At 43.1% G+C, this 61,356-nt stretch overlaps 3 protein-coding genes across 6 annotated transcripts; 1 reads left to right on the top strand and 2 right to left on the bottom strand.

Annotated features, from left to right (window-relative positions):
* Positions 1-8,424: 8,424 nt before the first annotated feature.
* Positions 8,425-13,168, bottom strand: C12H3orf33 (chromosome 12 C3orf33 homolog). Its single transcript, XM_052804518.1, has 5 exons — positions 13,056-13,168; positions 12,905-12,964; positions 11,045-11,198; positions 10,112-10,272; positions 8,425-9,622 (listed from the first exon to the last, which is right to left on the bottom strand). Exons 1-5 carry the CDS (start codon positions 13,134-13,136, stop codon positions 9,350-9,352), a joined length of 729 nt encoding a protein of 242 aa, XP_052660478.1. The 5' UTR covers positions 13,137-13,168; the 3' UTR covers positions 8,425-9,349.
* Positions 13,169-16,365: 3,197 nt separating this feature from the next.
* On the bottom strand, positions 16,366-28,261 carry SLC33A1 (solute carrier family 33 member 1). Of its 2 annotated transcripts, XM_052803978.1 has the most exons (6): positions 27,357-28,252; positions 23,058-23,248; positions 22,213-22,397; positions 20,562-20,679; positions 19,483-19,698; positions 16,366-17,792 (listed from the first exon to the last, which is right to left on the bottom strand). In XM_052803978.1, the coding sequence occupies exons 1-6, from the start codon at positions 28,108-28,110 to the stop codon at positions 17,625-17,627; spliced, it is 1,632 nt and encodes a 543-aa protein (XP_052659938.1). In that variant the 5' UTR covers positions 28,111-28,252; the 3' UTR covers positions 16,366-17,624. The 2 variants fall into 2 exon arrangements, with proteins under 2 accessions (XP_052659938.1, XP_052659939.1); XM_052803979.1 differs by lacking the exons at positions 20,562-20,679; positions 23,058-23,248 and having other exon boundaries at positions 27,357-28,261.
* A 257-nt stretch (positions 28,262-28,518) lies between these two features.
* Positions 28,519-60,876, top strand: GMPS (guanine monophosphate synthase). Of its 3 annotated transcripts, none has more exons than XM_052803371.1 (16): positions 28,519-28,618; positions 35,560-35,741; positions 39,332-39,446; positions 41,001-41,098; positions 42,132-42,235; positions 43,934-44,127; positions 44,430-44,595; positions 46,162-46,313; positions 46,954-47,127; positions 48,679-48,784; positions 49,829-49,944; positions 50,948-51,073; positions 52,208-52,323; positions 54,028-54,158; positions 55,762-55,934; positions 57,541-60,876. In XM_052803371.1, exons 1-16 carry the CDS (start codon positions 28,601-28,603, stop codon positions 57,640-57,642), a joined length of 2,073 nt encoding a protein of 690 aa, XP_052659331.1. In that variant the 5' UTR covers positions 28,519-28,600; the 3' UTR covers positions 57,643-60,876. The 3 variants fall into 3 exon arrangements, with proteins under 3 accessions (XP_052659331.1, XP_052659330.1, XP_052659332.1); XM_052803370.1 differs by lacking the exon at positions 28,519-28,618 and adding an exon at positions 29,528-29,625; XM_052803372.1 differs by lacking the exons at positions 28,519-28,618; positions 54,028-54,158; positions 55,762-55,934; positions 57,541-60,876 and adding exons at positions 29,528-29,625; positions 53,171-53,989.
* Positions 60,877-61,356: the final 480 nt, after the last annotated feature.

Below are 61,356 nucleotides of genomic sequence, written 5' to 3'. Positions count from 1 at the left end.
ACTGGTCTCCCAAGAACATATCGAGTACTGCTTTTAGCTGAAGCTCTGGTTAGCACCGCTTCGCCACATGCATCTCTGCCTGGGGTGTGAAACATAAAAGGCAAGTGAAGGGAGTATAAGTTCTCTGAGAGATTCAACCCAGAGAGAAATTCACTGAACAGCTGCTAATAACACACCTTTAAGACCTTCTGAAAATATCCAGCACAGACTTTAAGACCTTTTCCCAACAGCAAAATGATGCTTTAAAGACAGGAAGTCATGATAATGAACATGAAGTGTGAGCTTACTGTGTTCTTACCTATCATAATTTTAGAAAATAATAATTCTCCTAGAAATTAAAATAAATATTTCTCTCCTGTAGGTCATTTCACAGCTTTATGAAGGACCTTTTCTTCCTCAACAGATCAGCAGAAACATACCTTGTAAAAAGCAGGTGGTATGGAGCACACTACATCCCACCTGAAAGTATCCATCTCTCACTAGGCATAAATATTTAATAACTTGGACAAGTCATTTTCAGACGCACTGTTAATACATGAGACCCTATTCTTTGAAATAGGCAACACTGCTATTGCAATAGCTGAAGCAGCTATTGCTGAACTTACAGCTATTGCTCTAACTATGAAACCCTGGATGTTGCTCTGCTGTAGCATACAACAATTCAAACAATGTGATAAAATACGAAGATAAAAATAAGATGCCTGGAAAGGACTTGTGCCAACACAGCCAGCCATGCGCATGGATGATCTGCATCTTGTATGATATTTGGCTACTCGTTGATTGATATGCAGTCCTCCAAAGAGCAGACATTTCATACAACAAGACCCTTTGTGTATGTCACCAGTTGACACAGTTGGTAATTGCCAATATTGTTCCATTTTTTTCTTGTGGGGATGCTACCAAGTTCACTGCCAACCAATGTGTCACCCACCCACGGCTGGAACTAAGACCAAGTAAAGAATATGGGAAACACATTGATACGAGGCTCAGCAATGCCCATTTTTGGCCCATGCAGTTACAGTTGACACATCATCCCGTACTCCATCTCAGTGGTCATGCTCTGTGTGCATGGGTATGTGAACTTTGCGTCAGTTCCAATAAATCAAGTCTGTAATGGAGCATGGACTGCTTTATACACCAGCTTGTCTCTACTTGAAATTTCTTGCAAGCAACCTTGAGTTATTTCAAGTTGAAGAGACTCAGGTGGACATCTCTTGCCAAGAATGATATGCTGCTTTAATGCACATGGCCAAATGCCCTTGAAGCAGTTTTGCATTGTTCACCAGTGGACCTGAGCCTCCACAGGGGTACACTGCATCCCCAGCATCTTGTCCCTGGCTTTTTCTAGCACTGCAGCAGGTGTCTGCTCCAAACTGCTGCCAGCAGCTCTGCCCACCTCTCCCTTCCACTCCTTTGCACTCACACTGCCCTTGTAAGAACCTTAATAAGTGCCTATCCACAGTAGCAGATTATTTCCTCACCTTCTGGATCTCCCAACCTGCCTTTCCATCTCTCAAATGCATGGTCCACATCACTCTCAGCTACCCAGGTACAACTAGATAGTCCTTCTGCAATGCCAGATGACCAGCAAAAGGCTCCGTGAGTCAGGAAAGCAGATGGCAAGCTCAGATCTCTGGAGTAAAGATAATGCCCTCAGTGTCCATGGAGACTGAAACAAGAAAGCCACCTTTGTTACAGAAAACAATTCCAGTTTCCTAAAATAAACAAGGGGGGGGGGGGGGGGGGGAAAGAGTACACACACCTGCCTCCTGGCCATTAGATCAGTCTGCACTAACATTGGCCAACCTCAGCAGTGCTCCAGTGGAAGCACCTTCTGCTTACGGACTTGGAAGCAAAGACAGATTTATCCCTAGCGTACTCCAGACCCAGTGGTTCAAACCAATTAATCTCTCAAGCATTGCTTAGCCCTGCTCCACCACCCGGGGGAACCACACTTTGCTGAGTAGTGGCTTTAACACCCTTCCAGTACAACAGCCATGGTGATTGCTCAGAACATGCTCTGCATCTTACTATGCCAAGAGGAAAACACCATAATAACTGTGTTTCTAAAGCACCTTCACTTCAACACATTCAAGTAAATTAGACGCACTAACAAAAGAAGTTTCTGTAAGACCCTACAAGACAATTATGCACGGCCGTCTTAGCTCCTCTGAAGACACAGACAGGAAAAACTCTCCTATTGAAGACAATACAGGAGGTCTCTAACAGACCTGGAAACAGACCTTTGATGTTATAATTTGGAGTGTTTGTGATATTTTTTTAACATTCAGACTTCTTTAAACTTATTAAGAAAAACCAAAGCAAACATAGGAAAAAACAAACAAACAAACAAAAATCCACCACACCACCCTGTGTAGCTGTGGCCCTGGCTTTGCCATCTAGGTTATCAACTGAAACTGAATTGGATCTTGGGTGACACCTTAAAAAAAGAAAATCCTTATTCAGATTTCATTGAAGGAAAACCATTCTATTTATAGAAAGATTACTTTGTAGAGCCAACAGAAATACACAGCTTCATCATTAAAACCTTTCCCAGCAATAAGGGGAAGCTAAATACTGAATAGAGGACTAATTTTCATTCTGTGTGTTGATGCTTATCATAAAACTGTTTTACTGCCACGGGTATTTCTTGACAGTGTTTTAAATTACAGGTCAACTCATGCAAAACTGGGATCTGTTAATAGCGGGTGGCCTCTCCTTTGCTTTTACAGATTGAAAATTTTATTCTCCTTTACAAATACTGGTGATTTTGATCAAAGTCATCATGGGACACCCGCCTCAAAGGGTGAAAGGACAGAAGCATTAAATCAATTCCCTAGGCAACCTCCCAAGCTGAGCCAGTATTGTTAAAATAATGAGTTGTGCACCACTTGATCCAAAACCACCAGCTGATCCCCATTTTTATAGACAATAGGTAGCACAAAACCAGAAAGCGTCTGCAACCAGTCAGATCATTTTTCACAAATCATGCATCTTCAACTGATAAAACGTAACATTTTTTCTGTAACAGCCCACTGGCATTTTTAAACCTAGAAAAAGCATCCTTCAAAGTTGTTTGTTTTTTTTTTTTAAAAAGTAGTGTTCTCAAACTTATTCCAGGGAGCTAACGTTTAAAGAAACAGGAAGATTTTTAACAGCGTGCATGCACTCTGCTGTCTCTCACCTCCCCAAAAGTCTGCATTTTCTTTCCATATACCATGTTATCTTTAACTTAGGTGTATCGTTGCAGGGTTGAATCCTGTCTGTCTTTTCAGTAATGTTATGTGCAGGTATTGTTTCACATTTCAGAACAACAAACACCTGAAGTTTTCTTTCTCTTCCTCTAAGTTTTGTAACATACAGGCCAGAAGCCCCAAGGACAAGTAAATCAGGAGAGTCCACTAAAAACAGGCAAACATTGTGCTTTATAACTTAGGAGTTAAAGCACACTCTAAACAAAGAGCCTATGACTAGTTCATCAGATAAGGCTTGTATCTTTCTCCCTGGAATTTAATAGCACTTCTTCTAAAAACAGTTATTGGTCAGCTAGAGCTGAAGTTCCCAGAATTATACAGTTGCTTAATTACAACAAAACGTGTATGGAATATAATTCCCAGCTCATTGTACTTTCTTTTTGCTTGAAAAATGGTTTATCGAGTAGACTATCAGCCCTCAAACAAGGTATTTTTAGGACAGACTCAATCCAGCAAGAGGCTTGACTCTTCTCAGCTCCCACCTATTCCAGCACCTTACAGGGTCAGGACCAAGCGTGCTCCGTAAGCGTTGCACCCTACAACGCTCTTCGGGTGACGTCCTCCACTCCTCTCAGTGGGGTCAAGATTTTATGTTAAGCTTCATTTAACACGGTCTGGCCTAAGTCTAAGGCATACCAAACAGCCGCAGTTTTCTCTGCATTTAACTCATCACCGAACCCGGTGCTGCAACTGTTCTGACACAGCCTTAAAGCAGAACCTCCCACGCCACGTGGCAAAAGTAGGTTTTACCCCCAAGAGAGGGGGCAAAGAGCCCAAAAGATGACTGGAAGTTTATCCGGCATGATTCATTATTTAACCAACAGAACAAACACGGCCAACGCAACGGCTGGAGCAGCTCCTTGTGACTCCGGCCGACACCGGCTACACCTCGGGGCCCCAGGGAAAAGCCCTTGGTACCAGCAGCACTGCGGGCGCTGGCTTTTCCCTCGGGGACCCCACGGTGCTCCCGAGGATGCCCCGGGGCGGCTGCGCCTCTGCAGCTCCAGGGGACGGAAAGGTGGCGGTTTCTTTATAAAGCGAGTACAACAGCGTCCCGTGAGATACACAGCGTCTCACCGACCACAACAACATTTTACCCATGAGGTGAAAAACAAACAAAAACAAAAAGTTGCACCTTGTAAACCCTCATCTTAACTTTCGGCTACAAACGCCGGGAAAACCCAGCGTTAACTCCCCAAACGAAAGCCCAGCGGCGGTTCCCAGAGGGGCGGGAAGTCCGCGCCCGCCCGGGGACAGCTCCGTCCCGCCGCCGGCCGCGGCCCCGCCGCAGGGAGCCCCACAACCGCCGCCCAGCCCGCCCGCCCGCACCTCAGGGGCCGGGGCGTCCCGGCAGGGCAGCGTCCCGCCCGGGGCCCGGCCCGTCACCTACTCACCGCGGGGCGCCGAGTTCGGCTCCGGTCGCGTCCCGCACCGCCGCCGCCGCCTCAACCTGCTCTCCCGTTCAAACGCACGGCGCTGCCGCCCGCCCCGCCCCGGCCCGGCCCGCCCTCCGGCGGGGAGCGTAGGAGAAACCCGGAGCGGCACCGTACCCGGAGCGGAGCGCTCTCCCGCCCGCCAGCGGAGCGGCGGCCGAGGTCGGCGATCCAGCCCCGGTGTTGCTGCGGCCCCGCGCCCGCTCCTATTCAACCTGCTCCATTGTGTGTCCGCTGCGAGTCGGCGGGGCGCCGCGCCGCCCCTCAGCGCTACCCCGCCTCACGGCTAGCCGCGGGGCCCTTTCCCTAACCGTCCCGGTAGCGCCTTCCCACAGCGGGACTCACAAAGTTCCCCGACCCGAACCGGGGCAAGCGGTCCGGGCTGAGGCGGAGCCGCCGACCGGCGGGAACCGAGGGAGCGTAGGGCGGCCTCTCAGAGCGGCCCCTCAGGCTCACCTTCGCCCCGCCGGCGGCGGGTGCCATGGAGACGCGCGAGGCGGGACGGTCCCGCCGCCTCAGGGCGCCCCGGGACGGCGGCAACCGCCGCACCTGCCGCGGGGCGGGGCGGCGCCGCCTCTCCTCGCCGCCTCTCCTCACAGCCTCTCCTCACAGCCTCTCCTCGCCGCCTCTCCTCACAGCCTTTCCTCGCAGCCTTTCCTCGCTGCCTCTCCTCACAGCCTCTTCTCGCCGCCTCTCCTCACAGCCTCTCCTCGCCGCCTCTCCTCGCCGCCTCTCCTCACAGCCTTTCCTCGCTGCCTCTCCTCACAGCCTCTTCTCGCCGCCTCTCCTCGCCGCCTCTCCTCACAGCCTCTCCTCGCCGCCTCTCCTCGCAGCCTTTCCTCGCAGCCTTTCCTCGCTGCCTCTCCTCGCCGCCTCTCCTCGCCGCCTCTCCTCGCCGCCTCTCCTCGCCGCCTCTCCTCGCCGCCTCTCCTCGCCGCCTCTCCTCGCCGCCTCTCCTCACAGCCTCTCCTCACAGCCTTTCCTCGCCGCCTCTCCTCACAGCCTCTCCTCGCCGCCTCTCCTCACAGCCTCTCCTCGCCGCCTCCGCCGGCGGGACCACGGAGCAGCCCCGGGGAGGCACCCACCGCCCCCGGGAGCCGGAGAGAGCGTTCAGGGACCTTCCCCCCAGCACGGGCGGGATCCCCCGGGGAAGGGAGGGAAATCGTCGGGTTTGACTGACTTTTTTTTTTTTTTTCTTTAAATATCTACGGTGAACTTCGAGGGCTGTTCACCTGCGTTGGTTAACGGAACCTAACGGCAGGGAAGCGATAACCGGTACTTACACAGCTCTGATTTCCCTGGCGTACGGTGTACCGACGGCCACCGAAAGCTCTGGGCTTCCTCCTGGCGTGAGGGAACGCGCCGCTGGCAGAGGAGGTCAAGTCTAAAACTCCGCTGTCAGAGTTATAACTTTAGATATCTGATAGTCCCGTGGGTGACTGAGGAGCGTTTTGGAGGGAACCGGCAGGTGTGAGCTCTGACGGACAGGGAGAGGAGCGGGAATACGGCAACGAAGAGGAGGTGTAGCCTGGGGAAGGTGACTGCGCTGTCTCTCCTGTCCCTTGGCAGGGGGAAGCCATCCCAGGCACCCATCGCTGTGCGGCAGCGAAGCCTCGCTCCATGCGCGGGGCCGAGCTGCTTTGCTAGCCTGTCAGGAAAGGATGCTAACGGCACCGTGCCCACCGCTTTTGGGTGGGCTCCGAAAAAGCCTGGTAATGTTTATGACAACCATTTGCCTTATGTGCTGCACCGGCAGCAAAAGGCCTGTGCAAAGCTGAAGATATTTTTCTTAGTGGGCCATTTGGAGGCCTCTCCTCTCACCCCCTATGATCTTTTTAAGATGTTTTATTGCTCGCCGTGCATTCAGAGTTGCAGGGCCAAGGCGAGAGAGATAAACCATTTAATTCTTGTCCTTATGCTCATTCCCAGTCACACACAAACTGCACCCTCTGCTTGGAAATACTCTTGCGTGTATTGCTGCTGGGGCTAAAGGAACAGGATAGTGCTCCTCAGAGGCAGTGCAGGGTGTTTTTAGATAATAGAGAAAAGTGCTTTTTCTCCCCTGACCTCCCAGCCGGTTCCTCAACTCGGTTCTGCAGAGCTATTTGTTTCTACTCCTGTTACCGCTTTTTCAATAGACAGGCCTCCCACGGAGACAGGATCTGCAACCTCTCAAGCCTTGCACAGATGGAAAGCACAGCTTTGAACTGAGTTGTGCTTTTTTGAGGGGGGAGGGTGTGGTGGTGGGTTTTTTTAAAACAGATAAGCCTGGATGATAAGGAAAACAGCATTAACAAACAATTACATGAGTCGACTTTCATGAAATCAGTTGTCACTGCAATCCCAAATCCCGCACCACTGGGTTACTCTCTGTGAGACTAGCGTTGTCCATTACAGCACTGATCCCTTACGCAAAGCTGCTTCCCTGGGTTTGTATTCTGACCGAGAACTGCAGTAAGAGCACATCACCAAAACTTTTTGTCTTGTGCAACAAACACAAAAGGAGATTGGAGGCCTGAATTCAAAGATTTGGATATCCATCTCCACAGTTCCTTCTGAAATTATTTCTGTAAGAAAGACTACCTCACAGCCACCAATACAGGGAAGGGAACTTAATTTAGTTCAGAGTAAGGGGAGGCTTCCTCGACAGAAGTGATACAGCAGCTGTATTGCCACCCTTTAAAAATCCCTCATAAACCACAACCTAACACAAAGGATACAGCGATTTGCTGTAATTCAGAAAAATCTCTAGGGCTTTTCTGAACTTCACCAAGGCTAAAAAGGGCTAAGAGGCAAGACTGTGAGGGAACAAGCTTGGTTCACACTCACCCACACCTCACCTCTGCTTGCTGGAAATGTAGCATGCTGTTTCCTGAGATTTTTCTCTCAGCTTTACAGGGGATTTTTTGTGATAAATCCTCCTACGACTCATTTATAAAATAGAAGTGCAAAGTCCAGGTAGAATTATTTTTAATTATTACAGAAAAAAAATCCTACCTGTACAATTATGCCCAGTTTGGAAAAGCTCTTTTTACTTACAAAGTGTAGGAACAGGAACACCTATAATCCCCCAGGAGAATTGGATTATTGCTGAGGCCGAATGTGTAGTTCAAAATCAACTTTGAATTTTGCTTCAGAGAATGCCACGGCCAGTCCTGAATCCCTGACCGTGACTTGTATGTCCAAGCACCACAGCAGTGGTTAGCCTAGCCCTTCACCGTATAATACATAAAACCAGATGCCTCAGTTTTTTTCCCTGTTTTTTTTTTTTTTTAAACAGGCACAGATTCATGGTTTCCAGCTCCTGACAAGGTCCGCCTCTGCCCACAGAGCCGCTTCCCGCCCCCCACATGGGTTTCCAACACTGGAGGTCTGCGCTGCAGGTACTTCATGGCTACCTGCTCACTGTGCTTTGCAAAAACCAGCCTCACCCCTGAGAGGACCCAGGAACAAAAACAGTAAAGAAGCACTGACATCTATTCTTACCCGAGGAGAAGCTGCCTTTTTTTTTTAGTGTCAGGATTCACAATTTTGCCCTGAAGTCAGCAGAGAAAATGACATAGCAACTAATTGTCAGACAAGCAATGTTCAGCTATTAAGATTATTTTGTACCACGCTCTTCTCTCTAGTATTGGATGGGCAAGGAATCACACAGAAAGAAAGAAAATCTGTAAAACACTTCAAATAAATATTAGGACTGTGGGAGGTTAAACAAAGGTCAAGTGCTTGGTAACATGTAACAATGAACATAAGAAATTCAATCTTTATTCTGAGAATATTTACAAAATAAAGAATAATACACTCTCATATACTTAACACACGTTTCAAAAATAAAACAAAACCAAGAATTTAAGTTCTTAGCACGGTATGGTCCACCTTTTCAAATTTCATATTAAAGTTTTATTTTCATCTTAATTTTAGATATTTATAGAACCATCAGAAAAAACAGCATCAGTTTTTTCTCTTCAGTTGAATGTCGCCTTCTAAAAATTTGGATTACTGACATATTAATTTATATTCTTTGATATACCAAGAGTTGGGGTTTTTTTCCCAAGAACCTTTATTTGTTATGACCTTATCAGCTTTTTAAGATCAGCCGTAACAAATTACCTTTTGTATTGGTAACAATGCAACCCATTATTCAAGATGAAAGATTTTTGAAACACAAATTATACACAAAAGCAGTGTTAGAACAGAATTCAAACAAAATGCTCGTGTGTAAACACATACCACAAGCTTTGTAAAGGTCTGAAATGGAGTTTTCTAACCAATGTGGGCTATATAGTAATGACATGTAACAGAGAAGCATTTAAGGCCCTACATGCTGAACTAACACTCTGCACTTCTTAAAAACTGGACTGTCGACTGCTTTCACTAGGCGGTTAACAGAGCTGTGTAGGTGTTTAGCAGGTGGAAAACTGGACAACTAACTTAGGACATTATTGTGGAAAAGTTCGGCTTCAGAACATTTTAATTTGTGGCCTGCATGCTACTACTAAATTTCAATCCCATATGGGTTATAATATGGCATTAAGTAACTATGGGTTTTCTGTTCAAGACAGGGACCCTTGAAATTATGGCACTGTTTTTTATCATAAACTTACACTTTACATAAAGCGCATAACATAGGTAACTGGCATTCCTCCAAGCAAGTCTCCCTTTTTACCTTTGAATAGAGCTTCTTAACCAGCTTGCAAATTGTTTCAATGTCTGTACAAATTTATTGTTGCTTATACGATCTCTAATTCTTTCAGAGTAGCTTTCTTCTTTCCATATTCCTTTATTTTTCTTCAAGGCCTTTAACTCTGCTCGAAGCAGTCTTTTGTGAAGTTTCCAGTACAGGCGGGAATCATGATGTAGTCCTTCAATACGTGCTGTTCTGCCAAGCCCTTGTCTCAAGAGCTCTTCATTTAAGCACATGCTGAGAAATCGACTCTATAAAAAGGCACATTAAATAAGATATTCACTTCACTTTTAAAACACCTTTTTTTTTTGTGTGTGTGTGTGAATTCCCTCCGAGATACAAGCTTTACTTGTGGCTAAATCTACGCTCTGGCAGAAAGAGTTAAAAGTTAAGAGGAACCCAGCAGACTGTTAAAACCTAATACTAATGCAAGACATTTGTGAGAGAACATTTGATAGACTAAACATTAGGCTAATCAGAACTACACAATATAGCCTAGCACTATCTGAGAGACAAATAACACTCATGTCATGAACCAGTCTGCAAAAATACTAGTCTTGAAATCAGATTTACAAATACATTTAAAATTCATATCAAGATAGATAACTATAAACATTATATATATATATAAAAAAATAAATTATAAATAATAACATTCCTTAAATGTGCTGAGATAACTGAATTGCATAACCGCAAAGTCAAAACTGCAGATAAAAGTCAATTTTTGTCACTGTATTTACCTTATTTACTAAAACAAGGCAGTCGAGTGCCAAGTCCTCCCTTCCGAGAAGTTGGAACCATATCATTTGTTCGGGTTTCAACTCTTGCTGTAACCAGGCCATGCCGCTCGGAGCCAACTCCACTCCAGCAAGCCTTACCAGCAGAAGACCTTTTGATTGCCCTGATTATAAAAAGAGAGAACTTTGTTCCTGAATGCAGCAAAGGAAATTTCATGCTTCGCACAGACCCTCAGCTGTTGGTAATGAATTTATTCCTGTGGACTTAAAAAAAAACCCCAAAATCCATTTTAGTTCCCCAAAGCACTGCTTATTTGCGAATAAGAATTTGGTCTCATCTCCCCTTCAGTAAAAAAAATTAATTCAAGATTGCATAAGTGGTTTAAGCTGGTTTATTTTGCATACAAATAGAAAGAACTGCTTTCATTATCAGTCACTATCATTTTATCTGAAGGGGCAGAAACAATAGGCAAGAAGCATTAGCGCCTGCAGGTGTTCGCAAAGCACCCGTGTGACTCACGGACTTGATGGACGGCTTCCGCAAAGTCACAGGAAAACTGTCCCTAAGAATGGGGTTTGTATATGTAGCTGCCAGATCTTCATCCATAAAAAAAAAAGCGTAATCCCAAAAGAGTCTTTTTGGCAGGAAGGAGATGAGCTATGCAAGCAAATAAACTGCCTGCTTTTGCTGCCAGAAAAATATCACAATAATGATGCTAATTAATACAAATATTGTACTGGCAAGCTCTTTTTACAGGTCTCCTCGCAGTCTCCGATTCCCCAGTTTCCCACCTGTAAAGTAGGGAAAGACCAAAAGGCAGAGCCAGAACTGTACCTTAACCCTTCCTCTCAAGCTTGCCCCTACCTGTTCTCCGTGTAGCCGCATGAAGAACAACGTTTCATTCCTACCCTTGTTCTTCACGTACTTTTACTTACATTTTCTCTGTATCGATGTAATGAAAGGAATGCTAATGGGAATGTGTTCAACTTCCAGGCCTTTCTCAGTTACGCGATGTAGTTTTCCCCGCAACTTCACATTCTTTTCTACAAACTCCACAGGTATATCCAAAGCACTTGTAAACTTTGCTGTCTTTTGACGGAAAGAAAAGCAAGACAATTTTTTTTTTTAAAAGGCAGTTACAATCACATTAAATCCAACAACTTCTTAAAATAGTTTGGCTAATTACAGATCTATTATTAGACAGCATGGGCAAGTATATCTATATATTTTTAATGGTAATCAGCTGCAGGAGCCATTACGTGCCAGCCTTTCCAGACACTTAGGGATGTTCCCTGTTTTACAGGACTTGCAATATTAGAGGTGGGCATGAAAGCGAGGTTTAGAGAAAGAACAGAAACACATTTTTTGAGCACTGCATATGGAAGTTCAGTTGATTCACCACGAAAAGAGTGTCTTAGAAGTGGCCTGAACGCTGCTAGAATAAGGCTGAAAGGAAGCCAAGATGTGTTTAGAGATGCTAGCAAAGAGCAGACACACTGAAAACAAAGGCGGAGTGGGGAAGACAGAAACAACACAGCCTGTGATAAAGGAATAAAAGAGGAGAGGGACAAAAGCAGGTGTACACCTTTGAAAAGATCACAAGAAGATAAAATTTGATACCATAGCCATCGATTAACGGGAGGATTCAAAGGGACAGTTACATGATCACACAGGAAAACTAAGCTTAGCAGCAGCAAAGACTTGGCCTGCGGCAGGGCAGGGACCAAGCGGCCACTGGTTTAGGGGGTGGAGGGAGAAGGACAGGCACCGGGGACGGCCTAACACTCACAATTTAAGACACTAACGTCTAGAGGTCTCACTGGAAGAAGCCTTTTGTAGAACACTGACCTACTTCTACACACCCCACTATGAAAAGTACCGACCTGCTTATCTACAACTGCTGTGACACGCCAGCCATTGGGGGAAATAAAAAACCAAAATACCACGACTAAACTCAAAGAGCTTTCTCCTGCATGTTATTTATTCAGTAAACCTTCCCATTTGTGGTCCGTGAGGTATCCCACCAGGAATACAGAGATTCAGGCAGAAAGCCTGAAGGTTTTTACAAACAGAAGTTGTTCGAGTCTGATCTCACTTGTGCTGGAAGCTCCAACAGCTTGATTAATACATTCCCGAACCTTTGGTTTAAAAAAAAACCAAACCAAACCATCAAACCAAAACCCAAACAAAACAGAAAAAAAAAAAAAAAAAGAGAAAAAAGAATTCTGGCAACCTTTGTAGTTCTGGCTTTCTGGTAAGGTTTTAAAGTGAAAACTTTATACAAATGTTCTCTCAGGGCGAACTGCATTTGGAATTGTGCAGAGGGAAGACCGGGGTAACTATTATTTTTCAAACAGCTGGAAGACCACGGGAGAACGGGTCGCTCCCTACCTGCGAAGACGCGGCTTTGCCAGGAGCTAGCGGTGAGGCATTAGCGCCTGCCGTGAACCGCTCGTTTTAGGAAGAGAAGGAAGCTTTAGGGCCAGGTTTAAAAATATTCAAAAAGCAGTTCTGTTCGCGGAAGTACGGAGAAAAGACGCGAGGAAAACACCTCTACTTCGCCTTCCCTTTGGACTAGCGGTACGAGGCAGTTTGGACCGTACACCACGAGCGACCCGTGACCGCGGGGACCTGGGAGACGCAGAACACGCTTCTCCGTTAGAAAGCAGAAGGCCCGAGGAAGCTGCCCTCCGTTCCGGCCGCGGAGATGCCGCTTGGGAGGGCACAGCCCTGAACCCGGGCTCCCTCCCCGCCGCCCGGCCCGGCCCGTTCCCCCCCCGCCCCGCCGCACTCACCATGCGGACGCTGCGGGCCAGCACCAGCAGCCCGGCCACCGCCATCCCGGCGCTCAGGCTCTGCGGGCGGAGGAGAACGGGGCTCAGCCGCGCCGTCGCCATCCCCGTCCCCTCACCCGCTCCCCCCCCGCCGCCCCACCGGCCCCGGTACCCGCAGCAGGCTGAGGTGCGCGTCCGCCCACTCGGAAAAGCGGGCCAGGCCCTCGGCCGCCCCGCTCCGCCGCTCCGCCATGGCCGCCCCGCCGCTTCCCCGCCGGGAGCGCAGCGCCGCCCGCCGGCCCGGAGCGCCGGGGCGGCCGGAGCGGATTTTGGGGATCGGGGCGCGCAGCGAGCCGTCGTAAACTGTCAGAGCCGGGCGCGGTAACGCTCCTCCGCTCGGGCAGCTTTAAAGTCAGGCTCTGGTAACCGCTGGCCGCCGTTACCAGCGCCCAACTCCGTCGGGTTTGCGTTTAAACCGAACCGGTGACGAGCCTAACTCTTCAAAGCTGTGGTACGCCTCCGCTGAGCCTGTGAAATGAGCTACCGTGCAGGTCCCCGGTCGCATCTTGGGCCGCTAGCTTAAGAGAAAAAACAACTTCGGAACATTCCTGTATTCATCACTGTTGTTTATTCTTTTCCCTACCTTAGTTCAAAACTAACAAATAGTCGTAATTCGTTACCAAAGGGCTCAAGCCAACCGTTTCCCTCAGCTGAACCAAATGCCCATCTGTGCAATGCACCTATACGGTCTTTAAAGAAATACACGTGTTGTAAGAACATAATCGGACAACGATATAAAACAGGATTTATGTTTACCCCAGTCTTCCATTTCAACCCAGTTCTAGGTTTCTACACAAACAGGCTGTACATGAGACAATACCGACGGCAATCACAACTCGGGATTTCAGGAAAAGCACAGATTTAGTTGGGAATTTATAATCCAAGGCAGCAAAACCCACATTTGAATCAAAACTTTTTATCTAAGGTTCAAACTAAAACAATTCTTAAATTACTGGCTATGAAGCAAGCTGGACAAGTAAATATTACCCCTGTAATGTTTTTCAGAGAAAGCGGTATAGTTGTTAGTTTTACTTTATTTACTAAGTGTGAACATTTTAGGATTAAATAATAAATACAGAAATAGTGCAAACTCTTGTTTTCAGCAAAATCATAACTTGTAGCCAAACAACAATTTGGAAGCGTACTGCTGACTTTGCTATAATGCGCATGTTGGGTAAAATGCTAAATAAGTAATAGCATTGTCTCATGGCGGGGGGGTTCAAGAGAGTCAGACAATATCCCTGCCTGCAAAAACTCAGTTGCTCCGTTCCCCGCTGTAGGGAGACGCTCTGCTTTCCCACAGCGGGCTCTACAGCACTGACTCAGTGGCAGAACTCTCCTCTCTTCCCTATTTTATCAGATCAAAAATCATCTGAACGCCCTCTCTCATCAGCCAGTTTAGAACAGCGTTTATCATCATGTGAAACTACACTGAGAACACCCAGAAGATGATGAAACAAAACAGCTTTACAGAAAACGAAGAACCGTTGACAATTGGCACTGGCAGATTCTTCGGTGTCCGTAACAAAGGCAAAATGTAGAGTTGGTATTTTAAAATAAGAACCGTGGGTGGTTGTGATGGATAGCGCACTGACAGCACCAAAGTTCACAGGACGCAGGACCAGCACGTTCAGTCCTCAGCCATTTCTTCGCGGGGCCGCAGGAGGCCGGGTGCAGCAGCAGCGGGCGCGCAATCCCATTTTACACAGCTTGTCAGACCTTAAACTTTGCCTTACACACCCTCTTTCTGGGCACTGGAATTGCAGAATAGACTTTTAGAGCACCAGTATTTGCCTCTTAAGGAAGTCTTGGGAAATGACAACAAACTACACCTGCGAGTGCAGGTGATGATGACTTTCCTGCACAGTAACTCCCTGTAACGACAGCCGTGTCTAATGGGCACCGAAGGGGAAAGCTCTTGCTCTCCACCTCCCCTCCCTGTGTCCTCCTGCACCGACCCTTCACTCTACCCTCTCCCCAAGCACCCGTCTCGCTTCACAATGATCCTGCTCAGGAATTTAAACCAGGACAAACCCTTTACCTACAAAAATACGGTTTCTGCTATTTCTCTTCTGCTAGAGATAACACACATCTGACCCCCCCGCCCTGGGGCCCGCTCATGCCAGGTAGGAGCAGAAAGCCCCTGCAGTAACTAAGGGATCTATAGCAGGACCTGGTACCATTCACCACCTCCAGCTCCCATTTTAGTAACGGACTCTCAAGGAAGAGGCTGCGTTGCTTCTTTCTTCTTGTCTTTTTAAAAAGTTTTTTTTCTTTAATGTTAAAGATATATAAGTCTACAATAATTCTATTCTTTCAAAAAAATAAATTATTTCACTTTAAAACAGGGTTGGGAGAAAAAAATGTAGCAAGACCAAAAGTTTACTGGTTCTTTTCAGCAACCTGCTAATCAGCTGGTATAGCAGTAACATTTCTGACTTGTGTTACAACATAGCAACACAGATTAAAAAACCTAATACATCAGTTGTTTCTCTAGTTTGAAAGAGGAGACAGTTATTTAATTTAGTCACATTTCATATATATTACTACTGATTTGGAGTTTATGTTTAATTCTGATGCGGTCAAGATCATCTAACATACTGATAAGCAATCCTCAACACATCTTTATTAATAACAAGTTTCACTGGTACCTTAAGAAATAGTGAAACAAAATTGCAAAGTAAAAGCCAACTCTAAAACACCTACAGATTTAATTTCCCATATTCTGCACTTGAGAAGTTTTTCCTCAGAGTCAGAAAAGTTAAAAAAAACAAACAAAAAAACCCCCAAAAACCAGCTATGGACAAGATGCAATTAAAGTACTAGAACAACGGGCCGCTTAAAGACGCAGAACTGAAGTGCCTCATATATAGTTAATGCAGTAGAGATGATCCGGCTAGGGCTGAAAGATTCATCCACCCTTGAATACACATCTCCAATATATTCTTTTTGTGCTTATGCAGAGGTGAAATCGGAAGACACTTAGTTTGGGGAGTAAAAACAACATGCTTGTATTTAGCTTGACTGGTTTTGCTGTATTTGAAACAAATTGTGAGAATGTGCTGTGGCTGGAGCGCAGATCACAGCCAGGGGAGGTCGACGGCTCGGGGTTTGGCTTTCCACCGACCGTCAAGGGTGTCACTGAGAAGGGAGAGGGGAAGAGACAAAGGAACAGGCTTCAGTGCCCAAGGAAGCACTCGGTCACACTGTCCTCTTCTGGACACCTTCTTACTCCTTATGGTACGAAGACACTTTGTACACACCCCTACATCCCCTCTAGTCAGTCAAAACTTACTTTTTTCCTGAAACACAGTAACAAAAGATCCACAACCCCCTCCGGAGTTTGGAACACCAAGCTCAGGATCACAATACTTCAAAAATATTGACAAGGCAAGAAACACAGAATGGAAAAGAAAATCATGTACCTTTCAAAGGTATTTTTAATAGTTTTTTTTTAATAATGATGTACTGTATACATCCAACAATGTCCAAGTGCCCTCTCTCTAGGCATACAGTACACTTGCTGTACGTCACTAAGGCACTCAGGAGGGAAGTCATTTTTGATAAACGCAACTGGAATGTTTCCACTACGCAGCATCAGTAACAAATTTCTGTAGCAGCTCTACCACAGGGTTTTAACTTGTTTGATTTATGTGACAGCAAGCCGTACATCAACTCGCTGGGAATTTGGCAAGTTTGTCATCACCAAATCACTTTCAAAGGCACTGATCATCTTTTCTTACCCCTAGCTGGGAATAGTCACATTTTTTCCACTGATTTTGAAACCGAATGCTCGAATTTTAGTGACATAGAGGAACCAACACTATCAATTCATTCCCTCAATAACAACTGCTTTCCAAAGGCCTGCATGCCCTCTCCTTTTGAAGCCTGTCTTTTGTGTGCTAGCTGCTACACTATCCAGTTTACATCTTCAGGACTCAAGGCTTAGAATATTGTGCGTTACTCTTAAGTCCTACCGTACAGCAATTTTTCATCATGAAAGTATCTTGAATGTAAATCAAAATGCTTTGAAACAGCGGAAATAAATTAAACAAGTGTAATTTGTTTATAAAAATATTTTCTTATAAATCTTTAAAGCTTATAAAAGCCAGAAAATACATTTAAAAGAATCTCTGAAACATTTCGTCCTTTGAGGTGTGATTACAGTTCAGAAAGTGAGAAGAAACAAAGCCCACAGACATTTTATGTTTATCTTCCCACAAGGAATTCCATAGGACAACACTCTTAATCTACAAGTCAAAATGCCTTTGACATCCTTCCCCGGGTCAATTCCCTGTGTCAGATCACTTCTGTTTGAAAATAAAGAGCTGGAACTTAGCTGACAATGCTGCTGTTTAGACAGACATGGTACAATTAGCTTTTCCATAGTTACTATATAGAAATTCAGACGTTGGTTATACCAGCAGCCATGACTGAAGCTAGAGCTCTGGGATATGTATGTAGTACATAGGTGCCATTTTTTAACAATTACTTTCTGAACTTATATTTTCATATTGGGAGGGCAAGTGGTATCACATACAAACATACCACTGCCTCAGCCACCCATTTTTCCAGTGATGTGGCATTTAAAAGTACCTATATTCCTGTTTATTTGTTATGGGATATGTCTTTGTAATAAAACTAAAATGACCTTGCCAGTCCATCCAATATTTAAACTGCATCAATTGGTCCTCTTGCACTTCCACGAAGTCTGTCCTTCGTCCTGAAGCTTTTTAAATTTTGGCCCAAGTAGGAACCACCAGCCAAATCCCAGAATGACACAAATGACAGATTCCACGTAGTAACCATCCAAGGTAGTAACACAGGAACCACCAGCTTTTGTGCAGAGCTGAAACAGAGAAGCAGAAGTTGATGCATTAAGTATTCTCTGGAGATACAGAAACACAGCCTTTTAGAAAGTAGGCATTAGATATCCACTGTTTTTTACTGGCTCTTGGTTATGACAAAATATATTTGTTTACTCTTCCTTGTTTCTTATGGAGTTAGTAAGAGAGGCTTTTGAGCTTACCATCAGTATGAAAAGTAATAAAACTGTTATAAAACATTTGAGAAATGGAACATCTTGGCCCAAGGGGCTAACTCTAGAAAACAGAAAGGGCCCAGCTGTCTCATGCTGGCCTGGAGGTGCAATCACTGTTCTGAATCCCATGAAGAAAAAAAAATAATTTTTTTTTTCCTAGCCATCCAAACTGCTTCTTTAGAAATTATACCCTTGCATCTCACCACACTGGATCTGCAAATAGACAGCATAAAATGCTGCGCATTTCTGGGAAAAACAAGCCCAGGATGTTTTTTAATTGCAGAACTGGAAGACAAAAACTCCAGCATTTAAAGGGTAAGTGTACAGCACATGATCTGCTATTGTTCATCTTTCAATACTGCAATAATCCCAAGATAAATCAATCCTCTGAGTTGAGGTTCTGCCAGCATTTTTGTTATTCTGAGACATGTCAAGATCAGATTAGGAATAAGAACGGAGCGGTGGTGGAACACCACCAATAGGGAGGATGTGAAAAAAGATCAGAGGAGTGAGGTGAAGGAGGAAGGACTTAAGTTCAGTAGAGGCCCAGGCACAGGGAACCCAAGTGGTGGCAAGCTAATGAGACACAGGCTGAAAAAGCACACACTGCAGAAGCAGTTTCACCTCTGCAACTAGTAAAAACTGCAACTCCAGTCCAAACAAGTCATGTTTGACTCCTAGAACACTTCGTTTATGTAGAGAACCTCCACATCCCAAAGAGTCCTTGCGTTCAAGAATGAAATAAATCTCAGTCATGAGTATGGAAAAAAGCCCCAACAAAAACTGCCAAAACATTTCCACCCTTCCAAAGAGTCACGCTAAAATTTCTCATTTTCTCATGAGGAGGTGAATTTGAAACCTTGCTTTCCAGGCAGTTTTGCGTCCTGTTGTTTGATCTGTGTACAGTAGCACAGCATGTTCTTTGTTCTCTTCCACAGGGCTCCCCAGAACTGCAAAGGGAGCCAGTCACACCACTCAGTTTCACATGGAAAGTGAAGATCAAAGACAGAGAGCAAAGTAACATCACAGGAGAAGGTAGCAAGGTATCCAGATAGGAAGAGTCCAGAAAGACAGAAGGAGCAAAAACCTACCACAAAACTTAACGGACCTGGGGGACAGCCAGCCTGTCAAGAACAGAGCGCCTCATTACACAACTCTGAACTTAGCAAGGTATCCTCTTGAAAATGTAACTACAGCCTCCTTACACCACAGAGAACGTGGCACCAATCTAGTGCTTCTACCACCAGCTTTTCATCCCAGCCCAGAATGAAACGGACAACTACTCTGCAACTGCAAATCTTTGGTAAGATGTTAGCTATTAAGAGTGTACAGATAAAAACAGACTTAATTTTATCAGACAGGAAAATTAGCTCGATCAGTGGGAATTTTTAAGCAAAAGCTATGCACTATGAAGATTTTCAAAAGCAAAAATATACTAAGAGAAGCAATTTCATTGAGAAATGATTGAACAGGGACTTTCACAGCCTCCAAAACTTACTTCTGCAGCAACCGTAGTTCCACAGGTCTGTTCCCGGGCCCCTGCACACTCTTTCACCGTGAGTGGATCCACAAGCCAGAGTGCAACAGTGGAAGGCCAGTTCCCCCCCAGATTTGACACAGTGTTTAGAAGTGTCATGTAGGTTCCTCCAATCAGCGGATCGCTGACTTTGGCATTGAAAGCCATTATTGCAACATACATGCTATACAGCGTGATCTACAGAAGAGGTAAGAAAACACACAGGACAATAAGGTCTCCCCAGTTACAGACAATGACAACTAAAAACCCTAACATAAAAACTGTTCTAAGAGATTACTTGAGGTTAGCAACATTGACTGAAAAATAATCCCAACAGCTTAAAAATTGCACAAGAGAGAAATTACTTCTGCAGTCTGGCTCTCTACTAACAGCAAGAAGTAGCCTTGCCACTTTGTCTGAAGTCACACTGAAATGGAGCCAGTCTCACATGTACTGGAATGACTCAGGTTATCAAACTGCAGTATAATAAAGCCAGCTAAAATAGCATATAAAAATAACACTTTTGCCTTGAGAGTTGATTTTAAATGCATCGCATACGTTTTAGTTCTGATCCAAAGCCCAGTGTGTATCAGGTGTTTGTTTTCCAGGCCTTCGGATCAGATCCATTATGACGTTCCTCCAAAACCAATAAAGCATTTTTTCTAGGACCAGGATCACATAACTTTATGGATCTGCACAATAAGCACGATCATCATCATGCCTGTGAAACTCAATCAGAACGCTGGGATTTCTCCAACTCCACCATGCTTTTGAGCTTCTGGGTTTGGGGGGGGGAAAAAAAATAATCTGGGAAACAAAAGCAGATCTGGTCAACTAAAAGTAACTCTACAGAAGATATCCAATGTAGCACACGGAAGAGGGAGAAATAATTGTGGCAAGAGTAACGAAAGCAAATATAGCCATACAGCACACAGGTCAGACTTACAGGAATTCTAGTGTAACTAAGGACAAAAGCAGATAACGGCAATTATAATCCTCTAGTTGACTGATACGAAATGCCCTCCTGTGCCCCTCCCCTTCCCACATACAGTGTATGTTACCTGATGTAAAGCGTAACTCAACAATACTACAACATAGTAGTAGACAGGAAATCCCCCTTCATGTTTTACTTTAGGAGTCCACCATACCAAAAAAGCAAATTCCAGACCGAGCAGTAATCTGGAGGAATAAGAAAGATAATTCGTAATTCAAATAATTCTCCCCGTGCGTTTCCTTGATATTGAACGTTTATACATACAGAATACATTAAAACAGTTTATATCTAAATAGTTACGACTCTAAGATAGAATTAGAATATTTGACAAGCACTGAAATTGTAAACATTTTATACCTAAACAATTCTGTCTTCCATATAAACATAATTCACTGCCAGATGTCCTATACTAGCTTTCTCTGTCACTTCACACAGAACTTTATTTTTGTAGATAGCAACATACAAGATACCCAACCAAATTCAGCTGGAGCAAGATCTACTGTCCTGGTTTCAGCTGGGATAGAGTTAACTGTCTTCCTAGTAGCTGGTACAGTGCTATGTTTTGAGTTCAGAGTGAAGAATGTTGATAACACTGATGTTTTCAGTTGTTGCTCAGTAGTGTTTAGACTAATGTCAAGGATTTTTCAACTTCTCATGCCCAGCCAGTGAGAAAGCTGGAGGGGCACAAGAAGTTGGCACAGGACACAGCCAGGGCACCTGACCCAAACTGGCCAACGGTGTATTCCATACCATGGGACGTCCCATCCAGTATAGGAACGGGGAAGTGGGGGCGGGGATTCGCCGCTGGGGGACTGGCTGGGCATCGGTCGGCGGGTGGTGAGCAATTGCACTGCGCATCATTTGTACATTCCAATCCTTTCATTATTGCTGTTGTCATTTTATTAGTGCTATCATTATCATTATTAGTTTCTTCTTTTCTGTTCTATTAAACCGTTCTTATCTCAACCCACAGGTTTTGCTTCTTTTCCCGATTTTCTCCCCCATTCCACTGGGTGGGGGGGAGTGAGTGAGCGGCTGCGTGGTGTTTAGTTGCTGGCTGGGGTTAAACCACGACATCTACCCACCTCTTTTTTTTTTTTTTTTGGCAAAAACGTACATAGTTGCATAAGAACACGTTAAAGTTAACGGCTACCCATTACAGACACATTACATGATTTACTGAGTAATGGCATTAGGTAATTTGCTGGATTCATTGCCTGTAGAATTCCATAAGGAAACTCCCATATAAAACACTTAACACAGAAATGAACTGTCTCCTTGTCTGTATCAGTCTAACTCAGCTTCTTTTCCTCTCAGTTACCTCAGTAAATCATACATCCAGCAGATGCACCGAATGACTTGTCAATGCGTTCTGCCACTCTTACATTGGGAAGCACACATAGTTTTACAGATACAGTCCCAGATCTAGTCAGAGGGATTCATGAATAAGGAACTATCGACACTGAATAAGAGCAGAAGGGTACTGCTCTAATGCTGTTGTAGATGCCTCTTAAAAACACCTCATGTTCTGCTTGCTTTCTTACATGTGATACTACATGAATCATCTTCGAGGCACAAGACACAGAGTTCAACTTACTGTGAGAATTCTGACTTACGTTCTTGTATCTGGAAGTTAGTGAGTGACACAAGAAATCCTACGCTTGATCTGAAGACGCAAATTACTATGTTTCTATAAAATGAGATTTGTTTGGTTTTACCTGAAAGGCATAGCTTTGTAAAATGTGTTCAGTGGCTGGGGGCCTGCTGTGTATTTGCTGATAATCAGAGGCAATATTATCTGTAAAGGAACCATTGGAACTGCCAGCAGAGCTAAGTGCTCTTTTGGGACTCCTTCTTCCACCAATTTGAGTCCTGTTACAGCATCTGCTGCTGAAAATCCAACCTGCAATGTAAGTTAGACAAAATAAACTGAGGAAAGCAGTGACAGTTTTGCTACAAATTCAGTTTACTCAGTATTAAGTAAATTGAGAAACGTGGTAGAGTACAAGTCACTTCTATCTCTGATTTGTTTTCCAAATAAGTTCTGAGACATGTTCTACGCTTGCAGACTCTTATTGTCATCAGCACCAAGACTATACCATGAACATTAAACGTAGCAATGACATTCATGCCCATGCCTTAACTGCTGTTGGTGTCCACGATGGCCAACAAGAAGCCATGGAAACCTAGTGTGTACAGAGTTGCAGATTCTGGGAATAGTATTTATGTTAAAAGAAACATTTTCTGGCCTTTTAACTGCAGACTACACAAACAGCCTAACTGTTTAAAAGTGTTTTAAAACCAAATTACTTTAATATTAGACTGCAAACTTCTCTTTAATGCTTGTGTAAACACTTACAAAAGCGCAGACAAACGTTTTCCACTGTACAACCCTGCTTAGCACGATGATATAAGCAATTCTGTTTCAAATTTTATGTGAAAATTCAGAATTCTGATGAAAGCCACTAGCAAAACTAAGAAATAAGTTACAGCGGAGGGACTCAGCAACGTTTCAGACTCTGATATCACCAGCACCTAACAACTCATATGTGTATTTACTTACTTTTGCCGTGAGAATCAAGAGACAGAAAGTAAGAACCGCTGGCATTTTGATTATTGAGAATAGCAGCCTGTATGTATCAGTGATGCCTTTTGTTTCTTCTTTTGTTGGTGTTAGTTCCTTGTTTTCCTTTTTCAAAAGGGCAACCAGTGTAGTGGTAATTAAAAAGACAGCTCCCCAGAAAAACAGGAAATCTGGAGGGCAAAAAGAAATAAAATAAAAAAAAAAAAATCTTTCTAGCAGCCGTCATCAACACTTCATTAACAATTCACTGAGTATCTAAAATGCATTTATTTTGCAAAAATATAAACCTAATAATAAAAAATTGAATAAGAACATTACTCATTGACCCTCCTAAAAACAAGCAACAAAAGCAAACCACAAACACATAGCTACATACAGTAACTGACATAGCTCTTCCCTGCCCCTCACTCTATAACCACATGTTTGCTTGAGATCCCAGACAGATGAGCAGCAGCAAACCGGGTCACTTCCCTGGTGTTCTGTGCATTATTACCACAATGAGCATGTTGGAGGAGAAACAGAAATAAAAATGAAAATTTTGGAGGATTACACATACAACCACTAAAAGCTGATAAAGGGGGAAAAAACACATTTGATAGTTACAAGACGGGGAAAGAACTTCAGAGGAAGAAGTCGTTCACAACTCTCCAGTTGATTTACTGTGTAGTCATGTAACTATTCTGTGCTGCAGTTCTATACTCGCTCTATAATATCTATCTACCATCTGAAGGAAACAAAGATTTATACTTATGAGCTTAAAGATGGCCTCATGAAAGTCCTTACACAGTTGTGAAGAGTCACTCAAATGTGTCTGTTTTAAGTGGATATTATACTTGCTAACTTTTAAGTGCTCTATTTTAAGCAGATACAATATTTGCTAAATTGTGGATTTGAAGGCAGCAATAGTAAAAACACACCGATACTTTATGGCAAGTACTTTTTGAGTTACTGAATGGATTAATCTAAGATAATCCTATCCTCTACCTTTATGAAAGAGGCAAGAAAGAACTCATTAACATGCAGAGGGTAAGACAGAAGTAGCCTTTTATCTTCCTGGTCAGGAGCAACTCCAGAAGCCTCACGGTGACTTGAAAGTAAGCAGCGAGGGCTGGTGAAAGGGCAAAGACAGTGCAAAGGTTTAGTCAATTATTAGCTGCTTCTTATGCACAGGAAGAGAACAAGCACAACAAGCATGGAAGAAAACATGGGAAGACTACTCTAGGTATACCCTACCATTCTCAGTGTAAAAGAAAAAAAGGCATTTCAAACCATTTTCTGCTGCTTCCACACCAGCTACTTTTCCCTTTTCTAAAATAAAGATCTCATAACCAATGCTGTAAGATTACTCTCTCCTCTGTTAAACAAAGGTACCCTGAACACATATTTTTAAGTAAAAGATGAACTTTCAGAGTCACGCTAATCACAACTACTGTCTACAAAAGCCTTACAGGAGTGGTACTCTAATAATAGCACTAAGCATTATCACCGCAGTGAGAGACCTACAGTGCGAGGATGGGAACAGAAATAGCTCTGAGCATCATCGCATGAATACTCTTGATCAGGTCAGCCCTGTCAGCTGCAGTACAGCAGTGCAATGGCTGGATTAGCAGCAAAGCAAAACAAAACAAAAAAAAACAAACCAAAAAGAAAAAAAAAAGCCATATATAATAGTCCAGATTAAAAAAATGTTTTTGTGGTTATAGGCAGTTCACATAAAAATAGTGGACTTTACTGTATCTGAAAGAAAGTGTACCTTAACAGGCTACAAGCAAAAGAACTTTAAAATTGTAGTTTACACAAAGAATTTCTAGCACAAAGTTTCTGGTGCTACCACTGCTGCCTCCCCCCCATCCCTATCTTGTCTCTGCTTCTACACTGTTACTAACAAAATAAACCATTGTGTTCAGGCAAAGCAAACTTTTGAACTAGATCAGGGATGGACCAGGCTGGAAAATAACCATCAAAAAGGTGTGCGAGTGGGTACTGGTGTTTCATCACAACAGCTTTAAGTAATTCTACAGCTGCATATCTCCTCCCAAGAAAAAGGGCGCTCCACAGTCACTGGCCCAGGTAAGTCTGGGCTGCCTTGAAGGGACACCTTCTTCGTGAACTCATACTTACCTCTCTTCCTTCATGCTGGAACAGGCATTCATGTGACTGCATGGCAAACTGGACAGGAATCAAAAAACCCAACCAGTAAGCTTCCCCCCTCCCTCCTTTAAAAAAAAAAAAAAACAAAACCAAAAAGAAGTCATTTGAACAGCAAAGTGCTAAACTCCTATACATGCTAGCACAAACAATAAGCCCAATGAAACGTATTTCTCATCTTCTTCTCTAGAACTTTAGCCTAAAACAACATAACACAGCATTTGCCTTGATGAATGGTTTTACATTTGTTCATATTATTTCCCAAATGAGATCTACTAATGCTGTTGCTTCTCAACAACTTGAAGCTGACTTGGGGGTCACTAAGTGTTGACTTGTTCTTTCCCTAACATTAGCACTCAGCCTATGACAAAAGTGTTCAGAGATCTGAACTGGCAGAAAACTATTCACCTTTTCAAACTGTAAAGTTTTCTGCTGCTTTAACTGCCCGAACCGGCTCATCATGAGCCCCATTACAAAGACAAGTGCTAGGACCAGAAAGCCACTCTCCTCGTTCCAGTGAGCAGGTTTACAGTACTGCTGCTCTATAGCTGCTTCAGGAGAAACGCCGACACAGCAAATTGTGGCATACAGTCACATGAACAAGGGAACAGAAATTTCTTGCAGCCAGTTTTACCACCAAAAAAACCCATATCCTGCAACTATAGTGTCTGAGTTATTTGCCTTCCTTACTCCACCCAGGTTAGTACTTTAGGACAAGTTAAATAGGTTGCATTGGTGTGTTTTAGTTTTTGGGATAATTTTTTTTTTTTTTCCAAAGACAGCACTCTTGTAATAGCAACAAATCCATTTATACAAACAGAACTGAGAAAAAAACCAAGACAATGAAAAACCTGGACGGTGGAGGTAAGTATAGACAAACCAAGCTCTCTTAACTACACTAGTGATTTGCAAGTTGCATCAGCAGTAAAAGACGTCAGTCTGCCGCTGCAGCCAGAGGGAAGAGACACGCCAGCACTGATGAACTACACGGTAAGGGAAAACAAAGGGAAGCAATAAACCAGCAGGGTTACTTTGAGGACTACTCTATATGCTTGTTGACCTGTAGACCAGGCGCAGGGTTCTCAACAGAAAGGAAAGAGAAAAGTCTTTCTTGGGACAGCTGCATAGACAAAAGAAGTAGAGCGGTCTTGGAAAACTGATATCCAGATTTATCAATAAGATAGGTATAGGATAGAAAGTGAAAACTAGCCTTTAAACAACAATTCAACTCAGTTTTGGCATACCCTTTCTCTTACATGATACAGGCAGACCAATCAACGTAAAGAGGGAAGAGAAACTAAAGCCATGAGAATTTACTCTTCATTGCTAGCCATGGTCACTCTGAGACTGCAACCAGAAGCGGTGCCAGTTTTTCCAGTCCTCCCATAAGCTGAGCTGGCTAAACTCACCCTTGCAACCAAAACACATACTTTTTAAGCATCTTCTAGGTAATACGCCTAACATCAAGCACCACGTATAACCTTTCTGGAAAAAAAAACCCCCAAAACCAACTAACCCACAAACCACCAAACAAAAGACAATCCTACGCTAACAGCTAGTTATGGTTGGATTACCAGACTCCCATTTAATTCATTAAAGAGAAAACAAAATCCCCCTTAATTTACTAAAATAAGGCCTTCCTCCAGAAACGGTTACATGGTCAACCCTGAATACTTGTCATTTCTATTTCTGTGAACAATACCATCTTGGGAGAGCCTTTCCTTTTTTAATTTCCCCTTTCCTTCCTCCCAGAAGGAGATGATCTTAAAAGGCCTCCTTAAAAAGACACAACGCTTTTCTTCCATTTGGTTTTTTTTAAACAATAATCTCTATTCCACAGCCATTAAACTGAGGCAGGGAGGGGGAAATTCTCTCCAAAGTGCTTAGGTGAGCCAAGATAATGACAAGGCAGGCTTCCCCACACTCTTAAGCCCATAGAAGCCTGTGGCAGTGGACTCCACCAGCCTCCCAGCAGGCTGCGCATCCTCACGGGCGGGGGACAAACCAAACCGGCTCGGTTCACAGCGCCAAACCACCGCTGGCTCTGAACGAAGCTTTGGTCCAGGCTCAGGGAAGGAGCATCCCTGTCCCAGCATCAGCACGCGCAGGCCAGCGGTACCCAGGCAGTACCTGAGAGGGTAACAATCCCTTGGGGCTGGGGCTGGAACCGCAGGTACTTGTTGCAGAAGGAGGCCGACTCGAGGGCCAGGAAGAGGACGTTGCCCAAGAAGTAGCCGGCCGTCTGGCCCACAGAGTTGCAGGTGGAGGCGTAGCCCACGTTCTCCCTGGACAACATGGTCAGGGCCCAGCCGTCCACCGCGATGTCCTGCGTCGCCGCCAGGAACTCGAAGAGGAAGAAAGTCACAGTGAGGGCCACCACGTCGGGGCTCCGGCCCTCCCCGTCGCCCAGCAGCACGTCCACCTGGGTGGACATGTAGATCATGAAGAGCCCCAGGACGTACTGCGTGGGCACCAGCCAGGACTTGCGGCGGCCGAAGCCCCGTAGGTAGACGGCGTCCACCAAGGGGGCCCAGAGGAGCTTGAGGCTGAAGGGCCAGAAGACGAAGCTGAAGAAGGCCTGGTCGGTGTAGCTGGCGCTCTTGCTCTGCAGGATGAGGGGGACGCTGCCCGCCAGCCCCAGCGGGATGCCCTGCAGCACGTACAGCACCAGCAGCAGCAGGATGCTGCCCAGCTCCGCCCGGCACCCCCGCGAACCCCGCGAACCCGCCTCCGCCGGCAGCAGCGCCTCGGCCTCGCCGCCCGGCAGCCCGTCCCCACAGAGCGCCAGGGCGGGCGGCGCCTCGCTCCTCACGTCCAGGCAGTGGTGGTGGCTCCCGGCCCGGCGCTGCCGGCCGCCCTCCTTAGCCGCGATGGCGGGCGACATGTTCTCCGCCCGGCAGCGGCGGCGGCCCGGGGGCCGTGCCGCGTCCCCCGCGGGCCGAAGCGGCCGAGGCGGGAGCGGTCGCCGCCGCTGAGGAGACGCCGCGCAGCCGGCCCCGGCGACCGCCAACCGCCGCCGCCCCGCCCCTTCCGGGCAGGCGGGGCGTCCGCGGCAGGCGTGGCTGCGCCTCATTGGTCCGCGGTAGAGCTACGTCAGGACGCCGCTGCGTCCTGCTGCCGCTCAACCCTGACTGAGCGGGTCCGGGTCCGCCCCGGCCGGCGGGCGGGCGGGCGGTCGGTCGGGGCCCGGCCCGGCCGCGGTGTGCGGTCTGCCTTTCGGGGTGCAGAGGGGAGCTGCCGGGCTTCCCGGAGCCGCCGCTCCGGCCTGCCTCTGCGGGGAGCCCGGCCCTGCCGGTGTTCGGGGCCCCTCAGGCGCTTTCAGACCTTCTGCAGGGAGCGGGCACCCGCCACCGGCCGGTAAAACGCCTTGTTAGATGGTCGGTAAACAGCAGGTGAATAATAAAAATTAAGTTTCTTTTTTTTTTTTTTCTCTTTGGCTCTCCCGTACTAACAGAAATAATAATCAGTAAGAACTAAGGTAAGCGAGTGTTACTTTTTTTTTTCCCCGCCGTTCTTTTACCCGTTATTTATACAGTTACGTGACGAGACCATCAGAAACGCATTTTGTGTCTCTCGCTTTTCTCCCCGTTTTAATGCTTGAAGTATTCTTCCATTTTTTTTTTATTATTATTCTCGAAAGACCCGTCGCAGCCATAACGCAGTTAAAACCTTTAGAACAAAACCTGCACGCTGGTATTATCCCTAGGACGGAATTGCTCGGCATCCGACGGCGAGACCAACTCCAGGAGCCACCTGACTTCTCGTACTCGCACCTTTCCTCTTTTAAGTGCGAAGACTAATAATTTTAAAAGCTCCGAGCAGTGTTTCCCAAAACGTGTCGGGACCGTTACCGGCAGACTGCCATCGATGCCGTGACCTCCCTCGGTGTCATTTTTAAGAAATTCCACCCGAGCAGAAGCAGAAGGTGCGCTTTATCCCAGGCAATACTGACGCACAGATAAAAGGCTTGTCGCAAAGCCTCGGCCCCGACCTGCGTTTTTAGCCTTAAAACGGACTGAAGCGAGCCCCGGGACCTCCCGTAAGCCGGGCTCGGTTGAGGTGGGGGGGGGGGGGGGAGCGCGGGGGCATTAAACCCGCCCAGCGCCGGTCGCCGTGACCCGCTGCGCACCCACAAAACCCCTCAATCCCGGTTTCTGACCCCAAAACCCGCCCGGCCACCGCGCTCCTCCCCTTCCGCCGGAGCGGGGCCGGGCCGGGCCGGCTCCTCCTCCCCGCGGCGGAGGCGCAGCCGGGCGGCATTAGCTCATCGCGGCGGCGGTTCCTCACGACCCTTTCTTTCCCCCCCCCCCTTCTCCCCGCCCGCCCGCCGCTTCCCGCCGGTCGGAGGCGGCGCCGCGCCCCGGCAGCCCCCATGGCCCTCTGCAACGGAGACGCCAAGGTCAGTGTCCGCCGCTTTTTCGCCCCCCCCCCCAGCCGCCGCCGCGGCGGCCCGCTCCGGGACGTTGTCCGCCGTCAGGCCCCGCTTTGTGCTGCCGGGCCCGGCCCGGCCTGGGTTGGGCTGGCTGCCGCCTCGGCCGACGGGCACATGGCGCGGCGGGGCCTGGCCTTCCCCCGGGGCTGCGGGCGGCCCTGAGGCGCGGAGCGAGGCCGGCGGCGGGCCGGGGAGCGGGGTCGGGCGGCTGCGGGTGTGGGGACCGGGGGGGTGGGCAGCTGCCCGCGTCCCCTGCCCTCTGCCCCCCCCCCCCCCCTCCCGCCGCGCTGCTCTGCTCGCTCGGTCACAACAGCGGTTGCTCTGAGGAAATGAATTAATTTCGCCATCTGGATTTTGATAGGATTTTTTTTTTTTTTTTTAAATGTTGGCTCCTGGTGTGGCCGAGCCCGCCTGGGCCGGGTCTGCTGGGTGCCTTGCACGGCCTGTGCCACCTCCGGGGTAAAACCGAAACGGGGCTCCCCGAGGGGACGGCCAGCACCTTCCCCAGCAGCTAGCCACACCGCTCGGGGCGTCACATCCCGGGGAGAAGGGTCGCTCCTTCAGCCAGCTTGGGAGAAAAGTCGCCTCGCTTAATTGCCGCAGAAGCGGGCAGGCTTGCCCGCACCAGCCCTCGTGCAGGGCCCGCTGCCCCTGTCCCGGTGAACCCCCCCCCGGGATCGTGCCGCTCCCTCAGCATCGCCCCGTGTCCAGTTTGCGGCGACGGTGGCAAAAGAGATGTGTGTTGGCGTAGCTGTTGCGTGCCGGCGTGACAGAATGACTCATGTGCCATCGTGAAGTTGAAGTTTTTTCTTGACAGTGCAACTTCTGAACCAAAACCCTGCAAGCTGGCTCGAGCTGCTCCTGTAGTAGGATAAAAGCCACCTTCTAGACTTTTTATCTAGTTTGCAAGAAAACGTGACCCTGAGGGGTTTCTTTAAGTGCACGGTTGGTCCCTACTTAAGTTTTCTGACACGCTTTTCCTTGACCATCGACACAATCTCTTCTCCTGGCCGGGGCTGCTCCTGAGGGCTCCTCTTCTCCGGGGTGGTCGCACCCAGAGCTAGCTGTGCGAGGACGCGAAGCTCGTCTTCCACGAACCCCGCTCTCGCAGGAAGCGGGTAACGAGAGCTAAGGAGAGCGGTTTCCGCAGGGGGCCAGGTCCCAGCAGCCGTTGGAAATCTGCATGCAACATATGTAAATTAAAGCTTGTTTGAGATAACGGGTTGGGGGCTCTTGTATCAGTCTCGGGGATTGCCTGAGTTTGAAGGAGTTACTTTCCTGTTACACTTTGAAAAAACATGAGTAAGTGTTGTTATACCTGCTTAATTTTAATACCACGGGGAAACAATTAAACTCTTGTAAAACCTGTGCTGGCTTGAAAGTGCCAGATCAAGGCTCCTGGTTTAGGCTTGTCTTCAGTTATGAGTGTGGGTGATAGCTCAGGGCTGAGGGCTCGGACAGAGGGGACCACTGCTGCAGACCGGGCTCTGCCAGGTGTTTCTTGGTACTCCAGAATATGACTGTTCTGTATGTTAATGTGTTTTTATAATAGTTTTATAAATTGCATTAATGAAAATCCTGCGAGCGTGTGGGTGTGTGAAATGCTGAAAAACTCCCTGATTCCGCAGAATTGAGCTGTTAGGAACCTGCAAACTTAGTTTAAAGCACTAGGTAGGTACACAGAGGAATAAGATATGCGGTGTCCTTAGCTAGTAATGCAAGCCTGATGGCAGGTCTCCTACCACAGCTCCTTATAGAACTCTTTTTTTTTTTTTTTTTTTTTTTTTTGACACCCCCCCCCCCCCCCCCCAAAAAAAAACCAACCCAGCAGTGATGGAAGCTTTTTTTCTTCCAGTGTTACCAAGTGGTAGAGCTGAAATGATGGATCGAGGCTGACCCTTGCCATGGCAGTGCAGTCAGAGGTGGCGATATGGTTCAGGTGGCACTCGGGACCTTTGTTCCAGGTCTTGGGTCTGTGAAACAGCAGGCAAAGGGCAGTCTGGAGATACAGCGTTTTGATAGTGTAATCCCTTTGTTTCGTCAGTCGTAGAGAACAGTAGGAATTCTTCACATATGACATGGGTTTTGGGGTGACTTGTGATTTAAATTAGCTGAATATAGACTTTCCCCCCCCATTTTTCTCTCGGCGTGCACAAGTTCCGTTCTGTTTTTAGTCCCACTCTCAGGACATCAGAACGGTGCCTCTGTCTGCTCTGCCCCAACGCCTAAACCGCCTTGGACAGCTGTCAAACCAGCTTCGACAGAAGTTCTCAAAAATAGCAAGTTCTCCAGATTTTTGTGAAAATAGACCAGGAGAAGACAAGGAACTCTAGTTATACCCCTACTGAGGGGAAAAAGAGCTTTTATTAGAAACTGGAGAATCCCCACTAGGAAGAGGTGCTGGCTCCATAAACCCTGTCCCTGCAGGAGCTGGGCTGTCTGGTATCCTCTTCATCTTTCTCCTGGCATGCGTATGGTATACAAACGCACGAGCTAAACTGATTTGTTGGCTGCACATTGACAGCATCTGTTCCTTTTTTGATTTTATTAAATGAAGTTTCCCTTGTTAAATTTGGGTTCAAAATCTCTAGCCTTGGAACTGTGCCTTTAAATAAATAAAGCCAGATCCTGTACTGACTTACCGCCTTCCTCTTTTTCCATGTGATTTAAGGTAGCATTTCTATTGGGCTCTCTTCAGACCTGAACCTCCTTACAGTTCTACTTAAGCTCAAAAGTAAAGTACAAAAACTCCTCTGACGCAGTCCGTGTGGTAATGGTCGCCTGCATTAACTCCCGGATGGGGTTTGCATGGATGTACACTGGGGAGGTGCTGCAAGGTTGCCTACGGGAGAAAAGGTGGGCAATGCTCTGTGTAGTACTAGGAGAAAATTATTTCAGCCTGTAGTTTACTCTAAGCCCACATCTAAGGGAGCAGTGAGTTATTAGGCCACGAACTGAATGATTTTTTTTATTCATTTTTCTGGTGAGGTGCATGTTGCCTTGCTCATCTTAACATGTTCCCCGTAAGGAGATCTGTGTTGCTTGATGGATGCAGTGCTTTTACTGGATTTTAGCCCAAATGCCCTTAGCATCATTTGAGGAAAAACCTTCTAGGCTGGGTTTGGAGATTTTTAGGAGGGTATTAAAGGACTCCCAGTGAAACTTGGGCAATGAGCTATTACTTGAAGCTGCAAAGAGTCATCTTTCAGGGCCACATAAACAGCTAAGAAGTAATTCTAATGTTGATGCAGTTATCTGTGAAAGTGTTCCTCTGATCATTGTGCAAAATAATGCTATACATGGCAAGAGTGAAGAAGCAGGGGCAGCTCAGTGAAGGGGTTTGCCAGCTTGGGAGCCCAGTGCTTGCATCTGGGTGACTGCAGCGCAGAGGCTTGTCCGGTTCGTTCTTGTGACAAAGGGGTATCTATCACTGTCCTGGTTTTGCTGAGGAGGAGTAAGGAAGGTGCAGGTTCATTTGGGATACAGACCTACTTACGCCACCTTACGCAACATTTCTCAAACTACTCCCAATGTAACTTTGAGCTCTCTTTGTTTCATGTGCATGTCTTCCCCCCAGAGCTGTTGCTTGGGCCCAGCTAACTACACCTTACTGCTCAAAGCAGCTTGGTGCCTTCAGGGTAGGGTGCTGAAAATGAGATTTATTTACTAGCTACAGATGTAAATGCTCAGCCATCGGTCCAGCTGAGCTGATGCCAACAATAACTTGGGTTTAGTCTTTTTTATTGTAAAGTGTAAAAGCTGCCTTCACAGAGTTGTACTGCTTTCTTACTCCTTCTGCAGGTTCTTAGGGGTGGTCTGCAGGTTGGGAAATGCTGGGGTACAATGTGTTGTAGCACTGCGGGCAGGTGGGACACATCTGTGCAAGGGCTGGCTGTGCACCCGTGGTGTGCCTGGGGGTCTGGAGGGGACTGCTTACGTCCCACCCTGGTCTCTTGCAGGTGGAAGTGGACAATCTCAGACACTAAGCCGAGAGGGCTGCAGAGCTCTGTCCCTTCATGGTACAAGCTACAGCACATGCTCTGAAACAATCGAAGACTTTTAATAAGAAATAGCACTGCAAGGAATAGTGTTTGCCACAAGATGGGATCGGGAAAGAATAAGGATGTTGGTCTTTCTCGCAAGAACTGCTAATTTAGAAATTGCTAGGTGAAAATGCCCAGAATTACTCTAAAAGTGATTCCCTCCCTCCCACTGGAAGGGAAGACAGTTCTGTTGACCTCTCTCCATCTGACCAGGGGATTTGACGGGGTCTTTGCTGCTGAAGTCTGCTCTCCTCCAGCATGTGCCCTTTTTGTTGTGTAACCCAAGACTAAAAAGTCATTAAGAGCTCCCCATCAGGCACACTCAAGTACCAGCTGAAGGAAAGAAATTAAGTAACTGACTTGAACCTGGATTTAGGCTTTTGAGGGATTTAGTACTGTTTTTTCTGCTTATGTCCTTTAATTTAGATAAAACCTTTTCCAGCTAGTGTGAACTTTGGAAGTTTCCGGCATGCTTGCCTTCCTTAACTAATTTGAAGATGGTTATCTGAGGTGTCTCTTGGTAGCTGGGAAAGAAAGCTCAAAGACAGCCTTTGCTGTGTATTTGTTGGGGAGAATGTGTCCCAGCAGGATGATGCTGCTCTCCAGAATGACCTGTGGTTGATGTGGGGGTGATTATCTGACCCACCTGGAAATACCGGGGCATACTGCAGGCTGCCCCGGCTTCCTTTGGAGCCTGAGCAGCAGTGGTGGGAACCTCCTGCGAGCCCCGGGTCGAAGGATGTGTTGCCTGGTACAGACATGCAGAACAACTCCAACGTGCCGTAATTAAAACTTGAAATGGTCATAAGCTTCAGGGTGTATTTTGAGGCAGTGTTTGCTGAAGTAAAACCTTTCCCAGTTTTTCCTTCATCGAACTACATTGGCAAGGAAACAGTGTAAGCTGTAAGTTAAGAGGAAAAACACTCCCAAAGTAAGCAGTTTCTTTAAGCAGCAGAGTTTTTTCTGCATGAATTTCTTGGTGTCTTACAGTGCGGTTGTGTTCACGTTCTTCCTTGAAGATCCTCCGACAAGGACAATTCCATGGAATAGCTGCCTCTTTTCACAGTTTCTTTAAAAAAAAAAAAAAAAAAAAAAAAAAGAAGGAAGAAACTTGTCCTTGTGTTTTCTAGCCCTCTTTCAGATTTAGCTGAAGTTGGCCAACCAATTCAAATGTGACGGGGTCAAAGAGAACCGTTGCTTTGTTCTGATGTGCAATCTGCTTGAATGCTGCATTCAAAAGTTAGGGGTTTTTGTAAAACCATTTAGCAGAGACATTTGTTCTCAATTTTTCCTTTTTATTCTCGCCAGGAGGTAATGTTAAGTGAAAGTTCAGCATATGAGGCAGTGTGATGGGGGAAAAACATTTTTCTTCTGACTTTGCACTGTCCTGTTTTGCTTGAGAAAAAGGCACATGCTCTTAATTATCATAGGATGTGCTGGGTTTTATAAGGAACTGTAAAATGGAAAAAACCGGAGCGGCCGTAGCAGTGAACAGGGCATATGACTTCTTATTTATGGAAAGCTCTGCCTTCATTAGCTTATTAGCATTTTTCTTCCCTCATTTGTACCCTGTTTGTTTTGGGAGATGGGGATGTCACGTTTGTGTGGCTGCTTGGGAGGCATGTGCTGTGTGTTAATGCATAGCCCCTTTATATTGCCAATGCATCTACTGGTCCTTAGAAACGTGAGGATTTTTTCATTTAGAAGTTTCTCTGCTAGTCTTTATCATTTTAACTGTAAATTAACACATAGGCAACCTTAGCAAGCTTCGCAGGCGTTAGTTGTTTAAGAGATGTGGCTTAAAGTCTGCAGTCTGTGATGTGTCACCATAAAGCACTGACGTGAGCGATGTTCGCAGCCGGAGAACGCCGGAGGAGAGCTCAAGGATGGGCAGCGCCACTACGAGGGAGCCGTCGTCATACTGGATGCCGGAGCGCAGTACGGGAAAGTCATAGATCGTCGGGTGCGCGAGCTGTTCGTCCAGTCCGAGATCTTCCCTTTGGAAACGCCAGCCTTTGCAATCAGAGAACAAGGGTTTCGGTAGGTCCTTTCCTGCGACGCCTCTGCCTGGATGTTCTGCTTGTTCTCTCCTTTCAGTCTAACGGTATCTCTGGATGTTGGCAGCCCTGGTAATTGCCTGGGTTTTTATGTGCAATAGCTTTCATTGTAATGATCTTAATGATTGCATCTTTAGCTTATCCACAGAAACACCTGAGGGTTGCTGGGGAAACTTGTGCAGTAATAGAAATTTTGTATATTTGCTTCTTAATGTCATTTTAATCATTTCCATTTGTAAGTATAATTTAAGAGATTGCATTTTAAATATGTATCTGCAAAAATTTAGATGATCTTGCTGTTCTACCTGTTAAACTAGGGTAGCTATTAAGAAAACAAGTTTTCTGAGTTTCTAAAAATGATTTTCTTAGTTGAATTTAAAAAAAATAATTTAAGTAACTTGGATACTGAAGATATTGTGGTAAATCATGCCAAACTGTTTCTGGGAAGCAACTAAAAATACTAACTGAAACTACCACTTGTTTGCAGCAAGAAAAGGTTTCACAATTTAGTACTTTGTACATTTCTTTTCTTGTTTTATTAGGCTTACCAGGGTATGCTTCTCTTGTGTGTGGGGAAAATAAATACCCTGAAGTCTACAAATCATCAAAGACCTCGCTTGTCAGTTTGGTATAAATCCAGAAATATGGTGCATGTGTGCTTCTCGGTTGTGCCCGACAACAGATAAGACAGTGCTTTGCTGCAGAATTGCATTTTTCTAATCAATGATAATTAGTGAACCAGTAAACAGTATATTTTGGTAAGTCAAATAGGAACTTATTGATCCCTTCTGAAAACACAGAGAACGGAAAACCCAGGAGCTGCTGGATCTATCAAGTAGCTGTTGTGTGAAGAATTTCTCTTTCAGAAATGTTCTGAAAAATACCTTCTCTTGTCAGATCTTGTTTATAATTCTCCAGCAAGCAGGTCTTTAAAAGATGGACATACCTAATTACTGGTTTAAAAAGAATTCCTGCATCTCCTGTGTGTTGGATTTGAGGTGTAGGTCACAGTACTAGTGATCTTGATGATTTTTGTCTCAGGCCTGTGCGATATTGATGCAGGTTTGCAGTGGGAAGACCTTTTCCCCCTTTTGTTTTCCCCAGCTGAAGGTTCTTCAAAGTCTCGTGATTAGACCTGTTAGACTTTCATTCCAAATAATTGCTCTCTAAAATGTGACAAAACCTCTTCATTCAAAAAGTCACTTCTCAAGGTTATGATAGTGATTTCAGGTTATTGGTTACCCAGATTGGTCAATAAGCTTTGTGTCCACAGTCTCAGTCAATCATTTGCATCCAGGAAAGCTCAACAAATACTGACACCAGCCTTTGGGTGCCTTTATTTAGTGACCACTGTAAAAATGAGTTTGTGGTTTTACAGCAAGATTTTGATATATATTCCACGTGCCATGGGAATAGTCAGGTTTCCTCGTTGCAGCTCGTGCATTGAATGGGCCGAGGAGCTGCACTTTGGTCTGTGCTAAGGTTTGAGACGGGCAGCACGACTGAACGTTTTTCTAAATTGTATTTACATGTTGCGTTTAAAAAGCCAGCTCCTCAGTTTTCATAGTTTCAGAACAATCTTTAGTGAGAAGTTTCATCTAAATGTGACATAAGCATTACCAGTTTCCACAAGATCCTGGTCCGAGGAGGTGCCGCAGCCAGGGGCTCCGCTGGTGTTAGGCTGAATTCTGGCACTGTCTGAGCTCTGGCATGAGTCCTGAGGTTGGGGTATCAATGCCTGCATTTTACTCTTGGTATTTTGACGTGGTTCCTGATGTGCCTTTAATCCATTGCAGATAGGCTTTCCAAAGCTAGGTCAGGTTGTTTTGGAAGTGGTTTAAGGTAAAGCAGAGAAAGGTGTGTTCATACCGACGCAAGAAGGTATGTAAGAAATTACATGGTGTTGCAGTAAAACTCTCAAAATCTACATCCCATGCTAGTTTTAATTTCTCCTGGACAGTTGAGAAGATGCAGGTTCCTCTCTCACCCTCAGCTCGTAATTTTTTTCTTTAATACTTGGGCACATTGGATAACCTTTCTGTATTCCATGGGATTTTAATTGGTACGGAAAAAAGCAGATTTTTAAGACTCTGCTTCTTGAATAGGACAGTGTATAACTATTTTGACTTCTCGTAAGAATGTTTGATTTTCAGGTGTGGCTGTATTTCCTCTAATATTAAATAGTGTTCTATACATGTGGCACTTAAGCAAATGCTTTTGTATGTGGAATTATTATAAGCTGTAATACCACCAGGCATTAAGAGTTTTCAGGCTCTTTCTAGCAGCGTCTGAGTTTAGAAAATTCATCATGTCTCCGACTTGAACAGAAGTGCCTGTACATGTACAGCAGGTACTAGTTGTCAAGATTGTTCAGTGTAAAACTACACCTGTGTCAGTTGTATGCTTATTCAAAGCTCACTTGTAGATCCCAACATACAAAGAAATAAATGCTGCCTCTTCCAACTCACAAGCCGCCGTGCTTTGGCTCTGAGGGGTGCACCCATCCTGCACTCCACCTCGTCCTTTGTGTTGAAATGCGGAGCCTGCGCTGGGGAGGTGGAGGTGGGCTGCAGGGGAGATGTAGCTGTGCGTCGGTGGGAGCAGGTACCCTGCGTGGCTGCAGTTGAGAGGTGGCGTTCGGTGCGTGGGCTTGTTACTACATGATTATTTCTGCCGGTAGTACAGATGTTGTAAGCACACTGCCCGTTTCTGCTGCTTAAAAATAGAAAAATCCTATTGTGTCAGTACTTGCATGACAAACACTCTAAATAACGCTAGAAGAACGCTTTAGTGGATGCATTTATTTCCGTGTATGCACCTTCTCTCTCGTCCCATTTTGCATTTCTTGCTCTGCATAACGAATTTGATGTTCTCTGTGAAATAAACAGTACGTGAGTCCAAGGTCTGGTACACCCGTGTTCGATCCTGGGCCGAGGCCAAAAGCGTTGTCCAACTGGCCGGTGCTTCTGCAGTTCACGATCTTGCAAATCATCATGGTTTGCAAAAGTTCTCTCTTCCCCTTTGAAAAGATTTAATTTTGTGTTATAGTGTGAAATGTTAACTTCAAACCATACATGCTTGCATGTATTGGACTTCTAATTCACAACCTGTTGCTAATGCCATTTCATTTCGTAATCAGGGTGGATTAAGGGACATTTTCTCAGCAGCTCTAGAAATTTTGGAGTCTGTTTTTTTGAATGCAACTCCCCTCCAGATGGCACAGACGTCATGAAGTATATATATCTTAACGCTAATACTCTGCGTTTGATCCTAGCCATCGTGCTTCTCTCGTAGTTGACACTTGGCTATGAGGAATTTAAAATACAGTCACTTTTTAAGATGGTTTATATTTGACTTTGTTTAAACTGATGAAGTACTTTTCTGGTAAGCTGCTGGGTTTGACAGCTGTAGCATAGCAAAGTTAAGCTATATGTTAGGGTATGTGTGTTAAAATTTATGTTAGAATATATAGAGTTCTAAGAGCATTACGAGACAATGTCAATGTTTAAAGTAAATAGATTTTAAAGTAAACAATATATTTGAGTTAACGTTTTCTTTATCTTTTGTCTGCAGAGCTATCATTATATCTGGAGGACCAAACTCTGTGTATGCAGAAGATGCACCATGGTTCGACCCAGCAATTTTTACAATAGGAAAACCAGTTCTTGGAATCTGCTATGGCATGCAGGTGCTGTTGAGAGATGTTTGTCTACAGCTGTCTTTTAGGCCTCATTTCTGATACTAACTGAAGATGAGCTGATAAAGGACCTGCCTTTCAAATATAAGCAGTATGCCATGTATGCAAAAGATATTTTTAAAGTGCTAATTCGTAAACTGAGCATACTGTGTATTCTTCTCTTGGCTCTGCCATATCAGTAGCATAAATGGTTTCTCTTTGCTTTTTTTGTCACAATAAATGTAACCTGGCAGTCATTAACTAATTCTGTCTAGTTGGTATTGGAAAATGTGCCCCTCATGTAAACAAGTGAAATAGTTTTTCCCTTTTGTTTTCAAGCGTGGAATGTTTCTAGCATAGTTCTTAAGAGTGCTTAACACCCCCACCAACCCGCCCCCAACACTTACGTACCTTAGGACTTAGTAGTGATCTTGCAGTGATCTAGTAGATCGGAGCTGAGTGAAGAAACAAACTTCCAAGGAGACAAAGGATGGATTAGGTGTGTGACTTTTGCTTGTGCATCTTGTTTTTTTTCCAGGGTTAGTGATTTACTAGGCCTTCAGAGGTGCTGAATAATGGCTGGAAAAACTCCTTTAGAAGGGCGGGTAATTACGGAAACAATGTTGGCACTCCCTCTTCTAAAAGGAAACGTGTGTTATATTAAAATGTGCCTTAAAATGCCAAGCAAATTGAAAACCACGTTAGCTAGCCTCAAGCAGGGGAGTTCCTTAAAGCTGAGTTTACGGAAATGAATCAAGTCTGTGTATTAATGCACTACTACTTCATTATAAAAGATTGAAATCAGTCAAGCGCAGTAAGGATAATATCAAACTACGTCTAAAATGAAGCTGTAAATCTCAAGATTAAAGTAGTTGGAAGGTGAAACTCTAAAAATATTTTTTTAAGTTGCCAGTTACATTTGCAAGGAAAAAAATCTTTAAGACTTCTGAAATCTAAAGTGCTGATATCCAACTCCAGACAACAAGGTGAGGTTTTAGAAAGAAAAAACCTGGCTGAGAATTTTACTACTCTGATATAGCAAGGATTATTAAGAGTCACAAAAATAACACTGAGGGAATAGACTCAAGTTTTCGACTGGTTCTCCAGAGCTGAGGAGCCAGATTTTGAGAAGTTTAAGCCTATCAGAGGGCCCTTAACTTAAGAATAGATAAATCAGATTTTTGTTCAGCAGCTTAACTGTTTTTGTGATAACTGGCCTCAGATACTCAGCTGATTTGCAGAGCAGTAGTGCAAGTAGATGTACACTATTGAATATGCATAATTCTGCAAATCTCTACCTATTGTCTGCTGTTGTGGATTTCTGCTGCTCATGTGTGGGAGCGGTCCCCTGCTATGCTGACAGAAGGTCGGCAGAAGGGAACAAGCCTAATACAGAACTATGGTTAATCTTGAAGAGAATTCTTATCATTTGCAAAACAATATATTAAATGAGTATAATCATGAAAAACTAGGTTGGTATGTATTGGAGGGCTAGAGCTGTTGTCAGTCATAGGCATACTGAGGTATAAAGTGGTACTTTCTCATGTAGTATTTTTGTTTTGACAGATGATGAATAAGGTATTTGGAGGTACGGTGCACAAGAAGAGTGTTAGAGAAGATGGAGTGTTCAGCATTACTCTGGATAATACGTGTTCACTGTTCAGGTATGTAGACATTTTAAGTTATCAAAACAATATTGGAAATATCAGTCTGGAAATTGGTGTCTGGATGTGAGGGGAAGCTTATTTTAAATAAAATAGTGACATTGCACCCATGCTTGTCTGATAATTTCTCATAAAACTTCTATAGCTGTGTTCATGAGTAAGCAAGTTACTCGCTTAAACAAATATTTAGGCATAATTTCTCAATTGACTCTAGAAATGCAAATATATTTGCTTGGAATAGTGTGTAAACCCCTTATTTCAAAGTAGTACGTCTTCATTGAGACACCATAAAGTGTACCACAGCATGAGAATCTTTATGTTAAGCTCTTGTCTTCTGCTGTGCAGTGCATTACTCTTATATTGGTTGGCACCATCCAATTTTTGAAAGGCAATAGAAAATCTGAAACCATTCGTTTTCTTCCTTCCTTTAAAATTGCTTTGTGATGTTTTATAAAACCAGAATTAGATTTCTTGGTAGTTTGTCAATGCCTCTCAAGTTCCTTGTAATAATTCTAACAGTTTACTCATACACGGCATTCCAATTTTATTAACTTTCTGCTGTAGGGCTACTGCAGAACTTTATACCCTGCCTAAAGTCTGAGGTGCCAAAATTGTCCTCAAAACACGTAGTTTTGAGCAAGAAAACTTCACTTCATTGAAATAAAAAGGACTCCAAGTGTCCTGATTGACACTAGATGGCTTTGCATGTCAAAGAGGGGATACTTCAACATTGGCATGTTTATAAAAAAACCCCACCCTTCTGAATTAAGATAAATCACCTCTTGCATGAAGGACGTATTGTACAAGAACTTATGTAGCTTCCAACAGAGGCATCTCAGAGTTGGAGATGACTGTTTCTGGGAAGGAAATCCTGCATATATTTTAAATGTGCCTGGTCAAATGAGATCTGCTTTTACTGGGATCCCTAAGGGCTTCTATTGGAAACGCAGGTAGTTAGGTCTCTTGTTCTTTTTGTAATTGATTCGGTCTCTGTTATTTTTTTAATTGATTCTAGTTTTTAATCTTTGTCTAGGGGCCTTCAGAAGGAAGAGCTTGTGCTCCTCACTCACGGAGATAGTGTGGATAAAGTAGCTGATGGATTCAAAGTGGTTGCACAGTCTGGGAACATTATAGCAGGTATTTATTTGGTCTTTTCACAAAATTGAAATTGTCTTTTGGTAGTACTCATTAAAGGAAGGAATATGGCAGACAGTAGTTAGACCAAATGGGAACAGACTATCTCTGTTATTTAATTGCCAAACAAGTGAATTGTTTTTAACCATTTCTGATACGTGTTTGCTTGCATCTTGTGCTGTCTTGATAGTAAAGAAAGAAATAGACTTCAAAGTGAACGGTCTTCGTTTTAAATCCATGGTTTAAGGAAAATTTAACTTTATTTTTACAGTTTATGTTATTTCAAAGTATGCATGTGTTGTTTCTCTTTGAAATAAGTATTGTGTGCCCTTAAGGAGGGGAAAAGAAGGTATATACTGTAGCATGCAGTGTAAGCAGTGTTCGGTTTTTGCAGTGTAATAGTACAAGTCAAACATTGCTTTATTAATAAGGCTTGATTAACTTGTTATTGTATTTAATATTATTGCATGAATATTCAGTTGAGCAAAAATAATGTTGGTACTGAAAGCGGTGTTTCAAACGTTGTACACGGATTGTCACAGAAAAATATAGGACCTTAGAATTTGGTATTTGAAAGCTACTCAAATTATTGAATGGCAAACAGCCTCTTTGAGTCTCTTCCCTAGGAGATGGGAGACCTGGAGAGGTCTTAAGTTTGCTGAGCCCCTTAGTAAGATCTCAAAGTATTCACCTGCTTTATTTTAAACCTTTCATTTAAAAAAAAAAACAAAAAACTTGAGGTACTGCTCTTAAATCAGACAGGTAACTAATCTGAGAAAAACTGACCTTTTAAAAGATTTAAAGATGTCTTGTTATGGAAGGTTTCTTTCCAAACTACTGTTAAGATTAGGTGGAGCATTTATTATATTCTGGCTTGCCTTCAAAGCAGTCTAGAACTCATGCCTACTCAGATTGCCCTATAAATTGTTTTGTTATATAAAGTTTGCTGCATCCAGTGTGCGGGCTCCACCAGAGCTCTGATATCTTTAACACCGCTTCACGGAGGCATTAGAAACAGAGTTGTACTGTTCCTATCCGCAACACTTTCCTGTGCCAATTTCCCGTGGGCTCTTACAAAAGCCTATGGCTCCTTGTGGCAAGCAAAGAAATGCTGGTAAAGTGGTAGCCAGACTTCCAGCAGCGAAAGAAAATACAGTGATACAGCGCACCTGGGAGTCTAACGCAGGTCAGTGGAATTAGGCAGTTTCCTTACTGTTGTTTTTTAATCCCAGTCTGACCAACACTTACTTGGTGCAAGGTGCAGTATTGTGATCTACTCAAAATAACCCTCCAGAGACTGTTAAGAAGGAGAGCGGTGGTGCTCACAAACGTACCCCTGTAGGGACACTTGCACAACTTCACCAGCACAACCCTTTTAACGTGGATGCAGCTGTGTCAACGTGGCTTGGTTGCAGGATTGCATGAGGTATCATGTGGTGAGGAAAAAATTAATGTAATTTATTTTCTATTTTCACAATGGTTTTCCTAGGATGTCTGAGGGTTTTCCTTGGTTTCTGAGCAATTGTGTGTTCTAGATACATAACAGTACCCTTGTTCCTATTCTTAACCAGAATCTTTAGTTTTGATTGGTGATTTGTGGCCAAAATGTGGCAGAATGAATCACTCAAAGTGTACGCTTGACTTTCTTGGGTATGCACTTCACTTCCAATTTTTTTTTTTTGTCATGCTCATTTCTTGAAGGCATAGCAAATGAATCTAAAAAACTGTATGGAGCGCAGTTCCACCCTGAAGTTAGCCTCACAGTGAATGGAAAAATGATCCTGAAAAATTTTCTTTATGATATTGCGGGATGCAGTGGTACCTTTACAGTGGAAAACAGAGAACTTCAGTGCATTCAAAATATCAAAGAGAAAGTGGGCTCATCGAAAGTCTTGGTAAGTAGATTGAATTGAAGCTGAAAGATTATTTGCAAAAGCCTGACAGAAACGCTAACACTTACAGTTACTCGGGTTAATTTGAAAAATGCAGAATTGTCATGAGTTGGGTAATACATTAAACAGGTTTTAGAAAGTTTGCACAATTGGGTCGATACATTGACTACTTGTTTTCTTCCAAGTCATTGACTGTAAGTCGATAGTGTTCTGATCCTCATGGTTGTATCTGAATTATTTGTTAACACTTGCCCCATAGAGAGCTGACCAAATTTTGTTGTTTTTCTTTTTTTCCTCATCCTTAGGTTTTACTCAGTGGTGGTGTGGACTCAACAGTGTGTACTGCTCTCCTGAACCGAGCTTTAAACCGAGATCAGGTCATAGCTGTACACATAGATAATGGATTTATGCGCAAAAGAGAGAGTCAGTCTGTGGAGGAGGCACTCAAAAAGCTTGGGATTCAAGTTAAAGGTACTATAATTTTGTTAAATATGCCTGATACTACTAATGACGTGGCCAGTCTCCTAAAATGTACATTTAGTGTTTTGTTTCATTGATTCTAGCTGATCTTCGCAGTTCTCAGACTTTACGTATCAAAGCATGGTTGCTAATTTGGAACCACCTAGGCCTATTCACAAAATTTCAAACCTAAAATACTAAGCCTTACCTACTTGATTGGAGCATACAACAAACTGACACATCTCTTCAGTTGTTGAGATGCAATATCTGCTGTTGGGGCACGACAAAGCGGTGGATATGTGCCTCAGTCACTGGTGCTCAGTCACTTTTCTGCCGATGGTCGAGTAATCCTTTTCCACTGCTGCAAAACTCATTTGATTGCAGTTTTCTTCAGTGGCTTGGTTAGCAGTCCTCCACTGGGGCTTTATTTCTTGTCCTGGATCTCTTTCTTTTTAAACTATGAGCTCATTTGAGTGATTGAATGCTATTATAGCCAAAATCACTTTTTCAAGGCTTTTTTTTTTTTTTTTTTTCTGTTCTCCTGGCTTCTAAAGAGGTGCATTTTAGTTGTTTTTGGAGTAGCTTGTTGAGAAGCAATACAGTACAAGAGAGTGGAAGGTACCTTGTCATAGCTGATGAGAAGATAGAGAGTTTTTTCGTACCTGAAGTACGAGGAGGTCAAAGACGACAAATTATGTATGTCTGAGTTGAGCAAACAATGAGACCTCCTTTATACTGCCCGGCTGATTTATTTCATGAGTAATAGCTGCCTATTCCTGGGGCTGTGCGTAAGTACTGTTGTCAAATGATTCTCTTGTGTTTTGGTCAGGAAGCGTGGCTCTAGGTGAGCAATGCTTTCCACTAGCCTGACAGTGTGAAACAGTGCAGGGAGCCTCCATGTTAGTGTCTTGCAGATTGGGCTGCAGTATCCTGATGCAGCAAAGTCTAAGCTTTGTTCCCGTTGTTCCGCACGCTTTTTTTTTTTTTTTTTTTTTTTTAAGTGGAAAATCTATGTCTTATTCTTGCACTCTGTGGACCAATAAACCTGGGCTCTGGCAGGCTGCCAGAGTAACAAATTGAGGGAATCCCCTTGCTGCAAATGCTCCTTAGTAGGTCATGGAGTTCAGCGCTGGTAAAAGATGCCAAAGAGCCTCCTAGCTGATCTCTGCATGGAGAGCCTCCCTAAATTAAGAGGCATAATGTACCATGAGTAAATAGTGCATCATTTAATTTTGGTTGCAGAAAGGCCTTGGGGGAATACCATCCTGTAAACTTTTAAATAAAGCAAGTAAATTATAATCTAAGAGGAGAAGCAAGAACTGAACTTTCACATGGTTGCCTAGTCTCATAATATGAAAAAAATTGCCCTCTAGTGTAGGTTAATAAGAGAAATAAAATGCTTTTGTTACAATTAATTCTTGAGGTATTGAACAGCCCTATTTAAAGCAGTTAATAGTCAAAGGACTGGAATGATTTTTATTTTCTTTTTTTAAAGCAATAGAGTGAAACTTATTTTTTTGCAACCTTGCATAAAAATCTTTACTGGCTTTGCCAAAAAATTCCTGTAATTTCATGCAGTGGTGAATGCAGCTCATTCATTCTATAATGGTACAACAACTCTGCCCATCTCGGATGAGGACAGAACTCCACGTAAAAGAATTAGCAAGACCTTAAATATGACTACAAGTCCTGAAGAAAAAAGAAAAATTATTGGTGATACCTTTGTTAAGGTAATGTTTATAATTATTGGTTGGTTGGTTGGTTTTTTTTAAATGAAATGATTTCTAGATATATCTTCTATGTCAGACTGTTTCATTCTAAAGCGCTGTGCACTCAGTGGCATCAGTGGTCTTATAAGTTGTGGATGACCTAAAGAAGCCATTGGTATGTTACCCTAAGCCTAACATTTTTGGCAGTCAATCAATGGTCACAACGTGGTTCACAAGCATTGTACTAGACCCACCATCATGTTTACATACACTATATTGGTTGGCCATTCGCTGCTGTTGTATAAACTTTGCGTAATGCTTTTTCACCAAATTGATGGGTAATGTGAATTTGGGCATGGTTCTGTTGCTTTGCTGAAGATGAGCCATTTTCCATCTGTCAGCTACCAGTGTTGGTGATGCAGGGAGAATATAACATTTAACGGTGATATTCCTGTAGTATGAAGATATTCCTCCTGTTTTCTGTTCAACAAAATACGGGGTTATAGGACTATTTCAGCAGTGGGCTAGTGTCATAATTAGTCTTCCTGTTTGTGCTTTTGCAGTTCAGTAGCATTTGTTGGGCAATCCATTACCTTCCTTTAGACCTTTGACAACCAAAAAATAGGTCGGAACACTTTTCTTTTTTCTCTCGACCTTACAGATTGCCAATGAAGTTATCGGAGAAATGAATCTGAAACCTGAAGAGGTTTTTCTTGCTCAGGGTACCCTCAGACCTGATCTCATTGAAAGCGCTTCCCTTGTTGCAAGTGGTAAAGCTGAAGTCATCAAAACTCATCATAATGACACAGAGCTGATTCGAAAGTTAAGAGAAGAGGTAAATGAAAAAGGATACAGTTGTATCCTTCTGGTTCTCACAGATGTGAAGCTGAGTATCAAAAATGAACAACTTCTATGTTTTGCTGGTATAACTGTCCCATGTTGATGGGACCCTATTCTGATGAGGCCCTTTAGATTCTATTGTAATATGCTGCAATTTATTACACTTCTTTCTAGTTGCTACATTCTCAAAGTAGTCAAAACTGCTTGAGTATTGTCCAGCACTGGATACTGAGGAAGATGTCAGCAGATTGAATGTGGATTCATTCAGTGTGTTCTCAATGGTGTTCTCAACCACAAGCTGAAAGCTGTTTCCTCACCCTTTCACTTTTTAATCCTCAAAACAAACCTGCATCCTAGTAAAGAAGCAGGGCAATACCAAATGCCTTTAGCAGGAGCGTAGTTTAAGACTTCCCAGATAACTTTATTATGGTTCAGCTGGAATTCATCATGTAATGGGTCACTTACTCCTTCTGTTGTAGCTTGTTCTGAACACTAGTCAATGGGTAACCTTTAGGTAGTGGTAGTCCAGATCTGGCACATTATGGATTCAGGCAAGAGCGTTGACATTACTATAGTGAAAAGATAATCAGCTGCAGTTGAGAGAGAGGGCCAAAGTTCTCCTTCTCTTGACCCTCGAGTAACATTCAGCACTGCAAGCATAGTACTCTCCTCTTGAGAGAAAGCATGAGAATAATACATTTAAATGGGTTGAAATCTAGGGATAATTCCTTCAGGTACCTACAGGGATGAGTTCTTTCTGTTCTTATATAGCTTCTCCATCACATTACTAGTAACCTGATGGGCTGTCTGCCAGCAGTGTGCTGGTGGCACACAATCTGTTTGCCAGTTGTCAATTTAAGAACTCACAGATCTTTCTGAAATGGCCCAACATGGACATCTATGGTTGATGACCAGGAGCTTGAAGATGATACAAACACAGGAGGTTGAACTCTCTGAAGATAAGCAGCCCAAGTCCTGTCCCCTTGATTGCACTCCCAATCAGTCTGTTTAGTCCAAAGTCCAGAAAAGCTTTTTGAATGCCTTTCTCGTGCAGAGCTAAGTTGTCTAACTGTGTTGTAAAATAAGAAAGAATCAACACGAGACATCACCTAATAACGCTGTTGGAAGCTGCTCAGTTGTTAGTTAAGTGCCCAGCCTTAGGAGAGAAAGTAACCGTTACTGACCCATGCTTCTAATACTGTACAATGTATTTTTCAAGGCTTTTAGATTTGTTTGAACATCTAGGGAAGGGAAAAACAGTCTGAATTTCTGAAGACAATCAGAGCAGGCTTGACCTACAGCTGTATCTACACTGGTTGGGCCATTGATGCTTCTGGCATGAACTTGAACTTCCTTGTCTTAGCCTCTGTCCTGCAACTGTTTTTCCAAAGCCTGCATTCACATGTACTTCTCTTCCAGTGTTTATGCAAGTGTTGGCAGCTGATGCTGTGAACAGCAGGCCAGCGTGGCTGCCGTAACCTAAACATTTGAGGCTTCTTGTTTGAGTATGTAAGCTGGAGTGTAAATTGCTTTTTGTTTTTTTAAGGGTAAAGTAATAGAACCACTGAAAGACTTTCACAAAGATGAAGTACGAGTGCTAGGGAGAGAACTTGGTCTTCCTGAAGAGCTGGTTTCGAGGCATCCCTTCCCAGGTATGAGAGTTGTTCTGTGCTACTTAGTGAAGGGCTATGGATCACATCAGTATTGTTTAGAATATACTTAACCTGTAGAATAAATCAATGTTGTAGCCTAAAACTTGCATCTAAACAGGAAAAAATTGATGGATTTATTAGTTTTTACTTAAGCAGGATCTTTTTTTCAGGAAGGGAGCATTTGAGAGCAGCTTTATTATGTATAGTGATTAAAGGAAAAGTTTATAATTGAGTTGCTTTTAGCTGTATTTGTTTCTTTTTAGTTGTATAAGCCAAAGCAAGAATTATCGGTGAAGTGCAGCTGAATGCTGCCTGGGCTGTCAAATATATCTTACTTGAAATAATGGCCTATATCTGTCTGCCTTTCTAAGGGGCATTTGCTGTTTTGAAAATGATTGCATGGAGAATAACAACAGTTCTTCACCAGAAAACATCAAGATATATAATGTAGCAAAGCCCACGTCCTTTTAAGGGGGTTATGTTTTTCTGTCTGGGTGTTTTAAAATTGTCCTGCAGGGTGTATAGTAGTTGCTGGCAGAGCACGTAGGCTGTTGTGCTAATGCATCAGCATCACATGAAACGCAAGAAGCTGTCTTCAGACATTTCCAGCAAATTACGTGTGCTTTTGTATTAAGTAGCGGAAAGGTCAAATAGCTGTCAAGGGTCTTTTAAAAACAATGGAGACTCAACTGTATGTTATAACCAACTCTTTCATCCCAGTTGCCTAGCAAAGGGAAGGAGGAGGTTCCTGTTCACTTTGGCTTGCCATCCACCACACTTCATCACCACTAACCTCTGCTGTACACAACCAGCCAATTTAAGGTGTAGGTAAATAATGCTTAAATGTACCAAACAGAAATATTGTTCTGGAATAAACTGCTTGTGTATTTTTTTGTCTTGTAGGATGTTAAGACAATTGAAGTATAGGTACAATGGCATACTGTACTCAATGACTGACCTGCTGTTCCAGATGCTGTCACACGTTTAGATGAAAGTCAGCTTTCCTGTTATTTAGTATAATGTTTTTTCAACTTTGCGTTGCAGGTCCTGGTCTGGCAATCAGAGTGATATGTGCTGAAGAACCTTATGTGTGCAAAGACTTTCCTGAAACAAACAACATTTTGAAAATAGTTGCAGATTTTTCTGCAAGTGTTAAGAAGGTAAGAGAACTGCTAAATTCTAATATGCATAATAGTAGTATGATTGTTCTGTAGTGGCCTGCAATGGGGTTAAGGCTGCTAAAAGTTTAAAACTACTTGTTTGTGCTCTTTAAGGAATAATGCATTCCAGTACAACTCAGTCGAAGCCGTTCAGTATAGTACAGTAGAGTTTTTAGCACCATGACTGGTGCAAGCATTGAACAATTTCTGGAAAATGGAAGTTTATATACCTTTCAAATAGTAAATAAATTCTGTTTCAGTTAAACTTTGTGCAGATGAGATTTTTGGAGGTACTTCAGATCACATAGTACCAGGAAAAGATTTTCCCTCCCTGAAATAATTGTAACTTTCTAGATTTGCATGCCTTAACAATCACTGAATGTCTAAATGAAAGAGCAGGAGCAAGGAACTAGTGCTTGCCAGATGTCCTGAACAAAAACTTGAAGTTTTTGATCAGTGATGTTTATGTTCTCAATCTCTTAACTGTTATGACCTTTGTGATTATTGTAAGCTCCCTTGAACTAAACTGCAGGGGGGTGAAAAGTCATTAGCAGAGGCCTGCTCGAAGGTGTAAGTTCAAAACAACTTCCAAAACTTTTTTGGTAAATACTGAAGGGCGAGTATTTACATATGTTTTTCCTTTAAAACATATTGAATTGTAGTGTAGCATAACAGGCTATTGCTTTGTTCTGTATCTGAAATAAACAACAAAAATTAAAACTCTAGCTCTGTGAAAGAGAGAATGAGCATAGGAAAAGAGCTTCACCTATGGCCTTGGAGAGCTTCAGCTTAAAATACATACAGTCTAATCAAATAAAATTGCTTTTGCTAAAATTGAGTTGTTAAATGAAAGGTATTTTTTAAATAGTTCCAAGGGGTAAATGTAGACTAAATTTAAGCAAACAGCTACTTAAATAATAATTTTATTTGTACTGTGTAAGTTCTGTTTGAGTGCTTGGGGGCTTTATTTAATTAACGTTTATTTTTCTGCATCATTGCATAGCCACATACTTTGCTGCAAAGGGTCAAAGCATGTACAACTGAAGAAGACCAGGAGAAGCTGATGCAGATTACAAGCCTACATTCACTGAATGCCTTCTTGTTACCAATCAAAACTGTGGGAGTGCAGGTAAATGGATTAATTCCAGGGATGTTGTGAAAGCTGCTTCCTAGCAGTGTGGCAGGCTGCAGTGAAGCATAATAATTGCTGCTTTAAGATTGAAAATAAAGGGCTTGACTCAAGAACATAAACTTCAAGTGACAGTGATACCTATGTTATTGTCATTTGTCAGTACTGGTGTAATGCAAAAGTGTCAAGATATCTGAATAGACACTTGAGTAAATGCCAGGTATTGTATTTGAGGATATCATTAAGGTTGAATAATGCTGGTCACTTACAGACAGTTTCTTCATCACATCCATAATCTTGTAGACGTCTGCTGTGATCCTGTTGCCCCTTTAAGGCTCAGGAGTCCTACACTAAGTTGGTCAAAAAAACCCCTGCTTCCTACATTTGAACATGTTTGTTGCCCTTTCTTGTACTTTTTCGAATTGTACTATATCCTTATTCTTGAGAGGAAAGGAACCAGAGCAGTGCAGGCTGTTCAGGATATGGACACACTTGAATCTGTGCCATGGCATAGTGTTTTCTTTCCTTTCACTCCTTCACTAATGCTGTGTGCATTTTTGTGGGCTGTCCTTTAGTGACAGAAATACAAACCAAATACAAATGCTGAGCTGACATTCTCATGGAATTGTGTGCAATAACTTGGAAGATTTCTTTACTGAGTAGTCATAGCTCTAAAGTACCTTTCTTTGCACTATCGGTATTGAATTACATCTCTTATTATCAGCTGCTTAATCTTGTGTCACTTATGGAACTCTGCAGTCAGCTTTTGTTACTGTTTTAAACAGCAGTGTCATCAGCAGATTCCTATACTTTGTCACAGGCCTTCCTCAGATGGTGTCATGAAAAATACCAATACAGTCAATCCCTATGTTCTGGTCACCTTATAAGAATCTTTCCGTTCTGAATCTTTTCTTTTATACTCTCTTGTTAGCTCATGAGAAGTCTGTCATCTTACTCTGTTTTTTTCATTCACTTGGTATCTCTCAGCATACTGATTTCACGAGCTTAGTGTCTGCTAAATGTTGGCACAAAATAATCTACAGGATGAACGGGAAAGTATTATGAACTATTTTGGCTGCAAAGTTCATGTTCAATTTTTCTTTGATTTTTTTTTTTTTTTTTTTTAATTTGTAGGGTGACTGTCGTTCATATAGCTATGTTTGCGGCATCTCTAGTAAAGATGCTCCACACTGGGAGTCTCTTATGTTTCTTGCCAGGCTCATACCACGCATGTGCCACAACATAAACAGGTAAGTATTTTGAATTATCTTTATTTCTAATGATCTACTTAATATATGGAAGTTTAGCACGCACAAGCATTCTCCTGTTTAATCTATGGTAGAATTTTTTTATATGTTGGACAGGTATACATGCAGAGGTTAGAAATACACAGTAAATCAAAACATAGGTTTATTTTTGGATTTACTAACTTGAAAAAGAAATTGATAGCCTATCTCCTCACTTTATTTTAAGCAATTGATTTTAGACAACATCCAGTGTAACTTATGCAAAAACTTTTTTGAAAGATTCCAAGCCTGCTGATGAGTTGTGCTCTTATGCAGTACTTTTTTTGCTTTGTGTCAAAAAGGGAATTTACGTGGGATTGTCAGTTCTAATGGCACATAGGAGAGCTCCAAAGCTGGGCAGTTTCATCTTAATTGAGCTCTCTTGTAAATATGCATTTTCTAGCTACTTGATTCCATAACTTTTTTAGCAGATGAAGTTGCTTAGATACCAAATCAGTTCTGGAGAATGCATATCCTCCTTGCCTGGCTGTAGACTTTCTGACAAAACTGCTTATTATTGCTTATAGCAAAACTTAATTTTGTCATATAAGTGACCCCTACTGAAAGAGGTATTATTCTTAAAGCCAAGATCTTGCATTGCAAGATACTGCTTTAAACTAAATGCAGAGGGAACAAAAGAAGGCATAAAATCAGGATTGTGTGTGCAGTTTCAAAGTATGTGCTGGATTTACAGCATTGCTGTCTTCTTTAAGCTCTTTTGGATTTAATACTACCCTCCTGAATATACCACATCTCAGGGAGTTCTGCTGTACCAGGGTATGTTTTCAGAATCTTTCATTGCTGTTTATAGGGACGCTGAAGCTGGCAGTTTGAGGAGTGCGCTGAAATAGTTGGTCTTCTGCCCAGCTATGCTTGCAGACTTTATGCTACAAACAAAAATACAGAATGTAAAGCTTGCATATTTTTCTGCTTTGGATTTTAGACAAGTATTCTTGGTTTGTATCTACAAACTCAAATAACTTGTGTGAATACGTCATAGTAAATCCTTGTATGAGGCCAGTCAGACAATATTATACTTTGCTTTTTGTTCTGCAACCTATAAAACACAATGAATGAGATTAGAAAGATAAAGCTGATGTGACTGGTTTGAATTCAGAAGATACTTTATTACAGATGCAGTTCTGTAGATTTATAAATTGCAGTGTTAGTTCTCTGTGCTGAAAACACAGCTATTCATTAACAATAAGGTTTGCTATTTAATGGTATTTTTTGGTGGTTTCCTATTAGGAGAGAAGACAGAAATTGTAAGCACTTATTAAGTAGCTTTCTTAGAATAATTTTAACTTTTACTAACATCAAAGTAAAATTGAAAAAACACCCTTTGTGATACCGCTGAGTTAGTATTTCTGTTTTTTTCAAAGGATTATTCTCTTGAATAAGTAATATTGGGGCTGTTGCTAGTCTCTAGCAAACCAAAATAAATTAATACATCTGACTTCCAAACCTAGCGTGCATGTCACGTTTATAGAATATATATGCATGAAGTTATATTAAGCTCTAGTTAGTAGCTAAGGAGCAAAATGAAATATTATGCTTTTTTCCTAGTTTTATTTTGTCACTGCAATACTGAAGATGCAGTCTTTAGGCAATCTGTTTTATTCTATGTATGCAAAATGTGTTTTTTCTACCATCCCGTTTGTTTTCCAGAGTTGTGTACGTGTTCGGTCCACCGGTCAAAGAACCTCCTACAGATGTCACCCCCACTTTCCTGACAACAGGAGTCCTCAGCACTTTACGTCAAGCTGATTTTGAGGCTCACAATATCCTCAGGGAGTCTGGTAGGTACTTCGCCTTATCCCATGGATTAAGGTCTTGTTTCAAGATCCCTTCAAACCTAACTGGGTATAGTTATAGCGGTACTGTCAAAATCTACAAGCTTCTTGAATTATCTCCAAAAAAGTGATAAATTAATGGGATGACAGGCAAGAGCCTTTTCTGAAAGCTGTAGAAGCTGATAGCTAAAGGACAGGTATTGCTAGCTTTTCTGCTAGCAGAATTAATGCTAAGGGATTTCGGGGGATTGAGCCTTGCCTCTGACATGTCTCGAAGCTCAGAGGTGTGGTGCTTCACTGCAGTGCAAACTTCTGCAAAAAGTACTGTTAGCCCAGCCAAAGGCTAGCTGAATTACTTCTTTGATGATCTCAGTCATCAGTAGTTACCTGAAGTAAATAAACTGTGTAAAGAAATATGACATAGTTTCTAAATAATGGCTTTTTTTGTGGAAAGAAGGGAGCCTAAATACTAAGTTTCTAATGGTGATGATGCTCACTACCTGTGGTGGTTTTATATTTCTTAAAGTAAAAGCTGCATTTGTAAACCCAACCACTTCAGGCTAGCAGCTGGTAATACTTCAAACCCTTAACATGCAGGGAGCATTTAATACCCTGTGATATGGTACACAAGCAGAGTCTGGGAATATAGTAGTTCTGAAGTTCAGTGTTTTGTTTTGTTTTTTTACTTAATTACATTTGAAGATGCAGTATGTGTGGGAAGCAGTTCATCAAACTTGCCTATATTTTGTATAAATCAAGTTACAAGGGATATCTCTTTTTGAAAATACATACTCTTTTTGCAAAGCTGTCTTAGCATAATTTGTACAAAAATAGCCTCAAAAGGCTGAGGATAACACTGTCAATTGTGTTTGTAAAACTGTAGATGTGTCTTGTTAACTTTTGGTGACACTTGGCTTTGTGTGAATGAATCGCTCCCAAAAATAAGACTTGTCTTTTTCACTAAATGATAACTCTCTTTGTACCAACAGCTCAGGCTGGTGCTAGCAGAGGGTGAGAGCCTGCATCTGTGTTAGACTGGCTCTGCAGGCTGCCACACACCTGAATCTCAAACTTCTAGATCATTTAAACAGTGAAATTAGGGGGTCTGTGTATTGGCTTTCAGAAGGAGGTATTTTTTAAAAAAAAAAAGTGAGAGTTGATTGTCTGGAGTTACCTATCAACCACCAGCAACAGGGATACTTAAGAGCTTTCTCTTAAATATGTCAAAGACGCAGAGATACTTGTGAATGGCTCTTTATTGGGCTTGATTCAGGGATAGATAAAACCCCATGGTTATATTATGTGGGAGGGAAGGTAGATCTTAAATTGCATTCATGGCAGATTACAGGGATAACGGAGACTACCTGGTTTTGTTCTGCATGCCTGCAAACGCTGAAGATCATTTCAAGTGGCAATTTGAGTGGTTTTAGTGTATGCACCACTGCAGGTGATCTTCTGGGGTGTGGTAGCAGTAGCAAAAAGATCCCAGAAGATGTAAATGTAGCTCCTAGTATATAGTTTGAAGTACATGTGGGAAATTCTGTGAAACTTCTATCACATTTGTGTCTTTAAACCAAATTAATGCACTTTATACTACTATTTTCTGAAGGTTATGCTGGAAAAATTAGCCAGATGCCAATAATACTGACACCGTTGCATTTTGATCGGGACCCCCTACAGAAACAACCTTCCTGTCAAAGATCTGTGGTTATTCGAACTTTTATTACAAGTGATTTTATGACTGGTATTGCAGCAACTCCTGGTAATGAGGTTCCAGAAGAGGTAATACGGGTTTTCGAGTTTCTTTTCAACATGAGCTAGTATTGTAGATGACTCATTTTGACTTTCTTCCCTCTCTCGATTGCTTGCCTTGACTTTGATTTTTGTTGCAATTTTTTGTCTCTTTTGTAGTATTCATTAGGAAGAATATGGTGGTGTTTTGGGAGAAAACTAACAAAATGAGAAGCTGGCAGATGGGTATGACAAACTTAAAGGCTTCTGAGCAGAGTTGAGCCAAAATACCATCAATTAAAAAAGAAAGAATACCCCAACCATTCCTGGGATTTTGAAGTTAATTTTTTGCATTAGGAATTGGAAATGTCCTGACTTAACAGAATTGCCCTTGATTGCCACTTCTGATTTTGCTGGAACCTGCTGTTTAACATCTCAAAGTGTGCTGTTTTCTATTTAGGTCACGAAAAGGATTTAGGAGTCAAGTTCAGGCATATTTTTCTGGGAAACTATCCATGTCCAGTTTCAAGTACTTTGTCTCTGGGAATGCAGTGTAGATGAAGAACAGGATTGACTTTTTTTTTTTCCACATACTTTAAAAGCATATAGGCATTGTTTAGTAATTGTATGTAACTGAAGGCGTCTACTTTAAGACAGCCTATTATCCATTTAAGAAGAAACAATTCAAGGTTAAGTTACCATGTAAACTATTCCATTATATAAAATTAGGATTCATTTGACCTTGAAGTTTGTGTTTAAAAACAAATAAAACAACCACAAAAACCACCCTCACCCCCCCTTCTTCAAAATGTAAAATGGTCACTTTAAGACTGGGTAATAATGGGGTAACAAAATAGTAGAGGTTGTGGAAAATACCTGTATTTATGGGGAACATAATCATATTTGATTAAAAATTTTCTGTGGTTTTCCATGGGAAGCAATGCATTGTTTAATTTATGCTTGCACTATAAAACAGCATGTCATATAAGTGGCATTGTTGTGAACTGTGGGATTTTTAAGGAAGCTGCACTTCTAAGGATCAGCAAATTCTTATCTAGAATACTTTTGCTAACATGAATTGATTGTGAACTCTGGAGAATAACTCTAAATGGAAGCTCTTTCCTTTGGATGCCTCTTGCTGTTTGGGGTTTTTTGGGGGTTTTTTTTGTTTGCTTTATTTTTTTACCTTTAGAACTCCCTTTTTTATTTTGAAAGGAGTTTCACTCAGGCTGTTGCTTTGTGTTCGGTGGTGGTTCAGCTGGAGATGGTCTGAGAAAAGTCTGAAAATGATTGATAGTAACACGTAACAGCATATGTTCGTGCTGAACTTTCAAGAAATAGTTTTGAAGCTTGAAGAGCTGCTGCCTTGAGGGAAGTGTATTGTGATCAACACCCTGGTTTATTATCAGTGCCAAAAATCAGCAAGTTCCAAATGTAACTGCAGATACCATGAAGCTAGAGGTTGTGTTTAAGTTGATTTATTTCTTAACTGGTGGTAACGTGCTAATAGCTATAGGCTCTTTCTCTCTTGTGTATAACAGAATTAGTGTGAACAAAGTTTTCCTTTTCTAAGCTTTTCTTCGATAGTTTTCATCAGATCTGTTTTACGTGCTTTCTTCTGATTTTTTTTTTTTTTTTTTCCTCCCCTCCACGATAGGTTGTGTTAAAAATGGTGGCAGAGATTAAGAAGATTCCTGGCATTTCTCGGGTGATGTATGACTTGACATCAAAGCCACCAGGAACTACGGAGTGGGAGTAATTAACTTTTTTCTATTAAAGTACTGTGTGCAGTCTAAATCATATCAGAAACCATTCCCAGTGTTGACATGCAGTACTGTGAAAGAGTGACTGGAGCTGCTACATCGCATCAGATTCCTCTCCTGGAGCATAGACCTGCAGTTAAGAGCTGTGCTGGGGATAATAACTACGTGGGGCTGAGGATTTGTACGGGTAAATAATCATGGCAGCATTGCCGGTGCGCAGACAGATTCCTATTGCTTTTGCCTTTGTCTTACCAATTCTTCCCGTTTTCATGTGTTTTATTGTTAACTGTCATTTCAATGTCTCTTTGTTTTTGTACACTGTGTAAAAAGAGACAGTTTATTTACTTCTACCAAAAGCATTGTTACAGCCTAAAAATGTAAAATGAATTCTTTGTGACCAACTGCTTTTGAACGGATTTATTATAAATAAATATTTTGCCAAATGGAGTAGTGGGTACTGTTGAGTTGTGGAATTACTGTGTATCGGTTGTGTACTGTTTAGCCTGTTCTATATTGTTTGACATATTAGCCCATGGCAATAACGTTGAGCTCCGAAAGAGCAATGCTAAAATATGAAATTACCTCTGTCTGTCTTTCTGTACTCGCTCCCTCTTGCATTGCTCGGTAGGTGTGCGTGTTGGTAACAGATGTGTATACACCGGCTAATCTTTAGTATACACTTACTGCATGTATGCATATGTCAAATTCCAGACAGTGAAGTGTCTTTGTGTGCTTCTGAGGACTCTGATAGAAGCGTAAAAATGGGAGTGCAGTTTGGAAAGCTGTTGCACCAGAGCTACTGGACCTGCGAATCCTGTTTCTGTCCTCCGACGCTTGTGCAACAGTCCCTTCGCAGCCTGCTGCTGATGTGCTTTCCTTATACTTGATGACAGTTTACTTTCTACGCATTTGCTTTTACGGGAATTTTTTTTTTGTATGTATTGTATTTAGCTTGATCTTTAAGATCATTATAGTGGTTAGTGTGGAGTCATGGTATCAGAGGTGACTTACCCCATCTGTATAGATCCCTTCTGTCATTCATATTCTGCTGTTCATGTAGTTAAGTAAGCAATAATTTGAGAGATGGTTACTTTGGACACCTGTGCTTTTCTGATGTATTGAGGCAAAGCTGTTTCCATCCACCTGAGAATTTTGAGCATGTCCTGCGATTGTTGTCTGTGAAAATAACAGTTGAATTCTGACCTGACCAGCTTGCTGGGTGCCTGCTGGGTATCTCCGCCGGTGGAACCGTAACCGTGTATCCAAGCTCATCCCTCTTATCCCTTTGTTTTAATTTAAGCAGCTGCATTTCATTCAGCTGCAAGATTACCGTAGTATTACGGAGTAAAATACTTGTTTTAAACTGTTCAATAACATGGAGTATTTCATGGCTGTAGCTACTTATATTTCCACTTGCATAGATTTGTGAACTGGAATAATGGTTGAAAGTGTTTGTTCTATATTCTTTTGATTGGACACTTTTTCCTGTTGTTCTTACACTTACTGCTTACCCATTATGGAAATTTAGTTTAATTTCTGCTTACAGGAAATGGCTAACTTGTGTAAATTTATTCTTTTGCCTGTGTCATTGAGTGGTGGTTTTTCACTTGGGGGAGGAGATGGTGTGTTACAGCCCTCTGCTCTTTGAAACCCTTGGGGGACACAGGCATGCAGGAGAGCAGCAGACCAGTGGCTGGTATTATTTGGAGTCAGGAACACTGCCTCCCCCTCGCAGCCCTGCTCATGGCAGGGTTTTGTAGCTTGGGCAAATTCATCTTAATCGATATCTCAGTTGCTTCCTTTATAAAATGGGGGTAGTAATTCTCACCCGCATCTGTCATAACCTCTTTGAGCCCTTTGGATGAGCTTTTTGTGATGTAAGTGAAGTATTACCAATACAAATGTTCTTTTATTACTGGATTGCGATCTGTAAGAGCTATTGGTCAAAAATACTGTAAATCGGTGTTTGCTGTGGCAGAATCTGTTACAGCATGGGTTCTGCTGACAACAAATGTTCTTTGTAGCTTATCTCAAAAGAAACCTCCCTAATGAAATTTTGGCCTTAGAGTACATTTTAACTTTTTGTCAGAAAAAGTTGAGGATAGTTGTTTTCATTACTGTGTTGGTGTCTCAGATGTAAAGGGTGCAATGACAAGAAATGAACCTTTTTGGTGTGATGCAGAAATCCTTCAGCCTTGTCATGCTATAGCAGCTGTTGCTTATTGTAGTAGGCTTGCTCTTGCTGCTGCTGCCACCGGTTTGTGTTGCCTTGACAGCAAATAGGCAAAAGAGGAGGAGTTACTAAAAAGTAATGCAAAGATTATAGAGCACCTCTTAAACCCAAACCTTTCTCAGTTTTGACCGAGACACTTAGATGGTCTCCGTGTAAATAAATCTGCAGTATATAGTCCCATAGTTATGATGTAACTCACAAGAAAACTTGTGTGGCAATGATGGTGCACCTTGGGTTGGGGGTTACAGTAACTGTTGTACTTCTGGACCACAAACTTGCAGCATACCTGGACAAAAATCTTTTATTCACTGCATGCTGCGCACTTGGAAGTCCTTCTTGGAGTTGCGTCTTAACTATAGGCATGATGTGTACCTGTATACTATGTGTATACTGAAGTTTGACATACACTTTTACCATCTTTTAATCACCTGGGTTGCTTTCATGTCTGTAATGAAATGGAGCTTGACAGCAATTCCTGTGCTCTTTAGGCACATACTTTGGTTTTTTGGTTTGTTTTTTTTTTTAAGCCAGAAAGTTGAATATTGAAAATTTTAGGCATAAACTATTGCACTATAATCAAAATGTCTTATTGAAATTGAATTTGTGATCTTTAGTGCTCTTCCCCCTGTTTGACACCTGTGCCATGCATTGTAGATGTGGTGGGTTGTTCTTAGGAAGGTTGGTGTTATCATCCCAGCGGTTCTTGAGTGTTTTTATGGAATCCATGTGTATCGGACAGCCAGAAGTGGAGAGAAACATAATACTCTGTTCACATTTCTTAAAAAATTATATTTAGTACCTAGTTTACAAACTAATAACTGTAGCTGCCCTGTACAATTGTTCACCTCGGGTCTTCAGTAAAACATGTCAGCAGTTAGAGGAATTTGTATTGGGGGCATTCCCCATCATTCTCAATTTTTAACATTTTTCTGCTTGTGAAATGATAAAGTACTGTGAGCCTTAATTTTTATCCACAAATAAAAATATTATGTTTGAACATTGGTGTGACTTATTTTTTTAGGGCTTACGTGTAGAAACTACATTATAAATGGACTGTCCATTTTGGGTTGAAAAAGCTGTTCTGTGGCAGTCGTGCTTTCTGGCTGCAGACCGTGCTGGGGTAAGGAGATGTCCTGCTGGGGCACGGCTGTCCCTTGCAGTGTCACAGCACAGGACGCCCCGCTGCAGAGTAACGGGGTACTCGTGGTACCTGCCCCCTGCATCCTTTTGTACTGTGATACGCTATGGCAAATGTAACTTCTTCTGACAAACGTGTATAGAGCCTTTTCTAGGGCTCTGTTCTAGCAGCCCTGTTAATTAACCGAACACCCTGGTGATGCTCGCACAGACTAGGACAGGCTGCTCTGTCCCGCGGGGTGCCGGCGGTGGGTCTGCGGTGTCCTAGTGGGATGCGCCTCCAGCACCTCGTTGCATTGGGGCTGTAGTTGGTTTTGCGGCAGACCTCTGCTGCTGGTGT

Source organism: Harpia harpyja, chromosome 12 (genome assembly GCF_026419915.1).
Source record: "Harpia harpyja isolate bHarHar1 chromosome 12, bHarHar1 primary haplotype, whole genome shotgun sequence".
Classification (NCBI taxonomy): domain Eukaryota; kingdom Metazoa; phylum Chordata; class Aves; order Accipitriformes; family Accipitridae; genus Harpia; species Harpia harpyja.
The sequence above is the reverse complement of the archived record's forward strand: the minus strand, read 5'-3'. Positions and strand labels throughout refer to the sequence as shown.

Bases quoted from the DNA above. Each gene is read 5' to 3' on its own strand.
- C12H3orf33 (XM_052804518.1), bottom strand. From the start codon at position 13,136: ATGGCGGAGCGGCGGAGCGGGGCGGCCGAGGGCCTGGCCCGCTTTTCC. The intron at 12,965-13,055 runs GTACCGGGGCCG...CTCCGCCCGCAG, and splicing joins CGCACCTCAGCCTGCTGCGG to AGCCTGAGCGCCGGGATGGC. The intron at 11,199-12,904 runs GTGAGTGCGGCG...TTCCGTCAAAAG, and splicing joins TGGCCCGCAGCGTCCGCATG to ACAGCAAAGTTTACAAGTGC.
- SLC33A1 (XM_052803978.1), bottom strand. From the start codon at position 28,110: ATGTCGCCCGCCATCGCGGCTAAGGAGGGCGGCCGGCAGCGCCGGGCC. The intron at 23,249-27,356 runs GTACTGCCTGGG...TTTGCCCTCCAG, and splicing joins AGGGATTGTTACCCTCTCAG to ATTTCCTGTTTTTCTGGGGA. The intron at 22,398-23,057 runs GTAAGTAAATAC...CTTACATTGCAG, and splicing joins TCTTGATTCTCACGGCAAAA to GTTGGATTTTCAGCAGCAGA.
- GMPS (XM_052803370.1), top strand. From the start codon at position 29,599: ATGGCCCTCTGCAACGGAGACGCCAAG. The intron at 47,128-48,678 runs GTAAATGAAAAA...TGTTTTTTTAAG, and splicing joins TTCGAAAGTTAAGAGAAGAG to GGTAAAGTAATAGAACCACT. The intron at 49,945-50,947 runs GTAAGAGAACTG...ATCATTGCATAG, and splicing joins TTTCTGCAAGTGTTAAGAAG to CCACATACTTTGCTGCAAAG.